Genomic DNA, 71654 nt, shown 5'->3' with positions numbered 1-71654 from the left:
TGTACATCTATAATGAAAGGAAGAGCTTTTGCCAATCTAAGTGCTAATACTTTAGCCATTAACTTATTATCCACATTTAATAACGAAATAGGCCTGTAATTTGAAACCAGAGTAGGATCTTTGTTTGGTTTTGGTAAGACTATAATTATCGATTCTGCCATAGTACCTGAAATATTTTCATTCTTTATTTGATATTGATATAAATTTAACAGATGTGGTAATATGATATTTTGAAATGATTTTATAAAATTCAACAGTATACCCATCTCCACCTGGAGCGGATCCAACTCTAAGAAACTTCAATGCTGTTTCTATTTCTTTTAAAGATATAGGATCTTCTAAACTTCCTTTTATATGATCCGGAATATTAGGTCCAAGAAAGGAATTTAAGAATGTTAATCCTTCTTGTTCTTTATTTTTATAAGAATTAGAAGTGTATAATTCTTTATAAAAATCAAGAAATTGTGTTATAATATCTTTTGTGCTGGTATGTGTGTTACCTTGTATATCTTTTATTGCAATAATCTTAGATTTTCTTTTCTTTAAGAAAATTTGCTAATAATTTTCCCGCTTTATTTGAATTGCCTTAATATTGTACTTGTTTATTGAAAATGTCTTTTCTCACATATTGAGAAGAAATCTCATTATATTTAACTTTTACTTTTAACAACTCTTGTAATGTATTGTTTTCCCATTTTTTAATTAATTTATTTTCTAATAATTTAATTTGTTTTTCCATATCTTCATATTGTTTTTTAAGTTGTTTTTTAATAAAAGCTGAATAAGAAATAATATTTCCTCTCATTGTTGCTTTAAAAGCATCCCATAAAATTTCTATATTAATGTCATCTGAAGAATTAAGTTGAAAGAATTCTTGCATTTTTACTTTAAGATCTTCTAAGAATTTCAAATCTGCTAATAAATCATTATTAAATCTCCATATTGAATTAAATTGATCAATATTATAATTCTTAAGGTTAATCCACACACCAGCATGATCTGAAATTATAATTGGATCTATAACTGCTTTTGATACACGCTGCGCTATGTTATTAGTTACAAATATATAATCAATTCTTGAAAAAGATTTATGGACCTGAGAACAAAAAGAATATTCTCGATCATTAAAATGAAGGATACGCCATATCTATTAAATTACAAGATTGTATTAAATTATCTAGTCCTAAAGATTTTATGATTTTACTTGGTTTCTTGTCCACAATTGGATCCATTACAGCATTGAAATCTCCAGCTACTACTAAGTTAGAAGTAGCCAGTGGTAGTAATATCTGTTGAATTTGATTAAAAAACTCCATTTGGTTCGAATTAGGAGCATAAAGATTAAATTAATCCAGGGTTGTATTTCCCAGATCCATTTTAATATGTATCTATCTTCCTGAAGAGTCAGAATTTATTAATTTAAAATCAGCTTTGCATTTCTTATTTATTATTATCGCTACCCCTGCTTTCTTCCCTATTGCCGGTGAATAAAAACATTTTGATATCCATCCTTCTGTTAGCTTCCTAGATTCAGTGTCCGAAAGGTGTGTCTCTTGTAGGAAATAAATATCTGCGTTTTGCTTATGGAGAAAACCTAATAATTTTTTTCTTTTTATAGGATGATTTAAGCCATTGACATTAATTGAAAAAATTTTAATATCCATTTACTTTTGTAATTAAAATTTGACATGAAATCATATGATTATTATTTTCAGATATCCACACATTGTAATAATATATTTTCCCCATTCTCTTTCTTCCCCTCTTCCCTCCCTCCCCTCCCTTCCCCCCCCAATATTATGTGTATGCTTGGCAACACGCATCTTAGGTCAGGTATCAAAACACTCCACAAAAGTCCATTTCCTGTTAAGATTCAGATATAAGTCACAAATATATCATATATTACTAAATAACATTAACAATCCATATAATATTTAAACATTTTGCCTTTTTTTTTTTCCCAATGTTAAATTTAATCTTTTCAAATATTATTTTCTGTATCATTTTCATATTTTATAACTATTAGTATATCTTATTAATTCAAATAATATGAAAAATATTGTAAATTTTTTTTTATAAAATTCATATATATCACCTTTATATTTTCTAATTCTATTTCTTTATAATATTTTTAAGTAATATATGTTTATGAATATATTCTAGATCCTTATATTTCTTTTAAACATATATTATATAATGAGATGTTTCATTTTTTTGGAAAATAAACAATGTTTCACATATGTGTGCTACTTGTACTATGTGATTTTTTTTTTTTCCCGTTCCAGAGCTTCCTTCCTTCATTATACAGAGTCATACCTCATTCATATAACATACTTCCTAGTTTCATTTTTAAGATATATCAAAGTTAAAGATGTCATTCCATTATCTTTATTCATCCAAGTAAATATTATTTTTTCTTCCTTTCTTCTTCTTCGTATTTTTTATATCCAGAGTATTATTCATTTCTTTTCAATAGTTTGTTAATTCCGAATAAGTTCCGGTTCCAGCGACGATCTAATTTTAGTTTATTTTGTGATCTTTCATCCGATGTAATCCTTTATCCTTTATTGTCAAGTCTAGTAGTTTATTTATTCATATTTGTTCATAGTTCATCCGGTTTTAAGAGTTATTCTTTACATGTATTTCCTTTTGCAAGGACTTCTGGGATTTGTAGTTCCATTGAATCCGAGAAAGGATTTTTAATAGGTTTATTCTTCCTGTATTGTCTTCTGAGAAGTGGGTTATATATACATACATCTTCATTCATTCTTACATACATTCCATAGAAAGAAAGCTCTGGACCATGATTCAATCACATAATAGTATTTAGGATCTGCTCATTACAGCATCTGTTATTATTAATATCAATAGTTAATTTATTTATTAACTTTCTAAAACCAATTAAGGGCTTATATCTCATTTTTATATTCAAGTTCTTATTTATTATCTAATAAATATTATATTCTTCCTTGTTTAAAAACTATATTACTTTTATCTAAGATCTTGTATACTTATGTTAATTTATCATTTGAAGAATCATTCCATTCTAGAATGTATAATCTATCCATATTTCTAGTAAAAAGATCGTTGAAGGAATTTTTTGAACAGTCAAAAACATTCTATACCGTTTTTCATCTGCTAAATACTTATTATATTCAATCAATAATTTCAAAAAATACAAGGTGATATTAGCTCTTCTTAATACATATCATTTCCCCTACCTGTTTATATTATAAGACATTCAAACTTGACATTCAAATTATTTAAATTATAATAAAATTAAGATGACATTGGCATTTCCTGGTTTAGTATATATTTTTGTAGCTCTTCAGCATTATCAAAGGTTAAAGTTTTGTTTGCTATGGTTACTTTCATATTTGCTGGGTATACAAGACCAAATTTTGCTCCCAGTTCACGTAGTTGTGGTCTCAAATCCAGCAGTTTCTTTCTTTTAATTGCTGTGCTTTTTGCAAAATCCGGGACAAAGTGAATACAGGCATCTTGATATTGTAAACCTTTATTCTGTTTTGCAAGATGAAAAATTTCCATAACCTGTTGGTGGCGTAGTAGTTTAAATATCAGTGGTCTCGGTCCTTGATGCTTTTCTGACCTCTTTGTTGGCACTCTATGTGCTCTTTCAATCTCTATGGGATATTTAGTTTGTAGAGGAAGTAGTTTTGGTAATAAGTTTTCTATAAAGGTCACCGGATTCCCCTTTTCTGCTCCTTCCGGTAAACCTATCAGACGAACATTGCTTCTTCTCTCACGATTCGAGTAATCCTCCAGTTCTTTAGTAAGTGTTTCAATTTTCTTTTTTTCAGTTTTTGTGTTGAGAATTTCCTCTTCCACAGTTATCATTCTTTCTTCTAAATCGTTAGATTTTAATTCGATTAGATCCATCTTTTTATTTAATGTTGAAACATCATCTGTTAATTCTGTAACTTTTTTTGTGAGAATTGAAAGCATTTGTTTGATTTCTTTAAGTTCTTTCATTACTTCTGGAGCTGCGGTTTTGGATCCTGTCTCTTGTTCAGGCTTTGCTCTCTTGCTGCTTCCAGAGACTGCAAAGTCGTTTTTATTTTGCTTTCCTGACGCCATCGAGTTTATTTTTATCATAAATTTAATCTTAATTCTTCAAATTTTTGCGACTTTTTTATTCTTTCAAGGACTTTTTATACGGAGCTCTTCTGTTAACCGACCTCCTTCATGCGTGTCCAAGCCACGCCCCCTGCTGATTTTTTGTTGTTGTTGTTTATATGCGGCAATTTGCTTGGTTTTTTTTCATACCTTGCTAATTTCTAGGTGACATTTTGTAGTCAATCTGAACGTGATATCTTTGTAACAGATGTACACCCTCACCCAAATCTAAGACCACTATAATCAATTCCAGAAGCTGGAAAGACTCAAGTTGTGGATTATCCCACTTTGTTGAGATTGCAGATACATAGATATGGTCTATCTTAATAGTGGTAATTGTTCTTGGATCAAGTACCTACTTGCTGAAGTTATTGAGAAAGGAGAAATAAGGTTCTTACCTGCTAATTTTCTTTTATATTATCTCCAGACCAAGTACAGCTCACTGATGAGTAATAGTTCACCATGACCAGCAGCTGGAGACAGACACAAACTTTTGCCTGAAGTACAAATAGGCTGTGCTTTCCCAAATACAATCAGTCTGCCCAATAGACCAGCAGAACTAAGAAACTAATAACAGCAGTAACACGCCTAGGAGATAAAACTACTAATATATAGAAACACTGAAATACTGTTGGATGCAGAATACAATAAGGACCTTCTGAAACATCCCCATGCCTATGCCAGACAAACCAAAGGCCGCTGTTCCTTCTTTATAGTCAGTCCAGCTCACTGATGGGACGAACCAAAACAGTACTCATCATCAAGCACGCACTCCACAAACACAACGTCCTAACACACCTGAACATTCACACAGTAATGCTGCACAAAGGAATGGAGAATATATTGCCACTTAACAATATCTATGGGAGGCACCAGGGAAGACTCCACCCAAGAAGCTGCCTGACCCTGAATAGAATGAGCTTTGAGAAATTCCGGAACAGGCTTCTTTTGAAGATGCGCTAAAGCTATACTCTCCTTGATCCAGTGTGCAATGGTAGCCTTGGAAGCACCTTCATCTCTGAGGACCAGCGAGGACAAAGAGACGATCCGACTTCTGGACCACCTGGCTTGCTGAACATAAGAGGGAAGGACCCTACAAACATCCAATCTACACAACTCTCTCTTTTCCAAAGTGCCCTCCCGACTACCCAAAACCAGGAGGACCACAGACTGGTTGACGTGCTAAGGCGAAACCACCTTCGGCAGAAAAGAAGAAACCGGTTGCAGCTTGATGCGTTCCCTAGAAAACTCCAGGAAGGGAGACCTACAAGAGAGCCTACAGCTCAGAAATGTGTCTTGCAGCAATAATGGCCACCAAGAAGACTGCCTTAAGAGTAAAGTCCTTCAGCATGCAGGAGCCCAGAGGCTCAAAAGGAGGCCGCAGGAGTAAGCACAGCACCAGAATGAGATCACAGGCTGGAACTGAAGACCACACTGGAGGCCGGAACAATTTGGCCACCCTAAAAAAAACCAAATCTCATCCGGCGAAGAGGTCAAACACCTACCATGCAGCAAATTGTGAAATGTAGACAGTTGCCAACTGAACCCGAAGGGAGGCTCAGACAAGGCCTCTATCCAGGCCATCCTGCAAGAACTCCAAGATGCGAGTCAAAGAGGCACAAAGGGGAACCATGTGGAACACCATTCATCAAAAATATGCCAAACACGCACATAAACCCGAGAAGTGGAAAGGCTCTGGGAATTCAAGAGAGGAAATCTGAATAACCCTTCTTATTTAGGCATTCCCTTTCAAGAGTCAAGCTGTAAGACAAGAAAGACCCTGATCAAACATTGGAATGGGAGTGTGAGAAGGGAAGTGGAAGAGAATCTGAGTACCATGGACGTCTGGGCCAATCTGGAGCCACCAGGATCATGTGTCCAAGGTGCAGAGCAAAGCAAAGTATTCTGCCCCCCCATCGGCCACAGGGGAAACACATACAGGAGGTCCTCCGTTGGCCAAGGCTGTACCAGAGCATCCAGTCCCTTGGCCTGAAGATATCTGCACCAACTGAAGAACCGTGGTGCTTTGGCATTAACACTTGAAGCCATTAGGTCTATGGCCATCTGGCCCCAAGACCTCATTCGTCGGGATCCAGCACAAGATGACCAAGGAAGTCTACCCTCCTTCTTGGACACCATGCCCATGGAATACCAGTCGGTGCAACACTCCTGAGGCAGAACTGGAACTACTGCTTTGAGGTCTAGCAACCTTTGTAGCATCTGATGAAAAGCCCATTTCTTCCATGCCCGCCTGACAAGAAGATAGGAAGCGATCTGGCAAGGGCTGGGAAAACTCTAGAGCATATCCATCCTGAATCACCTCCAGGACCCACTGATCCATTATGATAGCAGCCACCCCTGGTAAAATTCCTGCAACCGGGCGCCTACCGGCACCAGGGGAAGAGCCCACAAGGAGTGATTGGGTTGGGCGGGTTTCAAGGGATCAAGCCCCCCAAAAGGTCTGCATGTGCTGAAAGAAACTGCCCCAGGGAGACCCAGTGAAAGGTAAGGAAGTCGCCCCTCAACCAGGGTGGTAACAGCAAAAATCACACAAATGCCCCCCCCCCCCCCGGCAGGCGAGCATGGTCTTCAGGAAGATGGGCACCTTAATCAGTCATGGTTTGAACCAACTTGCCCAGATCCTCGGCAAACAAAAAGACCCCTGAAAGGGAAATTTCATAACTTTAGCCTTAGACGCTGCATCCGCCAACCAACCCCAGAGCCACAGGGTACGACGCGTGGCCACACAGAGCCATGGACATGGCCGAAGCCTGCAACCGATCATACATTTGAAACAGCAGGTGGTTCTAACTCATTTTAAGGGAGTATATGTTCATAAAAGTGTTGGACTTCTGCAACTCCTGCTGTGCAAGTTAGGATTGAACAGCTAGCGCATGGAATCCAGAAGGGACATAACAGAAGCTGTTCTGGTTGACATGCCAACTGAAGAAAATTTGTGGATAGAAGTCAGTATTAATGAGCATTGGGAATTTTGAAGCAAGACTGTTCTATTATTGTAAATTGTTTCTTCAAGTGTAGGTTGGTATTGTAAAACTAGAGGGAGATCAGCCCAAAATGAAGACATTAGAGTGACCATACCCATTAACTTGCTTTCCTTTAGTCTCTCCAGACTAGCCTAACTAATCTAATCTAATCTAATCTAAATCTTGGGTTTATATACCGCATCATCTCCGCAGATGGAGCTCGACACGGTTTACATGGTCTAGATGGTCATGTATTCCTACCAGTGGGTGGAAACTAAGAATTAACTAAGTTAGCTGTGCAGTCCCTTCCTGGCTCATTATGAATTTAACAAGCAGAAAGAACTTGAACCAAAAAGGCTCTCTTAACCCTTCTCGCCAATCGCTTCAAAATCACACATGAATGCTGTGCGAAGCAGATGCCAGAGCAATCAGAGAATCTGCTGTCAAAAAAGCACAGTTACTTACCGTAACAGGTGTTATCCAGGGACAGCAGGCATATATTCTCACACATGGGTGACGTCATCTACGGAGCCCCAGCGCGGACAGCTTTTTCAGCAAACTTGCTAGAAGTTTCAAGTTTGCACACTGCACCACGCATGTGCTAGCCTTCTCGCCACTAGAGGGCGCATCCCCACCTCGTGGTCCTCAGTTCCATATTCCAGCAAAGAAAAGCCATCCCCGGGGAGGTGGGCGGGTTGTGAGAATATATGCCTGCTGTCCCTGGATAACACCTGTTACGGTAAGTAACTGTGCTTTATCCCAGGACAAGCAGGCATGATATTCTCACACATGGGTGACCTCCAAGCCAACCAGAAATAGGGCAGGTGGGAAGATGGCAATTTAAGAAAACAGGTTACGTAACACCGACTGGCCAAACCGGCCGTCACTCCTGGACAAGGAGTCCAAACAGTAGTGGGAGGTGAACGTATGAACCGAAGACCAGGTGGCAGCTTTACATATGTCCTCCATAGGAGTAGAACGGAGGAAAGCAACCGAAGCTGCCATCGCCCGGACCTTATGACCCGTGACTCGACCCGAGAGCGGGAGACCAGCCTGAGCGTAGCAAAAAGAGATACAAGCAGCTAACCAATTGGACAAGGTACGCTTGGAAACCGGATGTCCTATCCGATTAGGATCAAAGGACAAAAATAATTGAGGAACCTTCCGATGAGACTTAGTACGTTGGAGATAAAAAGCCAACGCCCTCTTACAGTCAAGCGTGTGAAGCGCCGTTTCACCATGATGAGAATGGGGCTTTGGAAAAAATACCGGAAGAACAATGGACTGATTGAGGTGGAAATCAGACACAACCTTAGGTAAAAATTTGGGATGGGTGCGAAGAACCACCTTGTCATGATGAAACACCGTGAAAGGAGGGTCCGCCACCAAAGCCTGCAGCTCGCTAATCCGACGAGCGGACGTGAGCGCAATCAAAAAGACTACTTTCCAAGTGAGAAATTTAAGAAGAGCTTTATCGATAGGCTCAAAAGGGGGTTTCATCAGTTGAGCCAAGACCACATTAAGATCCCATACCACAGGGGGAGGCTTGAGAGGGGGATGAACATTCACAAGACCTCTCATGAAACGAGAAACCAGAGGATGTAAGGAGAGGGAACGACCCTCGAGATGATGATGAAATGCAGCAATTGCACTAAGATGCACTCGAATAGAAGTCGTCTTCAGACCAGAATTCGCCAGATGCAACAGATATTCCAGTACCGAAGACACAGGGACTGAATCCGGATCCAGGTGGTTGGTGGAGCACCAAGAAGAAAATCTGGTCCACTTCTGGGAATAACAAAGCCTAGTCGAGACCTTGCGAGAGGCCTCTAAGATTTCCCGCACAGAGTGAGACACCGGAATCGAAGTCAAGTGGAAAGGAACCAAGCGGTCAGATGTAACGACTGAAGATTGGGATGTAACAGCGAACCCCGACTCTGAGACAGCAGAGAGGGAAAGACAGGTAGAAGCAGAGGCTCCCTGACACTGAGTTGAAGAAGCAGGGAGAACCAGTGTTGTCTTGGCCAACGAGGCGCAATGAGAATCATAGTGGCTTTGGTCGATTTTAGATGAACCAGCGTTCTCAAAATCAGAGGAAAAGGAGGGAATGCATAAAGGAACCTCCCCTCCCAGTCGAGAAGAAAAGCATCGGCCTCGAGACGGTCCTGGGAGTACATCCGAGAGCAGTAGAGGGGTAGTTTGCAAGTCTCGGGTGAAGCAAACAGATCCACCTGAGGAGTCCCCCATCGGTCGAAGACCTCGCGTAGAACTCGGGAGTTCAGAGACCACTCGTGCGGCTGGAGGAGACGACTGAGCTTGTCTGCCAGACAATTCAGCTCCCCCTGAATGTAAACCGCCCGCAAGAAAATGTTCTGAGAGACGGCCCATGTCCAAAGCCGCAGGGCTTCCTGGCACAGAGGCCAAGAGCCCGTCCCGCCTTGCTTGTTGACGTAATACATGGCCACCTGGTTGTCTGTTCGAACGAGAACCACTCGATCGTGCAGGAGGTGACTGAAGGTCCGAGCGGCCAGATAAATGGCCCGAAGTTCCAACACGTTGATGTGACACAGACGATCTGCGGCCGACCATAGGCCCTGCGTTCGTAAACCGTCCAGATGAGCCCCCCACGCATACTCCGAAGAGTCCGTGGTTAGGACCTTGCAATGCGGAGGGACGCGAAAGAGCAAACCCCCGGACAGATTGGTAGAGCTGGTCCACCAACGGAGCGAGCGTCTGAAAGACGGAGTCACCGTCACGCGTCGAGACAGTGGGTCGCGGTCCTGACGCCATTGTGAGGCCAAGGTCCACTGAGGGATCCTCAGGTGCAACCGAGCAAAAGGGGTCACTTGGACCGTCGACGCCATGTGCCCCAAAAGCACCATCATGCGTCGAGCCGACACTACTTTCAGTTGCGAAACCTGTCGGCCCAGGAGGAGCAGGGCCTCCAGTCGCGGGGAAGGAAGGAAAGCCCGGAGGAGAACCGTGTCCAGCACGGCCCCTATAAACTGGAGGGATTGAGTCGGCTGCAAGTGAGACTTGGGAAAGTTCACCTCGAACCCCAGACCCTGAAGAAACGTGATAGTCTGTTGGGTCGCTGAAATAACCCCCTCCCTTGTCGGGGCCTTGATCAACCAATCGTCCAGATAGGGAAAGACCTGCAACCCCCGGGAACGCAGAGCAGCCGCGACTACCACCATGCATTTCGTGAACACCCGAGGGGACGAAGCCAGACCGAAGGGTAGTACACGGTATTGGAGGTGCAAATCCCCGACCTGAAATCTCAAAAACTTCCGAAAGGCGGGATGCACCGGAACATGGGTGTACGCTTCCTTCAAATCGAGGGAGCACATCCAGTCCCCCTCGTCCAACAGGGTATATAGAATCGGAAGCGATAACATACGGAACTTCTCCCGGACCAGGAACTTGTTGAGCTTCCGAAGGTCCAAAATGGGGCGCAGGTCCCCGGTCTTTTTGGGGACCAAAAAGTAACGGGAATAAAATCCCCTGCCTCGCTGGTCGGGAGGCACCCTTTCGACCGCCCGAAGGCTCAACAAGGCCCCGGCTTCCTCCCGAAGAAGGGTCAACTGGCTTCGATTGGACGGGCACGCCTCGGGGGGCCTGTCTGTAGGCTGTTTGGAGAAGTTTAACGAATAGCCCTCTGAGACGGTCCGGAGCACCCATGCGTCTGACGTAATCCCAGACCAAGTCTCGGCAAAAGCCGTGAGCCGACCCCCGATGGGTAGGGGGTTGAGCGACCTCGCGGCGGGGGCCAGCCCCCGGCCGCTCATCCCGTCAAAAAGACGGCGCCGGTTTGGACACCCCCTGCGCAGCTGCTTTGGCGGGTCCCCCTCTACCCTGTTGGGTAGGGCGACGGGGTGGAGGCCTCGAAAAGGCCGGTGTAGATTTTTGAGGGTACCGCCTAGGCGGCTGTTTAAAAGGCCTCTGAGCCGGCGGCTTAGGCTTTGGACGAACCAGAGACGCCAGCGAGCGTTCCTGCTCCGAAAGCTTCTTGGTGGCCGCATCCAGGGAGTCGTCAAATAACTCCGACCCGATGCAGGGTAAATTGGCTAAGCGCTCCTGCAAGTTGGGGTCCATCTCGAGGGTCCGTAGCCACGCCAGCCGGCGCATGGCTACCGCACAAGCCGAGACCCTCGAGGCAAGCTCAAAAGCGTCATAGACCGCATGAAACAGATAGAATCTGAGCTGGGACAGGTTTGACGCAAAGGCGGCAAATTTAACCTTGTGCGACTCCGGAATCACTCCCTGAAAATCCGGCAGATCCTTGACCATGGACCTGAGGTAGGAAGAGTAGGCGAAAGCATAGTTGAGGACCCTTGAGGCCATCTGGGAATTCGCGTACAGCCGACGGCCGAATTTATCAAGGGTCCGACCCTCTCTCCCCGGGGGGACAGCAGCCGAGACTCTAGAAGGCTGCGTGCGCTTAAGAGCCGACTCCACCAAGAGCGACTGATGGGAGAGTTGCCCCTTTTCAAACCCTTTAGGGGGAAGGGTCCGGTATTTGGATTCCATTTTGGTGGGCACTACCGCCACTGTAAGAGGGGTCTCAAGGTTCCGCAGCAAGGTTTGAAGGAGGACCTTGTGAAGTGGGAGGCGGGGGGATTCCCGTTGAGGGGCAGGAGAATCTTGTTCCTCCAAAAATTCTGAGGTATAGTGCGAGCCTGCCGACAGGTCCACCCCCAAAGCCTTCGCCATGTCATGGACAAACTTGGAAAAAGAAGATGTCCGTGCAGGCGGGGAGGGTGACCGAGACTTCTCAACCGAGCCGAAAGGAGAGGCCTGGCGAGAATACCCGACCTGACCCCCGGACCCCGAACCCCAAGAGGCACGATCCCGTGACCTCGAAGGAGTCGGGGACACCGTCCGGCGAAGAGACCCCCGTGGGGAACCCCCCGGGGTACGGGGTATAGAGGCCCGTCCCTTCCGCCTCGGTGAGGAGGCACGGGAACTCTCCCTGATCGGGGACCGTAAAAGATCTGGGTTGTCGAGGCGGAGTTCCTCGACCCGCAAGGCTCCGGTCTCGGGCGGAGTCGAGTGACGACTCCTCAGAGGCGAGGCTCGAGACCGCTTCGACCGTTTAAGACGGTGCTTCGCCCGAGGCTTACTCGAGGGCGAGGAACCCCGTGACGACCTCGGGGACGAGGAGGAGGAGATCCGGCGTACCCGGCGCTGCTTGTCTCGGGATCGCACACTGACCTCGGGCTGTCCCACCCGGATCGGGTCCGAGGGAAGCATCGAGGCCGAGGCCGAGGGAGCTTCGGCCGCTGAGAGGCCGGTGCCCGAGGCCGAGGTGACCACCTGCGGGGCCCCCGAGACCGAAGACGAGGCCGAAGCCTGTTGCAAGGTCTCAATGGCCCCGGAAAGCTCCGAGGAGATCAAAGCGCGAAGCAACTCCTGGAACGCCGGGACGGTGAGACCCTGAGGCAACACCTGGGGGCGCTCCGCAGAGGGCGACCTCGGTTTCGAGTATTCCCTCGGGGCTAACCCCTTCGACACCTTGGGCTGGGTCGAGATCGACGGTCCCGCCGACGACGAGCCCGAGGATGGCTTCCTGGTAGATGAAACTGAGGAAGGAAGTGGAGACTTACCCGGGGCTTGCTTCTGCGAGGCAACCGGCTTCGCGGGAGCCGAGGGGTCCGACGTCGAGGCCGAGGTCGAGGCCGGGGCCGAAGCCGAGGCCGAGCTCGAGGCCTTCCCCGTCGGGGTATCGACGGCAAAGAGATCCGCCATGCGGGCCTTGCGTCGAGTAAGGGCCCGTTTCTGGAAGGTGGCACACTTAGGGCACGATGCTGTAGGGTGATGGGGCCCCAAACACCGAATACAGCACCTGTGAGGATCAGTGATGGACAAAAGTCTATCACACTTACCACACTTCTTAAAACCCGTAACGGGTCGGGACATGGGCCCAAAACAAGGCCGGGAACAAACGAGGTTCCTCGGCCACGGCTACCGGGAGCCCCCGGAGCGAACGAAAAAAGAGTTTTTTTTTTTTTTTTTTTTTTGAGGATTAAAGAAAATAAAGAAAGAAAACAACGTTAGCGCAGCGACCGCGTCGAAATTCCGAACACAGCCGCGGCGACAGAAGGCAAAAATAGCACAAATTTATCCACAGGGCTTCTGGCTCCGCGGATGAAAAAGAACTGAGGACCACGAGGTGGGGATGCGCCCTCTAGTGGCGAGAAGGCTAGCACATGCGTGGTGCAGTGTGCAAACTTGAAACTTCTAGCAAGTTTGCTGAAAAAGCTGTCCGCGCTGGGGCTCCGTAGATGACGTCACCCATGTGTGAGAATATCATGCCTGCTTGTCCTGGGATAATGACCTGTACAACATGCTTTGGTTCCTTGTCTCCTCCTAGAGGGTTGGATTTCTTTTTTTTGGTAGCAAAAAAAAAAAAAAAGTCCATCAAAAAGGCAGTACACTTTCAGGAACTATTGTACACAAGGATAACCATCAAAATCACATTAGACCAGACCATAACAATATGGGCAAATTTTTTCTCTTTGTGTCCCTCCAGACCAGCCTACACAGATGGGACATAACCAAAGCAATGAGCAGGAAGTTCTTTTTCATCCAGAGGGTGGTGGATACATGGAACGCGCTACCGGAGGATGTGATAGGCAGAAGCACGCTACAGGGCTTCAAGGAGGGTCTGGACAGGTACCTGGAGGACAAAGGGATTGAGGGGTACAGATAAGAGTAGAGGTAAGGGTAGAGGGATAGGATTAGAGGTAATTTGTAAAATTAGACAGAAACCACTGTTCAGGCAGTGGGCCTGATGGGCTGCCGCGAGAGCGGACCGCTAGGCGAGATGGACCTCTGGTCTGACTCAGCGGAGGCAACTTCTTATGTTCTTAGCATCAAGGATGGGACCCTCAGAACCCCATCTCAAATACTGCATCTGAGCTTTAAAAGCCATCTCCTCATGAATGCCTAGCAAAGGCAAAACACTGGTTCTCCAGGCTACTTTTCAACTGCAGGGAAAATAACCATAGCACAAAATAGTCTGATCTCTTCAGTACTGTACAAGATTATGTACAGTAGCTGTTGCTTCCCATCAGTTGTGAGTCTTCAGAAGGATGTCACTTTAAAACTCTGAACGCCTCTTCTGCAATGAACAGCTCCTTCTTCAGTTTTTCCTTCTGCAAGCAACCTTGTGTGTTCTGATCTTCTCTATTTTATTATAAGAGTATTTTTTCCATTGGTTTTTTCAAATTTCAGTGCTCAGAGGTCCCCTCTTCTTGGGTTTATGCTTACATATATAAGACTGCTGCTCCCAGGCCAATCTGAGTATCTATGGAGCCAGCTTGCTTTGATTCCCTTCAGGAGCGCAGGGTCTGTTCCTTTGGGAGCTTGTTCGCCTGCTGATTTATCAGAGGCTTGAGCGCAGGCTATATAATCCTTCTGTAACAAACCTCTGGGAATTAGAGAGCTGGCTGCAAAATTTCTGCCCTTGGCATAGATTTTCAGATGTTGGGAGTCCACCTTATTAGCAGCCATAAGATTTTCAAATTTCATTAAAATTTTATATTCTGCTTATTGGACTTCTAGAACTCAAAAACACCCTGAAAGGTCTGTGGGGGAAAAGATCCACTCTGAGGCCATGAGCAATGATGTGGTGAAATGCTAGCGATTGGCGGTCCTAATTCCCCAGTCTGGAGTCTACAGGACCAATTTTGTCAGTCCTTTATGGAAAGCCTGCTTAATGGGCCCAGGCAGCACTGGGCCCATATATGTTACTTGTATCAAGTTAGGCATAGTTCAACTGTTTAGTTTTTAAGCTGTAATATGACTTTGTTTTATCAAGTACATCGCTTAGAAGTTTTATAGGCGATATCAAATTTTAAATAAGCCTAAAACCTTGAATGTGCCAGCTCCGCCTCAGGGGGATCATGTTTTTACATTTCTGAAATTGTTTGAGCTTATGAATTTCTTTTGGTCACATGATTTGTGAGTGTATAGTGTCTACTTAAATTGTTTGACTTTATTATGCCCCTTTGATTATATATGGTGTTTTTGTATGACCTATTTTACTTACAGCTTAAAGACACACAGTTTAGTCTACATTTTTATCTACATCAACCAGTAGTAGACTGTCTTTAACATATCTTAACTGCCACATCATGATAATCATCAGTGCTTATTTTAGTATGTTAATATTTATAGCGCGCACATTATGCACTATGGAATTCCGGTTTCTCATTCTTTATTGGCTGCTTTTGGATCTATCTTCACATCCTTCCAAGTCTTTTGCCACCATTTTAAACAGCATGCTTACATTTGGCACCTCTTTCAATTTCAATCAAGGTTAGCCAATTAGCATGAACAAGGTTGGCACCACAGAATTTCTCATTTATATCTTTCTTATAGGACCCCTGAGGAAGATATGTTCACCAAAACACAGACCATGTAAGGTCTGGTAAGACAATTGTGTGGACTATTGTACTTATTTGTTTTTATGGTGAAGAGTGACTAATAAATCATCATTTCGAACATCTACATCACAGTGAAAGGGGAGACCTGAGCTCTGAGGTCAGAAACCCTCAGTCAGCTTTTTAGGAGTCCCTACCCCAATTTTCCCCATTGGCTTCACTAGCCTTACTCGCTGCCAATGTGGTTCCTGTCTGCCTTCAGCATAGGATTTCACATGGAATTAGAGAAAGAACATCTGCCTCAGATTCACTGGACGAACCTGGTCTTCAAGCTGCCAGTTGTACAGAACCTCAATCCCAGGAAAGCATGCCACAAAAGGGAAGGAGGTGGGGGGGACGAGCATGCAGCCAGTCCATTGTTAGGCCCAGCCTAGTCAGAAGAAAGTCCAGCCATTGTACTCGAGCCTCTAAACAAATCAAAGATGAGAGCAGTGACACAGGGGATGGCCCCTGAGCTCTAAAATAAATGCTAGCTAGGTGTCCGAGGGGCTGAGCCTGCTAGCAGCAGAGTTCTGCCATGCGACTTTGTCTTCTCTCAACTCCAGGTACCGAGTCTCCAAAGATCAAGTAAACTGAGGGAGCAGGAGCAGCTTCCTGGAAAGGAGGTGGAGTTGGAAAACATGACTGGCAGTTGTTCTGCAAGCACCTTGCTGGTTGGGATATAAGACACTAGCATTCAGGACCACTAGACATTGCACTAGAAAAGATTTTTTAAAATTGCATTGCATTTGGGCAGTATCTCTACTGGGTTACATGGATGACATTACCCATCCTTGAATATTATGCCTTCTTGTCTTCAGCAATCCATAGGTGACCTTCCCTTCAGGGACTCCCCTGGTATGAATGGCATTCTTGCCCCTAGGCATGTTTCCATTGCAACTAGTGCCAAGTTTACAAACATTTTTGCAACTAGCATTAACATATGCATTAGGTTAACAGTGCATGGCTTTTCATACCAACCTCTCAAAAGTCTCAGTCTGAATGACTAATCATCCATTGCTTAACTACAAAATAAAATCAAAACAAAGCCAACGGCATCCAGCTTTATTAAAGACACTTTCCATAAACAATCATGGCAATTCAGGCAGGACGTGGGTTACAATTTGCAACATTTTAAAAGAACTTTCAACACCCTCTCCCCATGGACTACCAAAAACATTAATTACTATAAAACCCAATAAAAATAAATCTTCATTTTATACTTTTTAACAGGGAAGTTTAGAGTAAGGGTGGACACTTTCACATTTAGTATGTTGTTTAACAACTGTTCACAAGCCTACCCTGACTGAGGAAAACATTTAAAACTGCAGGACTTAATCCCAAAATGCCAATATAAAAAATGAAAACTTCATGCCCCCTGTACCCCTCCCCACCCTGAGCCATGCCATTTGACAGCCGCTGGGAACTAGAACTCAGACGCAAGTTACATTAGCACCAATGTGGGGATCTTTAGACCCACCTGACACCAAGGGTGTTAATGTTGTAATGTATCCATAAAATAGCTGCCCATTTCACATGCTTAAATCTTATCTGATAGGAGTCTAGGAATGAAAGATACAAGATGTAAAACTGCAGTTTTAAAAATTAATCCCCATGGCGCTGGGTGGGTCAGATCAGCAAGTGCTGTATTGTCTGGAAAACCAGATTCCCAGCATCCTATTCTTCCTGGTCACAAATAACTGGTCTGGAAAAACCACACTTTACCCCAAGCTGAGAAAGAATGGACGACAATTAGCCCCTCCTGTACCCCCCAAAACAAAGCATTCTGTGTGCTAACATAGCTTAAAAAAAAGTAAAACAAATTTTGCATTTTTATAAAACTTGATAAAAAATAGTATTTCAAACTGTACAGTCACCAGAAGTACACAGTTATCAAAAATTCACACAATTTACTTTGCATCTCCAGCTCCTTCAGCTTTCTGTGCCTGCAAAAACAAACACATGATCAAACTTGTTAAGATCTAAGACTATACGTCTACATTATACTTTGGGCATGCAAAACATGTATAGATGTAATTGAAAAAGCCTTATATTTGGGTAGACCGGAAACCTTTACATGTAGTTTTCTAAGTCACAACTGCTATTCTGACCATAAATTTAAGAAGGTGTTCATACAAGGACTGAACCCAGTCTGCTTCTGTAAATCACTATCAGATTAAATCAAACAAAGATGAATTCTTCCTTGCAAACATTTAAAATGCTTTATGTAAACAGCTATTTGGAAAACAGTTTGTGGCATTAATTGCACCACTTCAAGTATGACAAGATAAGCATAATCCAAAGTTCATTAAGACCATCTGCCCAGCCAGTTGCAACTTTCTAGATACTCACCTGATCTGATTTAGCTTCTCCGTTTTCTGCAGGATTATTTCCCTCTTTGCCAGAATCGACCTTCCCTTTTTTGCCTTTGGGTAACTTATCGGCTTTCTACAGAGTTGCAAGAAAAGGTGAAAGTTAATTGGTACTCCCAACATGTCAGTACTGGCTGTGCCTTTCAACAGCAGTTATGTTACCCAAATTATGGTTCTTAACCACCTATAAAATGTCCTGTTTCTTCTACTCTGTGACCTCAAGCAAACAATTTGCTGTTTAGACCCCTGCCAAGATGGTTTACTGTACCTAAACAATTAAGTTTGGCTTAATTGGATTTGGAAAAGTTAATTCCAAATCAGAACACGGTTTCCATCCATGGAAGGTTCTAACTTTTTTGTCTACTAGAGCTATATGGTAAAAAAGTAGACTTGTGCAATTCTGTAAGATGTTAATACAGTGGTTGACATTTCTGAGAAGTGTTTCTGATATTTAAGAAATACTGAAGAGCAAGAATCAGTGATTACTTCAGACAAACAGGTGAAGGGAAAACGATTACTTCATAACAGATGTTATCTGGGGACAGCAGGCAGATCTCGCATCCCTCCCACCTCATTTTTAGCTTGCTTACGGAACTGAGGTATCACAAGCTGGTGTTGGGTGGGAAGGCACTTGCGCGTCTGCAGCATGGGCATTTGTGAAGTTTCTAAAAACTTGGTGACAACACACTTTTACCACTTGTCTATAATGGGCTCTGTGAATGTTGCCCATATGTGAAAATATGCGCTTCCTGCCCCGGATAACACCCGTCACAGTAAGTAACTGCTTTATCCTAGGACAAGCAGGCAGCCTATTCTCACATGTGAGACTCATTAGCTTACTGCAATGGGATGGAGAATTGGTAATTAAGAAAATTTTGTAATACTGCTTGGCCAAAATGACCATCTCATCTGGAATAGGATTCTAGACAGTTGCAAGATGTGAATGTGTTAATTGAGGACCAAGTAGTTGCTTTGCAAATTTCATCAATGGGAGAGAAACGTAAGAAAGCCACTGATGCTGCCATAGCTTGGCCCTTGTGTGCTATAACATGTCCCTCGAGTTACAACCCAGCCTGAGCATTACAGAAAAATACAGACTGCTAGCCATGTGGAAATTAAGTCTCTTGGTTACAGGCTGGCCCAATCTATTAGGACCACAAGAGATGAACAGTTGTGAAATCCGGTGTGGCAGAGTATGTAGTAAGCCAAAGCATGCTTACAATCCAATGTATGAAGAGTTGTTTCTCCATGATAAGAACATAATTGTCGCTACTGGGTCAGACCAATGGTCCATCATACCCAGCAGTCCGCTCACACAACGGCCTTCTGGTCAAAGACCAGCACTATGAGATTAGCCCTGAGTACGTTCTGGTTCAGCAGGAACTTGTCTAACTGTCTTGAATCCCTGGAGGGTGTTTTTCCCTATGACAGACTCCGGAAGAGCGTTCCAGTTTTCTACCACTCTCTGGGTGAAGAACTTCTTCTTTACGTTCATACGGAATCTATTCCCTTTCAATTTTAGAGAGAGCCCTCTTGTTCTCCCTACCATGGAGAGGGTGAACAACCTGTCCTTATCTACTAAGTCTATTCCCTTCAGTACTTTGATGAGAATGAGGCTTCAGGAAGATGAGGCACAATGGACTGATTTAGGTGAAATTGTGACTACTTTTGGAAGGAATTTAGGATGGATGTGAAGAACCAGCTTGTCACAATGAAATACTGTGTACAATGGGTCAGACACCAATACTTGAAGTTCACTCACTCGAGCAGAAGTGACAGAAATCAAAGAGACCACTTTCCATGCCAGATGCCCAAGATGAGTGGACACTAATCGTTCAAATGGTGGTTTCATCAAACTGGCAAAAGACTACATTAAAATCCCAGACAAGTGAAGGTGGCTTAAGCAGTGGTTTGGAGTTGAAATCTCTATAAACCTGGAAAAAGAGGTAGAGAACCATCCGCAGCTTGACATGTGCCCTAAAAAAACCTCCAGGAACGGTCTACAAGAAAAAGCCTGTAACTTGGAAACACATCTTGCGGAAGTAATAGCCACCAGAAAAATGGTCTTTAAGAGTAAGGTCCTTCAATGTGCAGGAGCCCAGAGACTCAAAAGGAGGGCACACAAGCAAAGATAGTACCAAATTGAGATCCCAGGCTGGAACTGAAGACTGGAGCAACTTAGCCACCCGCAAAATCCAAACATCCAGAGAGATTAAACGCCACCCATGCAGCAAACCATGAAACACAGATAAAGCCGCAAGCTGCACCCAGAGGGACCAGGAAAGGCCCCTGTCCAGATCATCCTGCAAGAACTCCCAAGATGTGAGGAAGAGAAGCGTGGACCCCCATTCCTCAAAGATATGCCAAACTCGCACATAAGCCCAAGAAGTTGAAAAGCATAGTTACTTACCGTAACAGGTGTTACCCAGGGACAGCAGGCAGCTATTCTTACATGTGTGTGACATTCATGAAGCCTGGATGCGGACAGCCTCGCAGACTTGCTTGAAGAAACTCAGAAGTTTCGAGTCTGTCGCACAGATTGCCTTCCTGCCCAGCACAGGGCACATATCCTCAGTTCAGATAGCTAGTAGAGAAGCCAACCAGGGGAGGTGGGTGGGTTGTGAGAATAGGCTGCCTGCTGTCCCTGGATAATATGTGTTACGGTAAGTAACTGCTTTATCCCAGGACAAGCAGGCAGCCTATTCTCACATGTGGGTGACCTCCAAGCTAACCAGAATGGAATGGTGGGAGTGTTGGCAATTCAGGAGAGTAAATTTTGTAACACTGCCTGGCCAAAATGGCCATCCCATCTGGAGAAAACATCCAGACAATAACAAGAGGTCGAGGCTCTTTGTTGTGAGAGATGTACCATGTAGAAAATCTAGCCCGTTTTTGGTGGTAGAAGTGTCTAGTAGCAGGTTTTCTGGAAGCCTCTAAAATGTCCCGAACAGGTTGAGAAAACTGAAGGTGAGTTATGTTGAGAGGTACCAAGCTGTCAAATGTAGAGACTACAGGTTGGGATGAAGTAGAGATCCTTGACTCTGTGTAAGCAGAAATGGAAAAACTGGTAGAAGGTATGGCTCCCTGCTGCTGAGTTGAAGAAGAAAGGAGAACCAGGGTTGCCTGGGCCACCGAGAAGCTATTAGAATCATGGTGGCATGATCGGTCTTGAGTTTGACAAAGAGTCTTGAGAATGAAAGGGAATGGAGGGAATGCATACAGGAAGAGATCTGTCCATTCCAGAAGAAAAGCATCTGCCTCGAGGCAATGAGGAGCGTATATCCTGGAGTTGAATTTAGGCCATTTGTGGTTGTGGGGATATGCAAAGAGATATATTTGAGGAGTTCCCCACTGAGAAAAAATGTGATGAAGAGGCGAGGAATTGAGTGTCCATTCTTGAGGTTGCAGAAGACTCAACTTGTCTGCCAGACAGTTTTTCTCTCCTTGAATGTAGACAGCTTTCAGGAAGGTGTTGTGATGGATCGCCCAGTCCTACACCCTTTGAGCTTCCTGACAAAGAGGGAGAAAGCCTGTTCCTCCCTGCTTGTTGATGTAGTACATGGTGACTTGATTGTCAGTCCGAATAAGGACTACCTGGTCGTGAAGAAGATGCTGAAGTTTTGAGAGCATTGAAGATCGCTCTGAGTTCCAACAGATTGATGACACTGACAATACGTGCTGGATTAGTGGTCTTGAGTACGGAGACCATCGAGATGAGCCCCCCAAGTGTAGGTTGAGGAATCTGTCGTGAGGACCTTCTGATGAAGGGGATGTCTGAAACAGTAAACCTCTGGAGAGATTGGAAGAGAGCATCCACCAGTGGAGAGACTGTCTCAACGAAGGAGTGACTGTCGAGAGTGGATTGCAAGCATGTGCCCACTGAGATGCCAGTGTCCACTGAGGAATTCTGAGGTGAAGTCTGGCAAAAGGAGTCATGTGAACGATCAAGGCCATGTGACCGAGTAGTACCAGCCTGTGTCTCGCCGAAAGGGAGACCACTTTGCGGCAAAGCTGAAGGGGAGACTCCAGACGCTGCTGAGGAAGGAATGCTCCGAGTTGGATAGTGTCCAGAACAGCTCCAATGAACTGTAGATTCTGAGAGGGCTGAAGGCGGGATTTGGGGAAGTAGATTTCAAATTCCAAGCTTTGTAGGAATCGCGTAGTCCATTGGGTCGCTACAATAACCCCGAGATGTTAAAACCTTGATAAGCCAGTCGTCCAGGTAGGGCAATACCTGAAGACCATGGTTCTGCAGAGCTGCTGCCACCACCACTAGGCATTTAGTGAACACTCAGATGATGCCAGGCCGAAGGGTAGCACTCTGTACTGAAAATGCAGATTTCCTACCCGAAACATGAGGTACTGACAGGAGGCCAGATGAATGGGGATGCGAGTGTAAGCCTCCTTGAGATCTAGAGAACATAAGCAATCATTCTGATCTAGAATGCGATAAAGGAATGCGCCAGGGACAACATGCAAAACTTTTCTTTGACCAAAAATTTGTTGAACCCTGAGATCTAGTATGGGCCGCAGATCGCCCATCTTCTTCGGAACTAGGAAGTAATGGGAGTAAAACCCCCTGCTTTGCTGTTACAAGGGAACTTCCTCGATGGCACGGAGAAGAAGCAAGTTTGAGCTTCTTGATGGATGGTCTGGGATGGATTAGAAGGATACTCTTGGAGGAAGCTCTGGTGGAACCCGAGTGAAATGATGAGACTATCCTTCCCTGATTGACAGCACCCAGAGGTCCAATGTAACGGTCTACCATCAATGGTAGAAATGATGGAGAAGACATGGCTCTCAAAGCAATATGCCTTACCAGTATCGGTGGTAAGGCCAGCTGAAGCACCTTGGGGAGGTGGGAGAAATGGGGGGGAAGGACCTGACCTGTTGAGTGTGACATCCCCAAGGTTGGATGGACCCTCCCCCCAAAAACAGAGTCCCCCCAAGCTCAATCCAGCACCAGATAGGACAAGGCCTAAACAAAACCAAGGAAGATTACACAAGCTTACCAACCCCTCCTACTGGAGACTGAGACAAGATTGATGTGTACTGGGGAATGCACAACCCACTTGTACTACAGCCAAAAGTTATGTCTCAGTCTCCACCTGCTGGTCATGGTGAGCTATTACCCATCAGTGAATTATGCCAGTCTGGAGAGAAGCTGAAACAGTGAATTTTGGTGTGATCACTTCAGCTCAGTGGGTGTCAATTGCAGACATGAGATTCCTTCCTCAGAATTTCAGATACATGCATAGTATTGTGTACAGTATCTTTCTTACTGAAAGTAATCTCAAATTTCCATATCAATCAGGCAGTGCAGTTGCCTGCCTTCACTCCCTCAGGATCAAGGAAGAACAATGAAGTGCTGAAATTGTTGATGTGCAGTGTTGCTATGGTATCTGATCATCTTTGTGCTGGCGCACACTGCTCATAAAAGCCAACCAGCTTTGAAACTGATTACAAATTGGATCTTTATGGCTATTTCTTCCACCTATAGTGGAAGTTGAACGCAATCGCCTATATCTGTAAAGGTGCACTTCGCTAGAAACATGGTTTCCTCATGGGCAGAATCTTCAGCAATGACCCCAAAAGAATTTTTAGAAGTAGCCACTTGGTCCTCTCAATATATTCATGAAGTTTCACAGGATGGATGTAGTAGCCATGAAGGACTCCATTCTCAGTGTTCTCCCCAGAAATTTTTTCCAGCCGGGTGGCATGAAAAAGTAGCCGGGTGGGATGGGGAAATTTGGTGGCAGGGAAAATTAACCCCCTCTTACTTAGGCGCGCTAGTGTTTTTAGAGCACGGAAACCCCCGCACTATGCGGGAAAACTAACGCCAGCTCAATGCTGGCATTAGCGTCTAGCGCACATGCTAAACGCACACTAAAACCACTATCGCAACAGTAAAAGGAGCCCTAAATGTGTACTCTTTTTATTAGTTAATTATTATTATTATTTTCCAATGCTCAATATGACTTCCTTTTAAAATGACCAAGTCAAAATGATCTACCAACAATAAAATTTAAAAAAATACAAAGCATACTGTACGCAGAGAAAATGTTAATTATTTATATTCCGCGTGTTTTCAAAGAGGTCAAGGCAGATGACTTTATGCAATGTCACCTCAGGAACAACTATACAAAAACAGATAAATATACCCCCTTCCTTTTTGCTAAATCGCAATAGCGGTTTTTAGCACAGGGAAATGCGTTGAATGCCCTGCGCTGCTCTCGATACTCATAGGCTCCCTGCACTAAAAACCGTTATTGTGGTTTAGTAAAAGGGGGCCATAGTGCAAAATATAGACAGCAGATATAAAAAGACTGCGAGGCCTCACGAGAATATCGGGGCTCACGGCCAGCACCCGGGTCAGACCCCCACGAGGCAGTGCCCAGTGAACATGCCGGGGTCGGGGACCTCCAAGGTCCTGAGGAGCCCCTCGGAGAGGAATCCCGGGACCCCCGGAGCGAACCTTTCCGAGGGGACGAACGAAGCAACCTCGGGTTCGAGAGGGACAGTTCAGAGACCCGAAATGCCTCGACGTCCCGGGCCCGCGGGGAGCGCCCCCGCCTCGGAGGGGAACCCCTGGAACGCTTCGGGCGCTAAGAACGGCGCTTCGAGCGAGGGTGGCCCGCAGGCGAAGAACCCCCCGAGGAAGACTCTGACGACGAGATCCGTCGAGTCTGGCGCACCCTGTCCCGAGGCACATGGATGCTACGCTCAGACTGGGCTGGGGCCGAGGCAGGCTGTAAATGGGCCAAGGCAGAGGACAGCTCCGATGAAATAAGAGCCCGGAGAATGTCCTGAAAAACCGGGACCACCATCATGGACGGCATGTCGGTAGCAGCTGTACACTCTACAGAGGGCGACCTCGGGAACGAGTATTCCCTAGGAGTAGAGGACTTGGAAGACAGGGCCAGGGTCGACCCACCAGGCCCCACCGAGGATGACTTCTTCGCCGGACCGGCACCTGAGGAGGGAAGCGAGGACTTACCCTGGGAGGGCTTTGAGCCCGAGGACCAGGGCTTCGAGGTCGAAGACAGTTGAGGCCAGGCCCGCCGAGGACTCAACTACAAACAGCTCCGCCATGCGTGCACGACGTCGGCCGATGGCCCTAGGCTGAAAAGTCGCGCACCGGGGGCATGAATCCGTGGGGTGGTCAACACCCAAACACAAGAGGCACCACCGATGGGGGCTCGGTGATCGACAAGAGCCGATCACACTTGGTGCACTTTTTAAACCCCGACAAGGGCCGGGACATGAAATCCAAAAAGAGACCGCGACCAATCGAGGCCACGGCAACCCGGGAGCCCCCGGAAGCCGAAACATGAAGTCAATTTTTTTTTTTTTTTAAAACGAAGAAAATAGAAGAGAAAAAATGCACAGCGACTCCGAAGTAAACAACAAAGCCGCGGTGCTAGAAGGCAGTCAACACGGAGAAACACTAGAACAGGGCTTCTGGCTCCGCGGAAACTACAGAACTGAGGACCACGAGGTGGGGATGCGCCCTCTAGTGGAGCGGGAAGGCATTTTGACCACTAAATTGAAAATAAAATCATATTTCCTACCTTTTTGTCTGATGATTTCATGAGTCTCTGGTTGCATTTCCTTCTTCTGACTGTAAATCCAATATTTCTTTCTTTCTGTCCCTCCCCTTTTCTTTCTGTCTCTTTTTCTCTCCCCCCTGCCTCCCTGTCTTTCTCTCCCCCTGCCCTCCCTCTTTATTTCTGCCTTTCTTTCTCTCTCTCTCTCCCCGTCTTTCTTTCTCTCTCCCCCCTGCCCCCCAAGCCATCGCACCAATTTCTCCACTTCCCCAATTCTTTCCCTACCCCCTAAGCCACCATGCCGATTTCTCTCTGCCGGCTCCCCGAGCCAGGCCAGACACATACAAGCGCCGGACTCACAAGACTTCACCTCTGACGTCAATTCTAACGTCAGAGAGGAAGTTTCAGGCCAGCCAGGTAGCGATTGGCTGGCCCAGAACTTCCTCTCAGACATCAGAAGTGATGTCGGAGGTGAAGTCTTGTGAGTCCAGTGCTTGTACGTGCCTGGCCTGGTCAGGGAGGCAGGAAGAAAAAGAATGGAAAGGCAACGCAATCAACTCGCATTGCCTTTGTGATCTACTGGTCGATCACAATCGATCATTTGGGCACCCCTGCTGTTATGGTATCCTGTCCTGAGGAAAGGGGTTTAGTCCCTAAAAAACTGCCTTATTTCCATTTCCTATTTATAAACTTTAATCAATACAGTTAAAATACTACTTGATTCTATGTAAAGCAACAAAATAATTTTTTCTACCTTTTGTCATTTCTGCTTTAATCATCTTCTCTTCATTCTTCTTTCTATTCAGCTTTTGTCCCCGCTCTCTTCCATGCAACATCTGTCCTCTCTGTCCCTTCCACCCAGCCTCTGCCCTCTCTCTATACCCCTTCCATCTACTGTCCACCCTCTCTCTGCCCCTTGCATCCACTGTCCACCCTCTGTTCCATATGGCATCTTCCCTCTTTCTATGTCCCTTCAATAAACTGTATACCCTGTGCCCTTTCTCTCCTTTGTACATGATTAATTTCAGCTTCACCCCCCTCCCCTATGCTCTGGCATCTCTCTCTTCTCCTTTCCTTCCCACTCCACCCCATAGTCTGGCATCTCTATTTCTTTCACTTCTCTCCCCCATGCCCTGGCATCTCCCTCCTCCCCTCATGTGCTGACATCTCTCCCCCCACCATGGTCTGGTAGCTCCTTTCCCTCCCATGATCTTGGCATCTCATACCTTTCCTCTCCCTTCTCTGGTCTTACTTCTCCCCTCTCTCCCCCCAATTGGGTGCAGCAGCAGCAGCAGCAGCTTTTCTCTTCCCCCCCCCAATTGGGTGCACCAGCTTTTCTCTTCCCCCCTCCCCCTCCAAAAATTTGGTACAGCAGCAGCAACATTTCTCTTCCCTTTCCCCTCCCCCAAAAAATGGGTGCAGCAACAAAACATTTCTCTTCCCCCTCCCCTCCCCCATTCGGTGCAGCAGCAGCATTTCTCTTCTCTTCCCATCCCCTCCCAGCTCACACACCCATCAGCAGAGTCACTAGGCAAGTTGTGAGCTTCCCTCCATCGCTGACCTATTTTCCATAGGTCAGCAACAGAGGGAAGCTTACAACTTGCTGCTTTTACCTGCTTCGGGCCTTCCTCGTTGCCGGGTCCTGCTTACTTTCTGTTTCCGCGAAGGCAGTACCCAGCAGCGAGGAAGGCCCAAAACAAGTAAAACCGTTAACCTCAGTTTGGTGGGATAAGACTTTAGAAACTTGGTAAGCCCTACAAGTGGTTTGCTGCTAGGCATGCTGGGACAAGGCAGGGAGGACGGGGGTTTTCGTTACAGAAGTTGCACAGGCTGACATGCGCAGACAGGCCACACAGGTAGCAGCTTCCCAATACCTCGAACACGAGTCCCAGCAGGATGACCATGGCCATGCCCGACACCATATCGGCGTGATTTTGAATCACGCACTTGTGGCGGAAGACCAGGGGGTTCTTATTTTTCTTCTGCAGTACCACGCTGGCTGGCCAAGGGACTCACTGCCTGTTCTGCACCGCAGCGCAACAACGAGCGCTAAGAGGGGCCAAGCACGCAGACGCTAACCCTCCCCCCCCTCTTTCCAGAGACAAACTGAAAACCAACCGTCCTACCAGCCCACCCCACCTCCTCTCCCTCCTTAGGCACAACTCACCACGCACATAAGCTTGCTTCTCTCCCTCCCTTCCTTTAACTCGCTGCCCTATCTCCCGCCTTAGCCTGCAGCGAATTGAACCCACGCTCCAGGGTTTAAAAAAATTTTGACAGCCAACAGGATGACCATGGCCACGCACGACATCATATCAGCATGATTTTGAAATCATGAACTTGTGGCTGAAGACCGGGGGGGGGGGGGGGGGGGGGGGGGCTCTTAATTTTTCTTCCGCAGTACCATGCTGGCTGGCCAAGGGACTCACCGCCCGCTCTGCACCATAGCGCAACAATGAGCACTAACAGGGGCCAAGCACGCAGATGCTAACCCCCCCCCACCTCTTTCCAGAGGCAAACTGAAAACTAACCGTCCTACCAGCCCACCCCGCCTCCTCCTCCCTCCTTAGGCACAACTCACCACACACATAAGCTTGCTTCCCTCCCTCCCTTCCTTCAACTCTCTGCCCTATCTTCCGCCTTAGCCTGCATCAAATTGAACCCATGCTCCAGGATTTTAAAAAATTTTGACAGCCGGGCGCTCACCTAAATTAGCCGGGCGCTTCGCCCGGCTATAACCCGCTAGGGAGAACACTGCATTCTGCCCATCTGTTCCGCTCTAGACCTGGAATAATGTGTCACACTGCAAGGAAAGATTAGGTTACTTCTAAGCTTTCTATTAGACAGACATTCTTGAAGCCCACCCAATCATTTTCCTGCTTATCACCAGGGAATCTGGACATCTTGTTTCTTTCCTTTATCCAGCATAGCCAAGGACAGAGATTGCAAAGAACCTAGTGTATCTGACAAGTCTCCTATAGGTTGCACTCCAGTAGGGGACTTTGTTTCCACTTTATATATTTCAAGTGGTTAAGTTTTGTTTCATCCGTTATATGTTAATGAGCAGAAATGGTTTTTGGAGACAGTTCCCATACCTATCCCTACTCTATTTCCTCTCTAAAGCTATGCTTTGGTATGAATTGAGGACAGCCCAGAGAGATAGGTGGAGCAAAAGAATGCTAACAAGGTTCTCCACAAGAATTCTCGTGGGAATAGATTTGATTACCTACAGGTTCAGGACTAATGTGTCTACTAGAAAGATTACTAAGGCAAGAACCTAGTCTTCCCTACCTCTGCAGCTACAGGTAAGGATGGAATAGATCTTAGTGGACATGGGTTAGATTTCTTTGGGGCAAAGTGAAATTTCTAGCCCTATGCATCTCTTGTCTAACCCATTTTTTAAATGGATCATTAAAATAAGCACCACTGTTATGTACCAAGAATTACTAAAGTACTAATATAAAAGTTTAGTTTAGTCATGTTAATGAAAGCAAGTAACTTACTTTTGGAGCAGCCTTTTTAGGTTTAGGCTCAGGCTTGGGTGGGGCAGGTTTCTAAATTTAAAAAGAAAAAATTTCAGTCACATCAAATTTAACTATGTTATAAGACATTACGCCTTGAAGGCATTATCTAAAACACTTACAGCTGATAACCTTGCAGATCTCCGCTGTGGCTGTAAAAAAAATAAATAAATAATGAATTCTTAAGTAAAATTGGATATAAACAGACTATTAGTTTTCAATGATTTTATTTCAAACTGTTGTTAATTGGCATGCATTGCAAAAAATTGTCCACAATTTCTTATTCAAACCCTAAAAGCCTATCAGCACTAATCAAGTTAAAATTGATACGCTAATTGAGTTTGAAACAAAGGGGCTATTCTGCTCACCTCATCTTTAGTTTTTGCTTTATCTGCCTTGGTATCTCCATCAGCCTACAGTAAGAAAAATCAGAGTATTATCTATTTTGCTTTCAATACATCCAGTAAGGTTTAAGAGTAGATCTGATTTCGCACAAAAATAATCCAGTGTCAGGTCAAAAGCGCGCTGGGACAAAGGTGCGCGCCGCAGAAAATTACTGTTTTTACGGCTCCGACGGGGGGCAGAACCCCCCACTTTACTTAATAGAGATCGTGCCGGTGTTGTGAGGGGTTTGTAAGCCTCCACATTTTACTGAAAACTTAAGTTTACAGTAAAATGTGGAGGCTTACAACCCCCCAAACCCCTCACAACACCGGCACGATCTCTATTAAGTAAACTGGGGGGCTCCCCAACAAAACCCCCTGACGGAGCCCCTAAAAACTGTAATTTTCTTTGGCGCGCACCTCCGTCTTGCGCTCAGTTGTCGGCGCGCGCCTTTGTCTTTTGCGGGGTTGTCTATGAACCAAATAATCCTATCCACACAACGACTCCTATGTAGAGAGTGGAACTAGAAAAGGAGAGGTGGCCAGTATTAAGGAACCATGTTTTAAATTATGCTCCATACTCAACTACTTCAGACACGGGATAGCATCGCCCAACGTACATGATGCTACCTTCATATTCTGTACAAGCTATACACAGCACAATACTCAAAAAGTTTAGTGTTAGCACTTGTCTTGCTGGGATTACCAAGTCTTAATTTTCATTTAAACAGTATTCATTCCCCCCTTTCCCAGTTACTTATGATTGATGATCACCAAGGAAACGTCAAGTATTTTAAGATACCTGATTTTTTATTTGAATAACTGCCGTTTGTTCACACGTGTTAATGCTTCTGGTTTAGCCTCTAAATTACTCTATGGCAAGTGAGCAGCGTTTTAGACTCTGCCACCGTCCAATCAAAGGGTTGTTTTCCCGCTCACAACACAAAACCAAGTCCCGACGCGCTCCAAGCGCAGAGCTTTTAAAAAAGCCACAACCCCGTTACAACGCGCCCAGCCCATAGGCCCGTGCCTGAAGGGCATCGGATACGAGATCCTCGCCCGCTCCCCTAAAACCCCCAATTTGCTCCGACAAAGTCCTACTCTTGGCCGGACTCACGCCGCCCGCCCCCCCCCCTCCTCCTCACCACCATCATGTCACCACCGCGTTACCCTGACCAGCCCGGGAAAAGGGACGCGAAGCGCACAAGCACGCGCCACGCAGCGGACAGTCCAGCGAAAGCGCGCGCGCACCCCCTCCCCCGGCACGTGAATAAGGAGAACGTAAAGGGCCCGCGCGGCGGTAGAGAGGGCAAGACCCGCAAAACCCTCGAGACTATTGACGGTTAGCCCCGCCCCTTTAGGGGAAAAAAAAAAAGAGCCAGTCTCGCTGGGCGGGAAAGCCCTCCCGCCCCGTCAGGCTTCTTCCCGCGCTTTTCGTTAAACAAACACACAAAGACTAGGCTTTACTAGAGAACTCCACCACCCATTAACCATATTTTTTTTTTTAAATTTCGATCGGAGCGTGAAGCTTTAGCGATCACTATCTTATCTCAAAGACTCTTCCCCGCCCTCCAGAGTGGACAGGCGCGCGCACGGGTACGAGCCCCAAATCCGCCCGCCAAAATAAAATGGCGCAGGCTCGCTATAAATTCTAACCGCCCCCACCCCCCCCCCTCCCCATCTTTTTTCTCTACTTCACTCTCGCCAACTTCACCTCACCTCCGGCTACCGGCCATTACCACCGCCGCCTCCTCCTCGAGCGCCCGAAAACAAACAAAAAAAGCGTCCCGCACGTTGTGGGGCGTAAATACGGCGAAGACGCCAGTCACTCGCCGCCATCATGGTTTCTACGAGACACCAATATGGCCCCTCAGTCATCGGTGGAGAAGAACCCCGCAGACAGAGTCCGCGGTTTTTTTGGTTTTCTTTTTCCACCAGCCCATTGCAAAGATATAACGAACGGAACAAATCGGCTAAAATTAAAGCCCTCAACTGGAAGCCTAACGCGTTAGTTAACATCACGGTTTCCAAAATGGAACAATTTTGACGTGTTTCGTTCTCCTCAGCTCGTTCTACCTAAAAAATCCTTATTTGCCTTTTTTTTTCCCCCCTTGATCAAGCCACCATATTTGATTTTCTTTTCCAATCGCTCTATTAAAAAGATTGAAAGCGACGGCGGCTCCACTTCAAACTCCCGACTGCAACGAGAAAAAAAAATAAATAAATTACCGGATCGCGTTAATAAAACGTAGAAAGAGGCACCAGGCCGCAAACACCAATAACTGAATAGTTTATCAATATAGCAATCGGGGAACAAATGATAATAATAATAATTAAAAAAAAAAAAAATCACAATCGGGCGGAAAACGCGCGCCGCTCGTACCTTTCTCTTGGGCATGGCGGCGGGGCTCGTCGGGCTGTGCGGTCTTTGCGCGCGGGTGTGACCGAGATCGGGCGCTGTTGCTGCTCCGGCTCCTACCGCTTTCTGCGGCCTTTTGCGAACTAAAAAAAAAATAATTCGAAATCGGGTGTTTATAAAGTTTTTATAGAAATGAAGATTCAAACCGGTTAGAACCAGATTTTAACATCCTGCGCCCGGGGATTGGCCGGCGCGCGTCACGTGGGTGGTGTTTTTTTTTTTTTTTTTTAAAGGGGCCGAGGGAGTCAAAATTAAAAGGGGGAGGGGGGAGGAGACGGAGGTCGAGGCTTGGATGCCCAGACTCTAGTTGGGGGGGTCTCTCCCCTCCCCCTTCTAAAATGAAAGCCCGTATATTAGCTGTGGGTACAGAAAGTGGGGCACCCAAATCGGTGCAACAAAAGGTGGGAGGCTTGAAGTTGTTGCCCCCACCCTCCCCCCGGGTGGAAGCCCGCCTGGCTTTTTCTCCGCTGTCCCGCGCATTTGCACGGCCGGAGCAGGAGGTGTGTTCTCCAAGCAGGCTTTGGGGACATGGAAGAAGGGGCTCGTGGTAGAAAGGAAAGGGTGGGGGTGAAACGCGGTGCATGCATTTTTTTTTTTTTTGGGGGGGGGGGGGAGCGAACTGGGGGTCTCTCCTCCAGCAGAGGAATTTTGATCCCTCCTCGCGCTTGGCTGCCCCCGGGTGGACGGAGCTGTCCCTTCAGCACCTGCGCCTCTGCCCCGGAGTGGGACGGGGGCAAGCGCGCGTTTCTGCTTTCCCCCGTCCTTCACCTCTCCTCCTCCCCCTTTGAACGTCGCCGCCGGGAGATCGATCGAGGGAGACTTGGGGGGGGGGATCGGATGGTGAAAGCCTCTCTTTTCAAAGAAGCTCTGTTTTTGCACGATTAGGCGATGGGTTGAGATGTATCCCGTCCAAACATTGGAATACAAATTCAAAACAAATCTGTATGTTTTGCACAAGAAATATTCAATATCGGGAAACCCAAATGTTTCTTCTTGTCACACACCAACCCCCACCAGCAATCGTGTCTTTTTTCTTTCTTTCTCTTCCTAAATGTGTTGATCATTCAATCATTAAAAAGCTTAGGGATGCATTTAAAAATAAAACTGAACAGCTAGTTAAATAAGGATGCCATGAGCTATTTATAGACAACTGCCAATAATAGGTTTCCTTATAAAATGTAATAATAGAGATTAAAAATGTGTATTTTAAATGACCCTCTAATATGTCTGTGCTATTATAACTAATCTATATAGATTGTAAAAAGGAAATCATTCTATTACAATTGATCAGGGTCATTGTAAGGGATGGGCAAGCAGGGTTATCACACCATACTGCCCTTTAAAGTCAGTCTACATCTATGTCATTCTGAAAGGAAAAGGGGTAGATAGAATTCTGGCTGGGACTTAGAAGGGGCAGCTGGAACTTTGCCCATAGGGTATAGGGTAACATTGGAGCGGTGGCCAGATGATGTGTTTAATGCTACCTGATCCACAGTGTAGAGAATGACACAGGGACAAATTTGTCCCCCGTCCCCACAGGAACTCAATTTCCCTGTCCTGTCCCTGTGAATTTTGTCGCCATCCCTGCAAACTTTGCCTTAACCACACAAGCCTTGAGCACTTATGATATTAAAGTGTTTGAGGCTTGTGCAGATGAGGATGGAACTTGCAGGACTAGGGCAGGGACAGGATAAGAACTCGCGAGGATGGGAAAATTTGTCCCCATATCATTCTCTTCCAAAGTGCCAAAATACCTAATTCTAGTGCTAGGTGCAGTTTTCACGTTTGTATTCCATGCACCATGCCTGAGTAGGCAGTTGTCTTTGCTACCCACTCTCATCCTCTATTTTTAATTGAGTTCGTAGGGTTCATTTTATCTCCAGCCAGCTTTTCTTGGCTCTACTAGAATGAACAAAAATCTCAAACCCACTCCAGGAGGCTGTACCCTCTTGTCCCCGAATCCCTGTCTCAGCCAGTCTGAGTCAGACGGCACCAGATTGTAGGGAACACACAGAGTGAGAAACCCCTCTTTGAGCTGTGTTGAATAAACAGTGATATTTGTTTTCAGTAAAGCGCATACAGTTACTGAAAGTGCCACATCTATAGATTCCAGGGGATAAGAGAGGCTAGTGAAGAACAGAAATCTTGAAAAAGTGCACATAATGGTATAAAAGCATATTTCCTCTCCCTGCAATTCTGAGCATGGCTCTGTCTTCTCCAGGGAGGGGAGTGTGGTGTTGTGGTTAGAGCTAAAGCCTCAGCACCCTGAGGTGGATTCAAGCCCAGCACTGCTCCTTGTGACCCTGCACAAGTCACTTAATTCTCCACTGCCCCAGGTACATTAGATTGTGACAGATGGGGAAAATGCTTTGGAAGGATGGGCTAAAAAATCAAATAAACATTATATCTTTGGTTCACTGCTCACTTTTTAATGAAAGTTCAGTAAGATTCATCCACTGAGACAGACCCGAGTCTAAGCATACAGAATGACAAACTGCGCAGGGCATGACCAGTAGGAAAAAGAAGGTTTTAATTAGAGAATGACACGGTAGTTGTTACCCGCGGCTAGCCACGGGTAACCTGCCAAAACGGTGACCCAAAAAAAAAGGTCACCGCGAGTTTGGGGACAAGGCCATTCACCGCCCTGTGGAGCAGTGAATGGTAGCATGGGGCGGTGAACAAGTAGTGAACGCGCGGTGAACGAGCGTTCGATCCGGCAGCCCACTCTCTCCCGCCGGCCGTCCATGCATCTCCCTCCCTCCTTTTCCCTTACCTTTTCTTCTTGAAACTGGCGATTTCTATAAAGCTACGAGCTCTATTACAGCCGGAGCTTTGAAGTCGCGTCGCATTGCCTGCTGGAAAAAGTCTCCTCTGACGCAACTTCCTGTTTCCGGTTGCATCGGAGGAGATTTTTCTAGCAGGCAACCCGACGCGACTTCAAGGGTCCGGCTGTAATACAGCTCGTAGCCTTATAGAAATTGCCAGTTTCAAGAAGAAAAGGTAAGGGAAAAGGAGGGAGGGAGGGAGCTGCTGGACCATGTGAAGGGTGCTGGGGATGGAGAGGAGAAGACGGGGCGGTGAAAGAGACAGCAGGGACGGTGACGGGACGGTGAAGGGGACGGCAGAGACAGGGATTGGGCGGTGCAGAGGATGGTGGTCCGGGGACGGGACAGTGACGGGGACAATTTTTCCCCATGTCATTTTCTAGTATTAATGCCCCAGTATAAGACTCTGGAGAGACTTCCTCTAGAACACTGTGTATAATTCTGGAGACTGCACCTTAAAAAGATATAAACAGGATGCAGTTGGTCCAGAGGAAGGCTACTAAAATGGTTGGTGGTCTTCAACATAAGATATACAGAGACAGACTTAAAGATCTCAATATGTATACTTTGGAGGAAAGGCAGGAGGGGAAATATGATAGCGATGTTTAAATACATTGATGGTATTAATGCACGTGAGGTGAATCTCTCAATTGAAAGGAAACTGGAATGAGGGAGCATAGGATGAAGGTGAAATTCTTATAATCTAGATATATTTCAGTTCAAATAACATATAAGGGGCTCCAAACAGCTGATTTAATTGAAAAATACAAATAGAAAAGATTAAAAAAATACATTTATATTCTCCAGGGCCCGTTTAAAAAATGTTTTTAAATGGATTTAAAGAATCAGAATCCTTATACCTACTGAAATTGCTATAACTTGCCAAAATCTGCCATCAAAATCACTAAAAAAAAGATAACAATGCCTTGCATTCCAGTGGCCATATTGTGCATCATCAGAATGTGGCCCACCTGGAACAAACAGATACCGAAGCACTATTGCTCATCTTAAATAATTAAAAAGTCAAAAACTGTGTTAAATTAGATGAAATAAAACAACTCTCTCAACCAAATACATAATGAAATATTCAGATTAATAAATAATCACACCATATTAAGCCCATAACAATCAATAATTTAAATATACAATTAAGATTACATCACAAAACGTCTCTCCACCCGCAAACATTCTACTGTAATATATGGACAGCCGGAATTCATCAACAGACTCCTCATTCCATACTCTTCCCCACGTATCCTTCGAACATCTGACCAAAATTTGTTAGCCATCCCGTCACTGAGACATATTAATACCAGGAGAAATTCTGTATTTTCCATAGTTGCTCCCTCCCTCTGGAATTCGATTCCAAACTCATTAAGAGAACCAACATCCTTAGATAAATTCAAATCCACTCTGAAAACATTCCTTTTTAACGATGCATTCCAAGTCTAACCTGCCCTTTTAAGGACTTTTAAAACTTTGGGCCTGTTTTACAAAGCTGCGCGGCAACAGCCCCGAAGTTCTTTAAATCTCTATGGGCTTCAGGGCCGTTACCGCGACTTTGTAAAACAGGCACTTTATATATAGTCCATTACCTAGGACTAACACGTTGTCTCCCCTTCCTTTTGGGTTTTCCCTCTACCTTCTCTTTTCTTAATTATATTGTAGTTCTCCCCTCTCCCCCTTGTACCAGTTTGTTTATTTTTTTGTTATTGTCTTATCTTGTTGTCTTGAACTGATGTTCTGTCAGTTTAGTCTATTTTGGCCTACTCTTTGCTTCTTTTTTTATTTTATTGTACAACCACCTTGAAATGTGGTATAACAAATTTCTAATAAACTCGGAAAACTTGGAAACTTATATAATGTAGAACATAGAGCATCCAGAAAGAGAAAGACAGATCTGATTCTTGCTTTAATTCATAGGGGGGGGGGCATTTTAAAAAATGATGTCCAATTTTGCTGAAATTTGACTCTTGAATCTCATAGACATTCCAAATAAAATAGTATAGGATAGGGCAACATGATTTTCTAACATTGAATTAATTTGGGACCAAATTAACTTCCAAAAGGCATTGACAAAGGGACAGAAAAAAAAATAAATGATCAAGAGTCCCAGCATCTAAATTACAATGCCAGCATCTATTAGACCTAGAGCTGTCCAACTTTTGTAAATGAACTGGGGTCCAAAAAGCTCTATGCAACAAAAAGAACCAAGTTTGTCTCATAGATGCTGACCTTGTACTTGACGGGGGTTGTCATTCAACATATTATTGGAAATTGGAAGGACTATACTAAACTTAATTATACCTTTTGGTGGAATTCAGTTTGTCATATTTATAAAATGGAGAGAGTGCTTGCTATACAGCAAGGAAATTATAATAGTTTCAAAAAGATTTGGGGGCCATTGATTGCATTTTCTAATGATTAGACACCTTGGACACCTTTTTATTACATAGGACTATATTTAATGTGGGGATGGGGAGGTATGTTATGTGATTTAATGGGTTTATTCCTGATGAATGGGATGGGTGGGGGAGGGGTCTTTTTTATATGCATTTGACAATAATTGTTAGAATGTCAAGTGATTTGTACGAATTATCTGATTGAATATTGTACACTTGTTGCAAGAGTTAAAAATTAATAAAGAATGTCCAAAATCCGAGTTTGGATGTTTTGTGGCACATGCACAAAAATCTTTAAATTCCCTTTAGTGGGAATTCCTTTAGATCCTGCTATTCAAGAATTACAACAATTCACAAATTAGCATTTCTTTCTCTGAAAGGTATTAAATGCACTGGAAAGCTTAGTAAATCTTTTACATTTAAATTAGTGAGAATTTGGAATGGACTTCCAGATTCTCTAAGACTGGTAGATCAATTATTTCAATTTCGAAAAAGTTTAAAAACCTGGTTGTTTTCACAATAGTTAATTTGATTTTAGCTGTCTTATAGTAATTTTAAACAATTCAACATACTTTTTCCTAACCAATTTCTGTTTTTATCCCATAGTTTTTACTTGTTATGTTTCATTTTTTAACGAACTGTATACCGAGTCGAGCTCCTTAGGGAGTAGATTCAGTATATAAAATGTAGATTAGATTAGCATGACCATTTTCAAAATAGAAAAATGTCTTTCTTTCTTTCTTTCAAAAATGGCCATTTCTTAGATGTGCTTGTCCTCAGTGCTCCTATCTTTTTGAATCAGAACAAGCCTTTGGGATGTAGGAGGGGCCTGCATTTTTAGTAGATTGGCCACAGACATCCCAGTAGGGCACCTCAGGGGGCATTTCAATGAGCTTCAAATAAAAAAGCCCAGGTACACATCCCAGCATAACCCCCTTATAGTGTATGGTGAACCCTTGAAACCCACCCAAAACCTACTGGACCCAACTGTTCACCACACCAATAGCCCTTATGCCTGCAGGTGTCACCTAAATGCAGGTACAATGGGATTTGGGTAGATTTTGGAAGGCTCAGTTAATCCACCATAAATGTAGTAGTTTGAGTGGGATATGGGCCTGCATCCCCATCTCTGGAGTCCACTGTACCGCCTTCTAGGTTACTCCAGGAACCTGCCTGTTGCTCTAATACGACTGGCCATAACATCTGAAGCCATCATACAAGTATGTACTGCTTGATTCATATCTTTTGGGGGTTTGATGGGATCATGCCTTCACTCCTCCAATGGTCAGTTTGCACACTTATTTGGTACTTTGTTGTTAAAATAGGTCTAAAACTACTATTTATTTTTATAGCTCTACTTGGCAAATGCAGTGCTGTTCATCATATATGGAATAGACAGTCCCTGCTTGAAAGAGCTTACAATCAACAATTCCGTTAACTTATGAAGCCATAATTTGTGGTACGCTTTTACATGTTAAGCCTTCTCTGGATAAATATAAAAGCCGTCTTTTTTTGATCATGACGGGAATAGCTATTCAAATGGTTACACATAATTGGAAGACCTATGAGAGACTGAATTACACATTTTGGTGGGCAAATGTTTGTACCACTTATAAGTATGAGAAAATGAATGCGGAATGTTTAGGGTTGAGTAATACATTTAATAAGGTGTGGAGCCCATTGACTACATTTGTTGCATCGCAATAATTGTCATGTATCCCTCTTTTTATTAGATTTCCTTACACATCCAGGGGTGGGGGTGGGGGAGGGAAATGTATTTTGATTTTTAGAATTATTTAATTATAATATTGTAATAACATAGTACGTCTTCTTGTATTAATAATTGGGAGGAGGTGGAGAAAATTATTGTTTTATGTATTAATTGTGTTTTTAATAGTGCGTTTTATGTAGTGTTTATGTTCAATCAATTGTATTGCACTGTCAAAGTTTGAAAACCAATAAAATTAAAAAAAAACAACAATCTACTGTAGTTATGACAAACAAAGTGAACAAAAAAGGTGCATCTTTACACAGTGCTCAGATGGGGAATTACAGAGGGAAAGAAAGATAGATAATGAGTACATAGCAGGTGGGTTGGAGTTAGGACTTGAAAGCAGCTTCAAAGAAGTGGGCTTTGAGCATGGATTTGAAGACTGCCAAAGATGGAGCTTGACATACAGAGTCAGGCAGGTTGTTCTAGGCATATGGTGCAGTAAAGTAGAAGTGATGGAATCTGCTGTAGAGGAGAAGGGTACAGATAAGACTTATCAGATGATCATTAACTGAGGTGAGGGGGGTAATAGGGAGAGATTAGAGAGGAGAGATACTGAGGACCTGTGCAGTAAGAGTTTGAACTGTATACATAAATGGATAGGGAGCCAATGAAATGACTCGAGAGAGGTAGTGTATGCATAGTGTCACTGGCAAAAGATGAGGTGTGCAGCCGAATTCTGGACAGATTGAAGGAGAGATGGTTTAGTGGGAGACCAATGAGTTGCAGTAGTCTAGGCGAGAGGTGATGAGGGTCTTAACAGGGCCCTCAGAAAGGAAGGGTCAGATTTTAGTAATGTTGTAGTAGAGAAAGAAATTACAGGTTTTGGCAGTGTGTTGAATTTGAGAAGGAGAGGGATGAGTCAAAAATCACCCTGAGGTTATAGCCGAAGGGACAGGGAGGATGAGGACATTGTCTACAGAAATAGACAATGGTGGGGAGAGGGGAGATGGGTTTAGGAGGAAAGAGGAGGAGTTCAGTCTTGGCCGTGTTTAGTTTTAGATGGCGCTGAGCGATGTCAGACAGGGAGGCCGAGATTCGGGCCTGAATGTCTACCAGAGCATATGCTAAAAGTGTGGCGGGAAAGACAGAAAGAAAATTAAGAGATGACAGAGCCCTGGAACCCAAACAAGGACAGCATATCAATGATCTACTGTGTCAAAAGCCACTGACAGATCAAGGAGGATGGAGTAGAGGCTTTTGGATTGGACTAGGAGCAGGTCACTGGAGACTTTAGTAAGGGGCAATTTGAAAATAGCAAATTGGAAGGGTTTGACAGGAAAAATGTCGATCTGACCCTTTATGCCACTTTTTGGACTTTTTTTTGATAATGAGCCCCATGGTATCAGAGTATTAAATTTGCATTTCTGTTCTTCCTGCTGTATTAATCTATCTAGATGAAATGGTTTGCTGATCACCAGAAATTTTAAATGCTCAAATTTATGATAATTTCATATGTAATGTTTTATGCGGGGTGCTGAAAAGTTCTCAGTCCAACCAACCAACTCCTAAATTTTGCCACTATAGATGAAAATAGTGTTATCTTATTTCATTAAGTGCCAATTTGCAGAAACAAAATTTATCAAGGAGCACTAACCAATTTAGTGCACACTGACTGTCACAGATTAAGAGGTTTCCATCACCTCCAAGCAGCTGGGAGCACTTACAAGAGAGGGGCAAACTACAGGTCCCAGAAGGCCCTGCACCTTGGAGCTCCCTGCTGAGTCAGAGGAGTACTTCTGCACCAGACCAGAATCAGGCAAGGAGGTCCCTGAGAAAGAGGAACTCCCGGGTTCCCTGTGAATCATAAGGGTGCCTATGAGTGAAGCAGCTTGGCTGAGGTAAGCCAACGTCTTTTGTATTTTTGTGTGAGACAAACATAATTTTTGTTCATGTTAAACTGTCCTGAATATATTTATATCTACTAATTTCTCCTGAAAGTCTGAGCAAGCCTGCCACATCATTGTTTCAGATTATAGATTGAACCATATCCACATCATTCTCTTGGTTGGGCTGAGAACTTTTCAGCACCCCCTCGTACAAGTGGTTTCTCCACTTTATTTTGATTAATAGCATTCCTGTGTTCTACATTACATTACATTGGTGTCTTCTATCCCGCCAATACCTTTCAGTTCTAGGCGGTTTACAAGAGTGGGCCTGGGCATTTCTAGGGAGAATACATGGTTAATAGATGTAGTATGCATCGGGATCTATGGAGGGTCGATCAGGTTTAGTTAGATCATTTAATAAATTTCTTGAATAGAAAGGTTTTAAGTTCTTTCTTGAATGTTTTGTAGTTGGGCGTTATAGTCAGCAGATTGGAGAGATGGCGGTCTAGTTTCACTGCTCTGGTGGCTCTACAGACATATAGCAGTCCACAAGGGCAGATCACTACATAGATGACTCCTTCAGATCTGCAACTGGAGGATTATCTCTTGCCATCCTTGGATGCACACTCATGTTTTCAAATGTACTCCACATTGAACAATTTCCACAAGGATAATGTCCAACAGGATTCTTACTTCTGATATTTTGAGAAACCGGAAGCGCAGAAGGTGCAAGCACATCTTTCAAATTTTGTTATCTTTTATAGCATAAAAAAGTGTACAGAATTGGGACTTAATGTTCTTTATTCAAAAATGACCCAACACTGTCAGTGTTTCGGCCAACGGCTTGCATCAGGGGTCTTTTAAATGATCGGTCATGATTCTTCCACAGACAATGTTGTCCCAATATAAAATGCCACCGCTATGAAAGGAGGCTTTTGAAGAGAACTGGACGTTGATAGTGGTGACATTTTATATTGGGACAACATTGGAAGAATCGTATGACAGATCATTTAAAAGACCCCTGACGCAGGCCGTTGACCAAAACACTGACAGTGTTGGGTCATTGTTGAATAAAGAACATTAAGTCCCAGTCCTGCAGACTTGTATACTTTTTTATGGTGTAATTGGCATTTTGTGTATTTGTAGTTCCCTTTCTTCGTGCTGGCATCTCTGGCCTGGTCTTCAACTGGTTCCACGGGTTCCTAAGAAATAGATCATACAGGGTGTTCAAGAACGACTGTTTCTCTTATAGCTGGGACAACTCCTGTGGGGTTCCACAGGGCTCCCCCTGTCCCCCACCCTGTTTAACATCTACCTCGCCTCCCTGGGAAACCTCCTGAAAAGTTTCAAGCTCAAATTCTTCATCTACGCAGATGACATTACAATAGTCATCCCGCTAACCAGTTTCACACCAGAGCTGCTCAACTCCCTGTCAAGCTTACTTAATCAGATAGAACTCTGGATGTTATCCTATAGATTAAAATTAAATCCTGACAAAACTAAATTCTTCCTAGCTACCCCCAACGACAAAATCAAAGATACCACAATACAAGTGAAGGGATCGGTTTTCCCCCTTGAACAAACCTTAAAAGTACTAGGAGTCACGCTAGACAAACACCTATCTCTCGAGAAACACACTGACCTTACAGTCAGAAAAAGCATCTCGGTGCTCTAGAAACTCCGCACCATAAAAAAATACTTCGATGACACCTCTTTCCGCCTGCTAGTACAATCCTCCATTCTCAGCATCCTGGACTACTGCAATATCATTTACTTGGGCTCCACGAAAAAAACCCACCAGGAGACTAAAATTGATTCAGAACACCGCCGTCCGCCTCATATTTGGCCTGAACAAATGGGAACACATCACCCCCTTCTACCACAAACTACATTGGTTACCATTTGAATCCAGAGTCCTATTCAAATTTGCCTGCTTCTGCTACAAAACAGTTTTTGGTATATCTCCAAGCTACCTCAACCCTCACTTCTATTTAAATTGCAACAATAAGAACTCCCGCAGAATTCATCTATTTGCCTTCCCCTCTCTAAAACTTTGTCATCTCAAAAGGTTCTTAGACAAAACCTTCGCCTTCCAGGCAGCTAAACTGAACCCATGGCTAGCCCCAATTGCACTCGATGCCCCCACCTACCTCAACTTCAGAAAACAACTCAAAACCCACCTATTCCCCGAACAGAACCCTTAATACCCCTCTTTTACCTCCCTCACCCCATCCATCATTGAACTGACCTCCATCTTCTCCTTCTTACTGTACATTCCTAACCTGTTAACTTAAATGACCTGCACATTCCTTTCCTGATAACTTCAACAACCTCATTGTTTGTAACTTTGATTAATTGATGTGGACCGCCTAGAACTCCCTGGGTATGGCGGTATACAAAATAAAGTTATTATTATTATTTTCTTTTTCAGAAAAATTAGGAATACTGTAGAGTATATGCCAATGTCTATGTAAATTCTTTAGGTGAACCAAGGCTTTTCTAATTGTTTTAGTTCTTTCAGCAGCACATTTTCATCGCTTAAATAAACAGTTTACAGATGTTGCTTGTCCTTTGAAACCACCATTTTATCGGACCTCTGAAGAAGACGTGTTGATCGAAACATGGACCGATCAAACACATCTTCTTCAGGGGTCCCATAAAATGGTGGATTCAAAGGACACACAACATCTGTAAGCTGTTTATTTAAATGTATATGACACTTAAGAGGGGCATAATCAAAACATACGTCTAAGTTCGATTTGGACATAGGGCGCTAGTCGCCCAATGTCAGCAGGCACAAATGTCCATTCTTGAAAAATACATCTAAAGTATACTTTTTTTTAAAAATTGTCCATCTGTGCGTACAGGTGTTTGATCATCCGAACCGCCACTACGTCTATCTTTATACCATATTCTCGTCCAAATATTCGTCCAAGTCCCAAACGCCCAGAACAAGACCTTTTGGTTGTGGGAGGGGCCAGCAATGTGATGGACTGGCCACCCAGACATGGCAACAGAGCACCTTATAGGGCACGGCTGTGAATATCTCAAAAAAGGTTCCACATAAACATCTCACCAGAACTCCCTTATAGGTTATGGTGAGCCCCCCAAAACACACTATACCCACCTGTCTACAACCCCATTAACCCTTATGGCTGCAGGTGCCACCTATATAGCAGTACAGTAGTGTTTTGGTGGACTCACATTTTCCACCATGAATGTAGTGGTTAGAGTGGCTTATCGGCCTGGGTCCTCGCTATGGTTCAGTAGCACACCCCCCCAGGCTACTTAAGAAACCTCTATGCAGCTCTACTAGGCTTTCCTATAGCAGGTGCTGATGTCCCATAGACAGGTATGTAAATTTTTATTCTGATGGGAGTGTGTGTGTGTGTGGGGGGGGGGGTGCAAGCTATACTTTGTGTCTGCAGTCGTTATCTGGTCACTTTAGATACCTTCTGGGCACTTATACGTTGTGACTTAGGCGATCTAAAACCAGGTCTAAGTTCCATCCAGGTAGTCTCGACTACCTGCAGTACGACTAAGTCTAGGTCAGCCCACATCCCACCCAAATCCCACCCTTACCACTCCTCCAAAAACACCCCTTTCAGCTCTGGGTACATAGCAGCATTCATACGCCTAAAATATCCCTGGATATGTCTAAAAATCTGTTTTGATTATCGGTACTTGGACGACCTGTCTTTTAGGTCATCCAAGTGCCAATTTGGGTGAGTTTTTCTGTTTTGATTATGAGCCCCTTCATGTGCTAGAATAATTTAACAGTGGATAGGAAGGTATGTGTTCTGTGCCATTAAGTAGATTTGGTAAGATATTGGGTTTATAGGCAAGTAGTATTGTTAATTGTTGTGTGTGTATTTTAATTGTTTATTGTGTATGTATATTTTGTAATCCGCCTTGGATAAAAGCGGGCTAGAAATGACAATAAACTAAACTAGAGGTGTTGAAGTCCAGCACTGCCCCTAAAAATGTTGACTTCCAGGCTTCAGCATCACCAGATGCTGCAAGGTGCTATGGACTGAGGCGCTATTCCTGGAGGCACCTAATTGTTTTTAATTGGCTTTTAATAGCACAACCAAATTATTGCACCAGCATCTGCTGACGCCTAACCTTCTGTGACATTTTGAGAATCCAGCCCTTAGTGCGCATTAAATCTGTTAGCGGCCCTTGATGAATTCCCCCGCATAATATTCTTCTCTTACAGAGCAAATACATTTTAACTCTTAAGGAATTGACTAAAAGGTAAATTCTTTTCAAAGACTGACTATGGCAGCTCAGATAATGTACAAAGTAGTTGAGAACAAAACTAATATCAAGTGAATTTTTATGCCAGACCTCAAACACCCAAGGCATTACTTTTAGCTGTTTTCATGCCCTTGCTAGGGTGGTGTTTTCATCATTGGTCTTGGCAAAGTGACGTGTGCAAAAAGACTTTTTTTAATATTAATTTTAAATAGGCTCTATATAAAGTGCTGTAAAGGAAAGGCACTTATCTTTATGCCCGACGGCTGCCCAACCGTTTCACTCTTGGTTTCATCAGGGGCTATGCCTCCTTAAATATAAACACCAATTTCTAAAAAAGAACCAAAAACCACTTACTAATGTAACATTTTATTCACATCGGTCTTCTTTCTATATAAAGTTCTATTAAACCTACAATCCTCATAAATTATCATAACATCCAAGAAAATTATCCTGGATCTTTCATAATTTATTTGAAATCTGAGATTGTGGTCTCTTTAATTCAACCATTTATAAAAGGAGATCAGTTCACTCTCGTCACCTGTGCAAAATGTCATCTATTTAACAACAATTATAAGAAGCTACTATATATTTAATCTTGATTATATACTTATTACTTTAATTAAATCATCTTTATTGGAACATGATTCTGTTCCAAAAAAGATTTTCATTAAATTAATAAGTGTATAATTAAGATAAATATATATAACAAAAGTTTTGTAAGTATTATATAGTAGCTTCTTATAATTTATTGGAGTTTGTACTTAAGGAGAAGATTGAATTATTATTATTGTCCCTATATTATATTTATTGAATCTACATAACAACACCCTACAGTAGGGGGTTGGCAACCTGCGGCTCGCATGTGGCTGCGGATCTTCAGGCCCCAACCCTTTAGGCTCCCTCCCAACCCCCGGGCCTACTGAGGGCCTGATGGTCCAGCGGGGGTCTTTGTAGCAGGAGCGTTGCCCTCTCGCTCCTGTCTCCTCAAAGCTGCCTTCTAAAATAGCTGTCGTGACCTCTTGCAGCTGCTCGCATTTCCTGTAGTACCCAGAGCTGCTGCGAGTGGTCACGGTGGCCATTTTAGAAGGCAGCTGCGAGGAGGCAGGAGCAAGAGGGTCGTGCTCCTGCCATAAAGACTTCCACTGGACCATCAGGTACCTCGGTAGGCCCAGGGGTGAATCGTGGGGTTGGGAGGGAGATTAAAGGGTCCAGGCCTAGAGAGGGGAGAGAATCTTGGCTATGGGTTGGGGGGAGGTATGAGAAGTGCAGAGACCTGTGAGGGGTTGGAAGGGAGAGAAGCTACACCTTGCAGCTCTTTGTAAATCTTGGGTCAAACATTTTGGATAAATTGGTTCTTTGCTGTAAAAAGATTGCCGACCCCTGCCCTAGAGCAATATGGTCCTGAAATGCATGGTTCTTCATAAAAATCTATCTTCGAATTCAGCTACGTAGAGATTAGCTGTAGATGGAGCCATAGTGGCACACATCAATTACCTTTGATCATATTATAATAGTTGCCCTTGAAGTAAAAGAAATGATTCTGTAATGTAATACTATGTAGTTCTGTTAGAAATTCTGTAGGGATTCTCAGGTGACTCTCTCTTTTAGTCAGTCTTCCTAACAAATTTTTCTGCTTCTAATTGTATAGTGGTTTGATGTCCATAGTAACTAAAGAAATCTCACCAGTAATCTTCAAGCATCTGAATAACATGTGAGGACTCACATATGTAAGGAGTGGATGGTACGAATGATCTAAGAAGGAACTTGAACATGAAAATGGATAGTGGTTCTAATAATGAACACAATAGGTCTACCTGGGGGAGATGTGATTTAGGAATTTTTGGCAAAGTACTGTATAAATGACAGGTGTCCTGGGAAAAGGAACTTTCAAAGTCTAATTCTCTGTAAAGAATCCACCAAGCTTAGATGTTTCTAATAAAGGTGTGATTTTATTCTAAATTTCTGAAGTTGGATCTTTTTTGTTTCTTATAGAAAGTGCAATCATCCAATTTTCTATTCATTTTTGCTATATAGTCTTTTTTCATAACAACTGCACCCCCCTTATCTGCCTGTTTAATCACAATAGAGGGGTTATTTTTTTATGAATTCATAGCTAAGTATTCATATTTAGATATGTTAATTAATATCTATATATTTAATATCAATAATAATGAAACCCTTAGCGCGCATGCGTACTTGAAACTCCATGCCTCTGTGCCGCCACATGCGACGTAGAATAATTCACCTTCTACCGCCGATCACCCGTGCCTGTGTCAGCTGATTTCCTGCCTTCTGCTCCGATCGCTGATGCCGGCTGACTTCCTGCCTTCTGCAAGGTATACACTGCCAGGACTCCTCTTCTTCTCACCCCCGGACCAGCAGCAGAAGCTCAGTGTGATTTTAACTTAGTCACACAGCTGCTGCTAGCTTCAGTTTAGCTTTAGCCACAGTTTCAATCAGGCAGCCGCGGGGCTTTTGCTAGGCCGGCCCACTTCGATGATGCAAGGCAGGCCGGCCTAGCAAAAGCCCTGAGGCTGCTTGATGAAACCATGGCTAAAGCTAAAAAAAAAGCTAGCGGATGCTGGACAGGGGGAGCAGGGAAGGGGTACTGCTGGACAGGGGGGGGAGGTAAAAGGAAGGGAGAAGAGGTGCTGCTGGACAAGGGGAGCAGGGAAGGGAGAGGAGGTATTGCTGGACAGGGGGGGAGGTAAAAGGAAGGGAGAAGATGGGAGAGGGAATGAGGACCAGAGGAGAAACATGCAGGAGGCCCTAGAAACATAGTTAAAAGCACAGAAAAATAAAGTCACCAGATAACAAAGGTAAGGAAAATTATTTTATCAATAATAATAAAACCCTTAACGAGCATGCGCACTTGAAACTCCATGCATCCATGCCTCCACATGCGCAGTACACCACCGTGCCTTCTGAGAGCGAAGGGTGAGGGTGAAAGAAGGGAGAGACAGCCATGGTTGGAAGGTGGGCGTGATCGTCTGGAAGGAGAATTGGTCATGTTCTGAGGGAACAAACCGCCTCCATTTGGGAGTGACAAGAGGGGGCCGGAACAGTCCAGGAGAAGAGGCGAACGAGACCGGCCTGATGAGGGTGAAGTTGACTGAAACTGTCACAGTTTGAGAGAGAGAGCGCGCGTGCGTGGAGGGGGTGGGGGAAGAGAATCCCAGTGTGAAGGTGCGGAGAGACAGAGGGGGTCGGAACAGGCGTTGTGACTGGGTTCGCTTGCCCGGGAAGCCAAGGAGCCGGAGGTAAAAGGGAGGACAGCTGCGATCGGACATCTTGACTGCATCTCGGAGACACATCCTATCTACCTCCGCAATTGCCCCAGCTGGAAAACGCAAAAAAAGCAGAATCTTCCCTCCCAACCGACTGGAAAGGAAATGAAATCCTTGCAGAGCAGGGGAGACAGAAAGACAGACAGACAGGGGGCCAGGGAGAGTGACAGAGAGAGAAACGCTTCAGTGCCGCCCTTGTGCTAAAAGTCTACACATGTATTCTAGCACTCGTTAAGGTCTTAGACACTAGTGTATATATATATATATAAATATATATATATATGTGTGTGTGTATGTATATATATATATATATATATGTGTGTGTGTGTGTATATATATATATGTGTGTGTGTGTGTGTGTATATATATATATATATATATATATATATATATATATATATATATATATATATATATATATATATATATATATATATATATATTTTTTTTTTTTTAATTATTTTTTTTTTACCTTTAATCTCCAGTTTCTCCAAATCTTTCAACACTAATGTTTCATATGTCAAGATTAGTGGATTGGTAGTGCCTGGAAGATTCCAAGCAATATTATTTATTTTAAAAATTTCTATTTCGCTTAACAACCTAAGCGGATTACAATTTACATACAAAGTAAGACAGAACCATAAACTCGTTAACAGACTAATCATTCATACAATTTCAACATCATCAGGTGAGCTACCTGATGTCAGTGGTGTGTATATTCTTACCTGAAAAGTAATCTAAAGATGTTCAATTTTCTTGTAAACCTGAATAAATCAACTCTGGTGTTAAATGTATTGTATTGGCAGAGTAGGGAGAAGTGAAAGTCCTTTCTCTATTAAGAATTTCTCACTTGCATTCAATATCCTATTTGAAAGATTCACCTACTCTTGATTTTTTGTTCTGGTATCTGTTCCAACTTTTGCCATCCATCCTGTTTGTTTCTCACCCTCACCCCTTTCCCTCTGTATATTTCGGTTTCTGCTTTGGATGTGTATCTGTCATAGATCCATCCTGCCGAAAGGCATATGAATTGTTTTTATTAAATTCTTGCTCAATTTGGAATTTTATTTGTTGGTCTGTTCTGTGTTTCGCAGTAATTATTTCGGAGATCTCCTGCCTCTCTTTTATTTTCTGTTATACAACTGAATACATGGTTCTGCAAGGATGAACTGCTCTTTGTATTTCAACATGGTGACCTCATTGCATACCACATACATCAAAATCTCAGCATTGCTAACACTGCACATCACATAAATAAGAAGGTACACACTCTTAGCTGACAAGCCAGGGCTAATGCTGGTGGCAGTGATAGTACAGAAACTTCAGAAGAGATTACCCTTTCTGTAGGTAATGGTCATTGGAAACCTGCTCATAGACCTACTGCAATAGGAGGCAAACCCTAGAAATAAATGAAAAAGTTAAGTGGACTAATTATAGTTGGATGAACTAAAAATAAAAGGGAGATAATCTGCTGCTAACTTGAAATCATCATCAGTCAATTTTGTCTCACACACTTAGACATTTGAACCATTCCCCTTCATGCTGGTATTCTCTGCAGTCTAACACATCCTAATCTGGTTTCCTCTTGCTGCTCTCTTAGCCGTTAAACTGTTTTGCAGCTGGAACTTATAAGCGAACCACAGAACGTGGAGTCTTAACTGTGTCAACCGTGGTGGTCAAGAGTAGTACTAAACGGAAACAGATTCTTTAGTCTTGAAATTTGAGGCTTTGTTAATTTGACCCGACACGGTCTGTGTTTCGGCTACGCAGAGCCTTCCTCATGGGTCATGTAGTCAATATAACCAATATGAATAAAGAGTTGACGTAATAGTTTTGAACCGAGTACAATATCATTCTTAAATTTGTGACAGTTCAACGAGATATTGTACTCAGTTGGTTCAAAACTATTACAACGTCAACTCTTTATTCATATTGGTTATATTGACTACATGACCCATGAGGAAGGCTCTGCGTAGCCAAAACACGGACCGTGTCGGGTCAAATTAACAAAGCCTCAAATTTCAAGACTAAAGAATCTGTTTCCGTTTAGTACTACTCTTGACCTCCACGGTTGACACAGTTAAGACTCCACGTTCTGTGGTTCTCATATATGTTTTGTGGAGATCGTGATTCTTCCTTTTTTGTTCATGTTGAAAGCAGCTGGAACTTAAACACGAGAGGTGATGATCAACAAGTTCTAAGCATAAATTGCAGAGTTTAAAGGCCTCCTTTTTAAGTCGATGTACCACGTTCCATTTATACTTATAGTTATTTTATTGCAATATAATATATTTGGGATCTCATAAAAAGCTTCAAAAAAGAATGAGACTTATCCAGAACATGGCGGTCCGTCTGATTTTCGGTCTGAAAAAGTATGACCCTGTTACTCCATCTTATCAATAGTTGCACTGGCTGCCTTTTGAGGCCACAGTATTGTTTAAATTCGGTTGTATTTGTTTTAAGGTCTTGTTTGGTATGACGCCTATTTACCTGTCTTCATGCTTTGAACGATATAAACCTAATAGGATCACTCAAGGGCATTATCTATTTGTTCATCCGACTATTAAATCTTGCCAATACAAGAGATTTTTTGATAAATTATTCGGTTTTCAGGCAGGAAAAATGAACTTATGGTTAAGTACCTTCATTCCTCAGGCTCATTCATACATGTCCTTTAGAAAGCTGCTAAAAACTGATTTGTTTGATAAATTTGTAAACTGATGTTTTAGAATCTTGATTGGTAAATAGTACATTGTTTTATAGTTTATTTTAGTTTGATTTTAATGCATTTTTAGTCAATTGTATTTTACTTACTGATTGTATAATTTTTTTTACTGTATGTGAACCGCCTAGAACTATGTGGTATGGTGGGATACAAAAATAAAATTATTATTATTTAATTGACAGATTCCCAAACCCTTCTGAAACTATCATGATGCCTCTTCACATGCTCAAACGAGTGTGCAAGGTCAGGGACAAAAAGCTATGTTACTGAAAAAATTAGCTGCTGGTCTACAATATTATAACTAACCCCCTCCTTTTCTATCGTGTAGCGTGGGTTTTAGCACCGGCAGCGACCATAACTGCTCCAACGCTCATAGAATTCCTATGAGCGTCGGAGCAGTTCCCAGCGTTGCCGCCGCTAAAACCCGCATTACGCCTTAGTAAAGGAGAGTGTAAGTGGGGAGCATTTGAAAGAATGTTATTATTATTCACTCAACAACCCTGATTCAAAGACAGCTGAAAAATGTAAAACTAAATTCAGTAAAAAAAAAAAAAAAGGTTTATTTATGTTTTAAATTATAATTTCAGACTTGTTTATATACAAAACTTCTAAAACATAGGGGGGGAAGTCTAATCTTCTCCTTTGGTGCCACACGTGATTAGCTACGCATCGGGTGAGGCTAAAAGGGAAATGAGCATTGAGGATGCATTGCACAGGGAAACACAAATTGTGGGACAATATGTGCACACAATTTGGACCATAATGATATACAGGGTTACCAGACATCCGGGGAAACCTCTTTTTAGAGGACTGTCCGGGGTCCCAGACGGACTTTCCAAAATCCAGCAGTTTTTCCGGGTTTTGGAAAGCCCCGACAAGCTCTGGCCACATCCGGAGGACATCTGAGCATGCGCGGATGACGACACACACATCCGCGTATGCTCCAGGCCCTCCAGACACAGCCGTAGCTTGTCGTGGAAGAAGAGAGGAGGTTTGTGGGGGTGGAACCGGGCGGGGCCAGAGGTGGGGCCATGTGTCTGGATTTCTGCGGCCCGAAAAGTGGTAACCCTAATGAGCTGATGTGTGGAATGCGCTCCCAAGAGAGGTGGTGGAGAACAAAACGGTGACAAGAGTGGGATGACCACAGAGGATCTCTAATCAGAAAATAATGGGTATACACTGAAGGAACTAAGGCCAGTACTGGGCAGGCTTGCACGGTCTGTGTCTCATATATAAACATTCAGTTGAGGACGGGCTGGGGAGGGCTTCGATGGCTGGGATGGTTAAGATGGGCTGGACTGAGCTTTGGAGACTCCAGCAGATGGAACCTAAGCACACTACCAGGCAGGGCTCTGGGTTTCTGGCCCAGAAATATCTAAGAAAAAGGATCATTTAAATTTAATTTATGGAGCATGAATGGTTGGGCAGAATGGATGGACCATTCAGGTCTTTATCTGCCGTCATTTACTATGTTATGTATATGTAAGCAGCTTCACTTAAGGTACAGCCCACCTTTGGCACCCTGGGATTTGCAGTTTTCAAATGGTCTGCACTCTGTGTCAGATTAAGTAGGAAATGCATTTTGCAGGCAATTTACACAAGACTAGATGAAAAAAGAAGATACAAATTCTATGAGCCAGCTGCTAGAAAACCCAGATTGGTAAAAGCAAAAGCCTGCCTAAGAATAAATGACAGGAAAGTAATCAAGAGCTGCCAAAGGCCTAGCTCTATTCTGGGCCATCTTCATCTCCTGCTTTGGGTTTGGAGATGCAGTTTTACATGGCAGAGGAATTGTTTCCCACAATGCCGTGCTGTACACTTCCTGTACACATGGGAGAGCATCACCACTGACATTCCCAGAGGTGTCTTACAAAAAATCTATAGCTCAGATCCCGATTAATTTTTCCACTGAGACAGACAGAAACAAAAACAAAACATGTTAAGTTGGTAGGGAAAGAAGAGAGGGCTGCTTGTAATCATTTTCATTCCGCTGGGGTAGTTTTGGCCTGTTCCTGAGAGAATATCAGGTTCTGGTACTCCCATGGTATCTGTTTCTTTTTTGTTTTGAGAAATCTCTCTAGAAACAGATTATGAAGACTTAAGGCAAAATCCAAAGGAGCGGTTTTTCCCACTTTCAGGTGCTTTGTCCTTGACTGCAGACAGCCAGTTGAACCCCACCCTATCCCACACCCCCACTCTGCCACTCAACCCCTGTAATGGCAAGTCCAAGGAGAATAGATTTCAGAAGAGTTCTGGGTATAAGTCCTCCTGCCTCCAATGACACGGTGTGGTATGAACAGGTTTCAGGCTTTCACAGGTGTAATTCCACCTTCCCATAGTATTTCAGATTCCCCTCACGGCTCAGGTTTCAATTTACCTCTGCAATGACAACATCCTAGCAAGTTAATTCTAGCACCTGGATATATATATATTTTGGACTGCTGCCAAGTTCCCTAGGAAACACAATATAACATCCTTCTGCCAGCTTACTTTTGCCCAATGTTTCTACCCTTACACAACACTCCATCCTGGTTTCCTTTCCATGGACTTGTCCCTGTCCCAGAAAGCCGAACCTCTTGTTTATAAAACGAGTGCTGGCTACAGTGGTAAAATCAGTCTGCACCTTATGCAGATACTTTGCACCGTCCCTGGAAGAAGTCTCTTCTCTTTTTTTCAAGAGCTTGCAAAAAGTTCTGGATCCTCTCCTCCCGCATGGCAATGCACTCCAATAGAAGCTTCCGGCGGAGCACAGCATCTGCTTTGAACCTCATTTCCAGCTCCTGCTTCTGAAGTTTCTCAAGTGCACACGCTTGGTCCTTCTCCAGCTGCTGTCGCTTCCTTTCATCTAGGTACAAATCCCTTGCTTTCTGAAGTGACAGAAAGGAAGATTAGATCATTTTAATCCCTCTATCTTGGAATTCTGCAAGACCTGAAATTACCAGATCTATCCAAAAGCTTAAATGATCTTTCCCCCTCATTAAAAGCATCATTTATATTGGGAAATTAGGGAAATCTCTTTACTTTAAAATTCCTGAGCTTTGGAATAATTTTCCTGTCCAGCTACGTAATCTGGGCTCTTTCCAATTATTTCGAAAACATCTGAAAACTTGGCTATTTTCAACAATGTAAATTTTGCTACTCTCTATATAATCACTAATTCTTATTATATTTTCCTTTCTTTAATTTTTTTGTAAACCGTGCCGAGAGAAGATGCGGTATATAAGCTTAAGGTTTAGTTTAAATCTCTTTGTTTCACAGTGGCATGTTCCAAGGCAAGCTTTCACCTGTGCTTCCCACTACAGTATCTACAGTCCAGAATTGCTTCTTCTCTGTCCCCTCCATAGTCCAGTTTCAAGCCTTCCCTTTAAAAGATATCATGCTAAAATCCTCTCTTTTCAAATTGCTTTATGGGACAAGGATTTCATCATCATCCATTTCTTACCTTCATTACAGGAAAAAAACTTAAGACTTTCTTGTTTATTTAATTTCTTAGTTCTTAATACTAACGTATTCTTCACGTTGATTTATGCATTGTAGCTAGGTTTTTGTAAACCGCATTGAACTTTATGGCAGTCTAGAAATAAATTCTTATGTTATGTTTCTTTTTTTTTTTTAATTATTTATTCAGTTTTAACTCTGGCAACAAGTGTACAAAATTCAATCAGATAATTCGTATAAATCACTTGACATTCTAACAATTATTGTCAAATGCATATAAAAAAGTCCCCTCCCCCACCCATCCCATTCATCAGGAATAAACCCATTAAATCACATAACATACCTCCCCAAGAGCTATATATTTAGTCCAATGAATTTCCAGTTTTTTCATAAGCTATTTTTCCTACGATATGAAAAAAACTGGAAATTCGCTGGATTAAGTGTGTAGCTGTCGATGGAGACTCCATTGTCTAACTTGCTTTCTTACCACACTTTTCAAACCACTCTCATACTAGCTGCCCTGGCCATCATCTGTTACTTATCATTTCTTTAACACTATACAGGTATACATAAAATCAGTCTCTTTTCTGTGGCTAGATCAGTACGGGGCCTCTCTGTCACACAATATCAGTGCCTTGCACTGCATTCAGCATGCACGCACCTGGGTTGTGTTAGACCAGTGTATCGCAAACTGTGTGCTGTGGCACAGTAGCGTGCCGCAGCAAGATTCTGGGTGTGCTGCGAGAGGCACGTCATGTAGGCAAGTCAGCCGGCGCCTCTCCTCCTCGCAGGCGGTTCTCCGGCTCTCCGCACCTCCCCACCGGCGTAGTCATTTTAGGGTTAATAAGCTCAGGGCCAGGTCTAGAGGGCCTCTGGACATGTATAGATGTCGACATGATGACATCAGACATGATGACATCACACTTGTGTATGACATCATTGCATGTGCAGAGACCCTCCAGCTGCGGCCCCGAGTTTAGTGTGTTGCAGCTTGGAAAAGTTTGCGAGACACGGCGTTAGACTAAGGCTGTCAACGATCTAGATGCGCGGGACAGGGTTGATTCAGACCTGGGTTTACCCAAGTCATGCTGGGACTTAATAGTCTTGCTGTTCTTAGTGAACACAATGGGGAAACCAGAATGGCAAGTCCCTGCCAGCAACAGAGTAAACCCAAGACTGGATCAACCCTGTTCTGGACCAGCTGGCACCTTAAGTTAAAAGGGAAAAAAAAAAAAAAAGGTCCACTGAAATAGTTCCACAAAAACAGAAGCAAAGCAGAAAGCAAAAAAAAAAAAAAAAATGTGGAACTGATGCTCTTGTTAAAAGCTTTTTTTGAAAATGGTACAGAAATATACAAGATAAAATATACAAAAACACAGTATATAATGTGGCATAGACCCGACACGGGCTGTGTTTCGGTTGTGAAAATGACCTTCTTCCGGGGTCCGGTCCTGCTATGGGCCACAAAACTTAAAAATGCGAAACAATCGACTAAAAGACTACGCTCGTAGTGTATACAGTATTTGTTGTGCGGCCCACAGCAAGACTGGACCCCAGAAGAAGGTTGTTTTCACGACCGAAACACGGCCCGTGTCGGGTCTATGCCACATTATATACTGTGTTTTTGTATATTTTATCTTGTATATTTCTGCACCATTTTCAAATAAAGCTTTTAACAAGAGCATCAGTTCCCCATTTTTTTTGCCTTCTGCTTGGCACCACCTAGCCCTTCCATCTCCTTCCTTTTGGGCTCCTACCTGCAGTGCATCGTGATTCATCTGGAACTGAAGAATAGCCTCACAGAGATTCCAGAATGTGTACTCTGGCCATAGTACAGACTGAAACACCAGGCAGGAGTGTGAAGTCTGCTCAGAGAAGAGAAAAGTAATTAGGTAATAGATGCGACAGATCTTTTAAAAATAGGGGTGGACAACAAGGATCCTCGATAGATTTGCATGTATTGCTTCCATTGTAGGCAATTAGATCTCACGCATGTTCACGCAATGACTCTGAAACCTAATTAGCTAGGTGTGACCTCCAAGAGAGATGGCTGAGAAACACTTCAGTAAACAGGTATTCATAAAAAAAGGAAGACATTTCACTCTAGTTTTAAAAACTAGTTTAAAATCCCAGTAGTTACCAACTATATAAAGGAAAACAAATTCTCCCACTACCTCTTCTATTCCACTAGGGATACCGTTTTGGATGCAAAACTGGACTGGGCATCATTGCTGCCCTCCCCCGGACTACTAAAGATATCAAGGTAGCTCTTTGAGGGGGCAAGCGCTACCTTTGAGGTGGCAGTGGGTGGGTCTGGAAGCCAGGGATGTACCCTGCTCTGAGGCAGTGAAATAACCCCAGAAAAAAAGCTGACATTTTTACCATGATGTTTGGGCCCTAACACGAGTTGCAGTGTATCCCTGAAAGTCCTGTTAGGGCAATGGTTCCCAACCCTGTCCTGGAGGACCCCCAGGCCACTCGGGTTTTTAGGATAGCCCTAATGAATATGCATGGAGCAGATTTGCATGCCTGGCACCTGCATTATATGCAGATCTCTCTCATACATATTCATTAGGGCTAACCTGAAAACCCGACTGGCCTGGGGGTGTCCGCATCCCATTGCCACTTAACCTGCGGTGACTTAAATATCACTTCAGTATTTTTTGTAGGTGGCGTTAGGGTCATTTAGTGTGTGTTAAAGCCCTAATGCTGCTTCATGAATTCCCCCCATAATACCACCTTCTATGGCTTGTTACAAAAAAGATCACAGGACAGCAGGAGGGGAGGACATGTTGATTCTTTCCAGGCGTCGCCTAAGCCAGTGAGTAAATCAAATCTATAGTAATGGTTTTTCAGATTTGACATATCTACAGTACTCCCCAGAAATTCATCCACGAATTTCAAAAAACCACAAATGTGGTTTTGAGTCTGTAAAAAGGCAGGAGAGGGCAGATGGGAGGAGGAATCAGCTGTGCAGAAGGCTGATTGGCTGACCAGGGGGTGAGGAGGAGGAATCGGCTATGCAGAAGGCTGATTTGCGGACTCATTCCCTGTATTTTTTGACCGGAAGAGGCAGTCAGAATATTCCACAAATAACTGAACCCGTGAATCGCAAATTCGCGGGGGAACACTGTACTCTTAAGAAGTTTGTAGCCTTAAGTCTAAAGAAAACGAAGTACATTTGGTAGTGAATTCTGGTGTAAGGTGGACGTCCAGAGGGTTCTGTTGGGGGTTAAATGAGGCCACTGAATGGAATACGATTATTTGATTTGTTTCAGTTTGAATTTGTGACGTTTTTCCGGTTCCGGTGTCCTCTCTACAAGTGGGGCATTTGGGTCGGGCTTCTCCACTGCATTTCACACTAGGTTTTTTGGGGGGCTGGGCTTATTCCAGTGTTCTTGCTTTCTAAATAAGTTCCTGAATTACAGCAGGTCCCTGAGGAAGGAGGTCATCTGCAACTGAGTTCAGCTGAACCACTGTGGACTTTTGGTGCAACCAGCAAGAAACTTTTGAGCGTTGTGACTTTGGTCTTGGAAGCTGTCGAGAGCGGTGTGGACTCTCTATTGAGATAAGTCCTGGTTACGTTACAGCGTTCCTTGACTGAGCAATCCTTTCATGTTTTATACACTATGCTAGCGCTGCTTTACTAGTTTTATGTTAGTGATTTTTCACATATTTATTTAGGCACTAATTATCTTACTAGGAAGATGCCATGATGGTGAGGTGTGTGGTGACACACGGATTGTAGCATTGTACATTTTCACGTGCGTCTGACTAAACAATCCTACACTGAGGTCTTCCTTTCACTTAAATTTTATTAACATTATAGATTTCATATGATTTGAGCAGCGCTGCACAGTCTATTTGACATTGAAATTATAGAACTTACTTGTCTGCCATTATATTTGTTCTATATTTACTCGGGTTTTGTAAGCCTGGGAGGATAATAAAAGCATGAGAGGGAACGTGAGGGATAAGTAAAACAGCCAGAAAGCTAGCATTATCAAAGAGTACAAAAACAGGACCAGATATTCAACATATTTTTTTTTCCTGTTAAGATTATTACTACTACTATCCATTCAGTCGTATCTGATCCTTGGATACTGTATAGGCCAGTCCTCGCCATGCTTCCCTGTTTTCCACGGTTTCTTTCAATTGCTGGATGTTTATTTCTATGCCATTCTTGATGGTATCCAGTCAATGGGCCTTTGGTCTCCCCTGCTACATTTTACTACTGACCAATCTGAGTAGCACCTCCTTTTCTAGTGAATTTGCCCTCTTCACATGTCCAAAATAGGTCTGTTTCTGTCTGGCAATCTTGCCTTCCAGGGACAACTCTGGGTTTATATGATCAAGAACATCTTTGATGGTGATCCTAGGTGTCCATGAGATTCTAGAAGTCTTCTCCAGCACCACAGCTCAAAGGCGTCGATTCTTCTTCTATTTGCTTTCGTCAGTGTCCATGTCTCGTAATCATGTTACGATTGGGATTCCTGTTATATATATTTCTAATAAGCTTACTTATTAATCTCCTACAAACACGCCCAGGTTTTAGACTATTGCAACTACATACCTGCCAAAGAAGGAAGTCACTCAATCGAATCTCTCCCGAGGTACGGATCAAAAGTTCTGGATCAGGTGAGTTGTTTGTGTAAAGACACTTATCTAGCAGGGCCTCTGACACATCGCTGAAAAAGGGTGAAAAACAGATTGTTAGAGATTCACTGTGGTGCAAAAGGAAAAAGGACAACCAGGCAGGAACACAGAGAAATAAGTAGCAATAGAAGAAACGGTGTATTTAGGAACATGGAAGCAAGGGTTACCTGGGTTCCAGCAACCCCTGTTCCACACCCCAGGCCATTTCTTTCACTGCATTAGTGATCTCATGACGAGAAGTGTAGGCAAAGCAGACATTCAGGAAACACCTTAAAAAGACAGGAAAAAACATTTAAAAATATCCTTTAAAAAATAAATAGTTAAGTAAAATAAAGACTGAAAGGGGGAGGGGGGGTCACATCTAGAGCAGTGTCCCGCACACTTTTCGAGCTGTGGCACACTAAACATAGTGGCTGCGGCTCGAGGCATCTGGAAGTGTGCAGATGTTGCTGTGATGACATCATGCGCATGAGCGCAAGCCCTCCAGACAGGCCCCGAGATGCCAAAAGGGGGTGCCAGCAGGGAAGAGGGCCGGAGAGAGGCCAGCACCGGCTGACTGTCTACAGAACATGCCTCTCGCCACCTCTCCTCCTCCCCAGTGTGCCGCGGCACACCTGAAATCTCAGGAGGCACACTAGAGTGCCGCAGCACACAGTTTCCAATACACTGCTCTAGAGGCACCCGAGAAAAGGATTAGCGAAACTATAAAATCGAATGTCCAATGAAAGAAAGCTGTCATGCCTCTCTAGGATCAATATTATTGCAAGTTTTTCAATCCATATTGACTTTGAACTCTATGAGAACTTTTGTTTGACACTGTGCTCTGTTTTACTTCAGACATTTTGATATCTACTTGTTATAGTTGCTGGTCGCCAGTACAGATTGTGTAATCAGATCCTGGATATCTAGTGGTAGAAGGGTCAGGTCACCGAGGACACGGATACAGACGCCATGCTTCTTCAAGTTCTCTCTGTGCAGGAACACAAAGCAAGATTAAAGAAATGAAGAATTCAAGAGCCCTAGCGCTGGTCTATAAGCTCTTCCAAGTCATCTCAACTCCAGCCTGCAGTGTCCCATGCTATTCTGTGCCATCGCACCTCAGTTCCGTTGTGCAGACCCCTCTGTAATTTCAGCGCAGAGGCTCCCAAAACTCTACCAATGCACCTTTCTCCTCCCTTGAAGAGCACTCTATTCTAGACACAAGACCGACATATGCTGTTCGGCCACTGCACCTCAGTCTTGCCTTTCAGCAATCCTTGCTTTTCCAGTACAGAGATCCAACAAACAACTTGTAATACACCTTATTCCTCCTCTGCAGCACCTGCTGTTCCATAAACAAGTCCTACAAATAAGGTTCTGTCACTGCAATTCAGTCTTGCTTGGCAGCACTCCCTGCTATTCCAGCATAGAGAGCCCACAATGAACTCAGCCAAAGCACTCCTATCTCTGCTACTCTAGGTACAAACCCCACACATGCTGTTCTGTCATTGCACCTTGGTCCTGGCCTTGCAGTGCTCTCTGCTATTCCAGTATTGAAATTGCTCTTAGAACTGCATGTAGTGCTGGCCTACCATAGCCCACTGCTTTGGCATTAAAGGCAAAATTTGAATGTTCAGTGCAGTGATTGTTTTCAACCTGCTGTTAACTAGAAGTTTGGTGTGTGGGGGTGCATCAAAACATCAAAAGGCCCATTGTTAAAAAACAAACCATGTAGAGCCCAAACAATTCACTTTGTGTCATTGCTCAAGAAGTATCTTAGGCTCTTGAAATGAAAAGCAAGTGTCTAACTTCTTTTCCCACCTTAAAGCACCATTTCCACGATCTACTCTTTTCCCCCCAGAAGGAAGAAGTAATCATTTAGGAAACAGATACAGACAGTGAGAACCAAATGGTCTGTTTCTGAGGGAGTTTAAGGGTGAAAAGAGATTTCATACTGTTCCTCCAGAAGCCGGGCAAACTTCTGTCTTGCGAGTTCCATCAAACCCTGCACCTCATCCTCTGAGCGTTTGAAGTTCTCGATGCTGAAAGCATAGACAGTTACCTCATGGATTCCCAAGTTCAGGCACCATCGAAGGGTCTGAAGGAAGAGAGAAAACACACAAGAGGACTGATCATGGCAGAAAGCCATCAGGTTGTATTAGGTCTGCATTGCCCAACAAACTGACTGCAATTGTATTTCAACACACCATGAGAGACTCAGAGGGGGGCACATTTACAGAACAACTTAGCCCTACCGGTATCACAGAGCCAGATGACAGTAAAACAAATATGGATGGATGTAGGCTCTGGCCTACAAATCTGGAGCGAGGATTCAATGGTGCCCCCTCACCTCTGCTAGTTTTTCAAAGCCCCTGGAGTGTCCTTGCTGCCGTTCCACATGGCACTTCTGAGCATAGCGCCGGTTCCCATCCATGATGAAAGCAACGTGCTTGGGCATTGGACCAGCCTAGCGTGTAACAGGACAAAATTGAAAGAGGTCACTTCGGTTCTCTAAAAAAACTTGTTGAAATGAAAAATCATCGGAATTCAGCAGAGCCAGTGAAATTGTTTGTGCTAAGAGACTTCAGCTATTCATATGCTTTTCCTTTGGATGACTACTGGTGCTATGTATTTAAGGCAGTATGCTACACTATACCACTTTTTCAACCAATGTCACTGCACACTTACAAGAGTGGGAGGGTAAATAGAAAAAAATCCTTATATGGTTACCTATGAATACTCAAGTGCTGAGTCAGTTAACTATCACTTATTACAACTGCATAATGCAAAGCCATGGGTGTAAAGAGAGCTCACAATACAACTCCACATTTTCCGGCAATGAAAAAATATTTTCTCCAATTTTAAATCTACTACTTAGTAACTTCATCACATGCCCCCTCGTCCTAGTATTTTTGGAACGAGTGATTCACATCAACCCTTTCCACTCCACTCATTATTTTATACACCTCTATCATATCTATTACATGTATGTTCACCTTTAACCTGTTTTGAGCTCATTGGGGAGAACGGGATTAAAAGACCCCAAAAAAAAACAAATTAAGTAAATAAATAGATGTATCACTATCACTTCTCATTAGATCAAGACATTTGCCTAAAGTATAATTTATTTGGCTGCGATATCCCACTTTTACAGAATCAAGCCTAAAGTGGTTACAGTAGTATAATAAAACATGTTTACAATGTCAGTCTGTGTCCTCCTTTGCTGCCATGGCAGATACCGTGGGCTCGTCTCTCACCTTTATAATGTTAGCACAAAGCCGTTCAATGAAAGTTAACTCTCCTTCATAAATCCACGACATTATCTGGCTCTTTTTTCAAATTTCTTCCTATTTGTTAGGAAGATGTTGTGAAAAGTGCAATGCTGAAGATTTCTCAGGTGATCCAAATTCAATCTAAAACCAGTCACATAAAATTAAAATCATTATAGACCCAAGTCTTCTAAGAAAGCATTCCATTCAACAGGCTTCTCTTGTTAAAATTGTACTAAAACTCTCTTTCCTTGCCCCGCTTACAAGTCCTTTTACTAAGCTGCGGCAAAGTGTCCTTAGCATGCCCATAAATGGGTCTTTTCCATGCGCTAAGGCCATTTTTTGCCACAGCCAGATAATAGCTGATTTTACAATTTACCCCCACCCCCTCCTTTTATGAAGCCGTGTTAGGCGTCAAAGCTTTTACTGCCATGGCCGGAGTGTGTGGCACAGTGGTTAAAGCTACAGCCTCAGCACCCTGAGGTTGTGGGTTTAAACCTACGCTGCTCCTTATGACCCTGGGCAAGTTCCTTAATCCCCCCATTGCCCCAGGTACACTGTGATCCCGCTGGGACAGACAAGGAAAAATGCTTGAGTACCTGAATAAATTAATGTAAACCGTTCTGAGCTCCCCTGGGAAAACGGTATAGAAAATTGAAAAAAAGCCTAACGTGGCTTCATAAAAGGGGAGAGGGCTTAATGGCCTTGTGCTGTTACCATTAGTGTGTGGCCATTAACAAAAATTAGTGCACGAGACCTTACTGCCACATGTTTTGTAGGCAATAAGAGCTCATGCACTAATCCTGTGCCAATGAGCAACAATATGCCCCCTTGGTGAAAAATATTTTTAAAAATTTATGAGCACAAGCATTTGTCAGAATTACCTCAGTGTGCCCCACAGCATGCACACGTTAATGCTTACAGTAGCTTGGTAGATAACACAGTAAACGATGATGGTCCATCCAGTTTGCCCAACAAGGTGGCCAGAGTTTTGCTCACCACTCTGTGTAGACTCAGGTCATCCATGTTTAAATGTCCCTTAGTCTTTTCATACTACTACTTCTCACTCTTATCCCAATTCTTAGTTCCATATTCTCTACTGCACCCATTCCAGGTCCTGTCCTCTACATAGTTTGTCCCTATTCATATTTTTTAAATAACAAACTCCTGCCCCTTTCAGTCTGCCACTATTTGTGCAACCGAATTTGCTGAAATATGTTCAGGGATATAAGGTAAATACACTTAAGGCCAGAAAGAGCTATGATAAATACAAAAACGAACTGGCCTGTGTTGGTAATTAGCCTGTGAAGGGTGATCAAAAATTGTTTATAAAAAAGCTCAGAGATTTGAAACTCTGAAGGGAAGGCTGTGAAACCTCCCTTGGAAAAAGAGTTTACCTTCCAGTCATTGATATTTTATAAAAGCATTTTGATCACAACCTCCAAAGGTGTATATAAAATTAGTTTCAAAAGGCTACAAAAAATTGTCCAAATGACTTGCTGACTCTGAAAATCTTGCTAGTGTCACTGCACATATGGCAGCAGTTGTAGAAAAGGCCCCGTTTCGATCCCTGCTTCAGGGGACCCGATTGTGTAATCTCTAAACAGGTTCCTGGATGAAACTCAAACTGGAAAGGCTTGTTTTTGTGACATGCAGCAAGTAGTTCGCTGATGAAAAATCGGTAAAGGTAACTTCTCAATCTTCAAACCGCTATTTGTGCAACAGCAGTTTCTCCACAGTCCCTGACTCTTCCTTTGATGAACCCCATACCTCCTCCTTATCCCCAACCCTTTCTTGCATTTCCTTTACTCCTTTTACCTCTCTTTCACCAGCCACCAATTCTTTTCCTCACTTCTTTTCTTCCTGTCCTTCTTGGTGACCCTTTTCACTTCTCTTCCCCTAGCTACTGACCCTTTCCTCCTGATTCCTGCCCTTGCTCTTTGACCCCCTCTGACCTTCCTCCAGCTACTGACCCTTTTCTCCCTTCTTCCTCCTGATTCCTGCCCGCACTCTTTGTCCCCTTTCACTCTCTTCCCTCAGTTATTGATCCTTGACTCCCGATTCCTGTCCTGCTCTTTGACCTCTCTACACCAGCTACTGACCTTTTCTCCCATTTTCCTCCTGGTTTGTGTCCTCCCTCTGTGACCCCTTTTTGGCTATCTTCCCAGTGGTCCCTTTCAATTCTCTTCCTCCTGGTTCCTGTCCTGCTCTGACCCTCTTTCACGCTTTTTCCTAGCTATTGACCCTTTCCTCATGATTCCTATAGCTCTTTGACCTCTCTTCCCTCAGCTATTGATCTTTTCCTCCTGATTCCTGCTCTTTGACTTCCCCTTCCCCTTTTCCTCCTGGTTTGTGTCCTCCATGATCCCTTTTCGGCTCTCATCCCCGAGGTTCCTATTCTTCTCTGTAACCCCTTTCACTCCTCTTTCCCCCCACGTTTCCTCTTAACTCCTGTCCTCGTTTTTTTTAACGCATTCTCACCTCTCTCACATCGCTTTTCTGTGGCAACGCTTCTCAAAGCTGACGTTTCCTTCCGCGTCCAACTTCAGCCTGCGCCGCGTCCACGTCATCAAAAGTCGTCGGAAAGGGATCTGACCCGGCCAGCTGAGGCATTTGCCATAGAGGCTGTCTCTCGGCGCATGCGCGCGACGGCCATTTTGGAACTGGCAAAAGCGCGCCTTTTTCCCGTTTTGCGGTACTGTATGGTTTTGTTCAATTCAGACTACTGTAGATACGTAAGTTTGCTTTAAATAAACAATTCCAATAGAAATGATGGGCAATGACCAACTATTCAACAATAAGGGCAGGAAGTAAATGGTACACACCCTTTTAGAGTATGGTCCTTATATTGAGGGTCTCCATTTTAGGTGTTGCTGGTGCTTCTTTCACATATTGGATTTATGTGCTTGTGAACACTAACAGAATATGGGGATTGTGGCCGATGAAGAGGGACAATAATGCTCTTTCTGCTCATAATACCTTAATGAGATAAGGTTTAAAGGTCTTAACACCCACATGCTGAGGAAAAGAATGGGTATGTAAGTATCAGTGGATGGTTAAAGATGGTTATCCAGGATACTGAGTGAGGATGTTGGGAGAGAAGACTGCGTGGACCGCTAAGTTCTCTGCACCAATTCCAGCCTGACTCAAAATGTTTCGCTGCAAAACCTGAGGGAACGATACAGTTTAGGGGGTGAAGAACTTTTGTGCATGAAAGAGGAGCAGGGATTGGGGTGTGATAATACCGTGTTTCCCCCCCAAATAAGACAGTGTCTTGTATTCATTTTGGGCCCAAAAACCGCACTAGGTCTTATTTTCGAGGTAGGTCTTATTTTTTTTCATGTACAATGATCATCTCTCCTTTCCTCTCCTCCACCCCAATTCTTCCTCTTTCCTTTCTCTCCCCCACATGTGCAGCATCTTTCCTCTCCTCTCACATATCCCCTTGTGCCTTCCCTCTGCAGCATCTTTCTATCCTCCCTCCCTCCCATTTCTCGTGCAGCAGAACCCTTGCCCAGATTCTATCCCTCCCTTCAGTGCAGCTGCAGCAGAACCCTTGAGCAGCCCCCCCACCCGCCGTCGAACCCCTGTTGACCATCCCATCCTTCCATCTCTCCCTCCTATCCGAACCCTGCCAATCGCGAGACCTACAACCTCACTCCACAGAGCAGTGTCGGCAGCACTCTAAACAGGCTGCTTCACTGGGGCCTTCCGTGCGCCGCGTTGCTGATGATATCATCAGTGATGTGGCAGAGGGAGGGGGCAGGGGGAAACGCTGCTGCCGGTGAATCCATGGACTAAGGCTAATATTAAGACCTACCCCGAAAATCATGCAAGGGCTTATTTTGGGGGGAAACACGGTATGTGATGATCATAAGGTGGCCAAACAGGTTGAATAATGACTGCGAAAGCTAGAAGGATGCTTGGATGCATGGGGAGAGGAATTGCCAGTAGGAAAAAGGAGGTATTGATTCTCCTGTATAAGATTCTGGTGAGACCTTACCTACTCCCCCCCTCCTTTTACAAAACCATAGCATGGTTTTTAGTGCCAGCTGCAACGGTAACAGCTCCAGTGCAGCTGGTGTTACCACGCTGCGGTTTTGTAAAAGGAGAGGTTAAAATATTATTTCTATTACATAAAGTCTATGTTAGGTGATCAATCTGTGCTTACGAACTATTAAAATAAAGATTTATAAACTATAAAGAGTTTTTACCTCATGCAAAATTGTCATTTCTTTAATAAGACATTATTTTTTCTGCAGCCCTCCAAGTACCCTATTTTTTCTGCGGCCCTCACAGTCAAAGTTTAACATCTTTCCTTTCTCAAAACTGACACATTTCAATCACTATATTGAAAATAAAATCATTTTCCCTACTTTGTTGTCCGGTGACTTTATTTTTCTGTGCTTTTAACTATGTTTCCAGGGCCTTCTTGCCCATTGACTGTTTTTCTCTCCATCTTCACTTTCTGCCTTGCATCCATCTTTAGCATTAACTTAACATTTAATTTTTCTGCTTTCTTCTCAAAATCTACTTTTCCATGTCTTCCCTTCCTATCTCTCCTTCCCTCCCTATTTCCTTGGTCTGACATCTCTCTCCTTCCCTCCCAGTGTAACATTTCTCTTTCCCTTCCTCCTTTCTGCCCCCTGCAGTCCATTTCCCATCCCTTCCTCCTTTCTGGCCCCCCCTCACAGACTAACATTTCTTCCTCCTTTCCACCAGTCCAATATTTTTTTCTCTCTTCCTCCTGCATGCTTCTCCTCTGGTCCTCTTTCCCTCAACCAAACAACATCTCTCTCTCTCTCCCTTCATGAGTCCAACTTTTCACTCTCTGCTGTCTCCCCCTTCCCCAGTGTAACATTTCTCCTTCCCTCCTTTCTGTCCTCCCCATCCATCTTGCCCTCTCCATGAATCCAACACTTTCTGCCTCCTGCACACTTTCTCTCTCTATCTTTGCCTCTTCCCTCAGTGGCATCCCTCCTTCCCAACCCAACATGCTCTTTCCCCATGCACCATCTCACCCTCCCCTCCAATGTGTAGCACTTTTCTTTTCCCTCCCTTTCTGCCAGGTCCAGCAGCACCTCTTCTCCCTTCCCTGCTCCCCTTATCCAGCAGTGCCCTTTCTCCCTTCTCTGCTCCCCTTGTTCAGCAGTACCCCTTCTCCCTTCCTTCCTCCTCTCCCCCGCAATATCTCTATTTTATGGCCTGCGGTCTATATGCAATCTCGCACACTGGGCAGGAAGAGAGGCTCCGGCGCTGGTGTCAGCTGACTTGAAACTTCCTGCTGCCATTGCATATGCTGGGACTCCTGCCTTTGTCTTGTCTCCACACCCTTGGACCAGCAGCGGCAGGCTAGAGAAAGGAGGTAATGAGTTCCGGCAGATACGCGAAGACAGGAGTCTCGGCATATGCGACTGCAGCAGGAAGTTTCAAGTCAGCTGATGCCAGCGCCAGAGCCTTTCTTCCTGCCTAGTGTGCGAGATCGCGTACAGAGTTTGAGACCGCTGTCTTAGAGAGGAAGAGATAATGGTTACTGCAGATGGGCCTTTTGGCCTTTATCTGCCATCATGTTTCTATTTTTCTACAGCTTATATAATTTATACTGTCGGGTTTGGTCACTAGATGTCACTCAGTAACTATGGCTGAAATGGTTTCCTTTCCAGGAGGCTGACCCATTTATTATTACTACTACTTATCATTTCTATAGCACTAGACATATGTAGTGCTATACATAGTTGTAAGCAGGTACTTTCTCTGTTCCTAGTGGGCTTACAATCTAAGGTGGGTTGTTGTTTTTTTGTACCTGGGGCAATGAAGGGTTAGGTGACTTGACCAGGATCACAAGGAGCTACAGTTCCCCAGGATCCCCAGGATTTCAGTCTGCTGCACGAACCATTAGGCTATGCCTCCAGTCTGCTTCATTAAGGTCTTTTTGTTTGTTTGGGGTTTTTTGTTTGTAATAAATTATAACAAAACAATGATGGAATCAGAATGCCCATAATATCCAATGACAAGTGATTATAAGCACAATTGTACAATATATATGTACAATATATATATATGTACAATATATATATATGTACATATATATATATATGTACAAAATATATATATGTACATATATATATTTATTTTGAATATATATATGTACAATATATATATTCAAAATAAATATGTATTTTGAATAATAATGATTTATGTATGTGTATTTGTAATCAGATAGTATGGAATATAAATATTCCATACTATCTCATATGAGGCAGATTTTTACCAGCAGTTGTTGTTGGTTATCATTTATTCTTATACTGTCCCCATGCCTTTTTGAACTTGAACTCTGCTGATTGACTTAACCAAATTCCACTATTCATTTCCTCGGAAAGCCTTTTAGTGAAAAAGTGTTTTCTAAGTAGTAGTTATAAACCTCCCCTCTTGTCATATCATGACCCTTTGTTCAAACATTTTCTTGCGGAGGAGTTGGGGTTTGATTCAAAGAGCAAGAATGCACCCTGGGCCAACCAAGACGTGGAATGCTATTGGGGTGGGAGTCTCATATTTGCTTACTAAGCCACCTAGTGGTCCGATTCAGGGTGTATGTTAGCTAGTTACAGAGCGAGTTGCAATGTGTGTTCCCATGACTGTGATGACTAGGGTTAGCGTATAGAAATAGAAGTTGTAAGTTTTGTGTATTATTACATATCTATTTGGATTTTACTCACAATAGTCATGGTGAATTACATTTAAGTACACTGGCTATTTCCCTGTCCCTAGAGGGCTTACATGGAGGGAGTCATTTCATGTCAAGTGGTCTAGGGCTCCCTACCTCACCATCACAGAATTTGATGAAGCTTTGTGTGCTGAATCTTACATGACCCAACCAAACTCTGTTGAAGTTTAAGATACACCAGTGAAATACTTGTGGAGATATACCCCCTTTATTACAAAGCCTGATGGTGTGGGCTGCTGCGGTAACTACCCAATAGTCATAGGGATTTAAAGGGTTTTGGTTATATTAGAAAAACAAATGAAACTTTGTGATCTTATACAACTTTTTATGATTTATTCAATGGAATTAATGCAGATTTTCATTTTTTGAAACTGGCATAGGTAAAAAGCCTCAAAATGGACTAAAAAAATGTCAAACTTTTGTCTTCTCCCCAGCATTTGCACTTCTTCTTTAGGCCTTTCTCTCTAGACCAGGGGTGTCAAAATCCCTCCTCAAGGGCCGCAATCCAGTCGGGTTTTCAGAATTTCCCCAATGAATATGCATGAGATCTATTAGCGTACAATGAAAGTAGTGCATGAAAATAGTTCTCATGCATATTCATTGGGGAAACCCTGAAAACCCGACTGGATTATGGCCTTCGAGGAGGGACTTTGACACCCCTGCTCTAGACAATCCAATCCCTCCATTGCGCACTTTCCGCTGCAGCCCACCTGGGGGAGCCTGCTAGCTATGTGACGCAGCTTTGCCTGGTTTTCCTTACAGTAGCAAGACCTGGTTACGGAAGACCCTGCATCAGTGGGATTGACTATTCTTTGAAACATTTGTTATTTACTTTATTTAGTTTTTATTTAATCATTGTATACTTTCTTTAGTCTTTATGTAATTGTTGTAAACTGAGACGAGCTTCCTTAGGTTGACAACCCGGTATATAAAGTTAAGCTTTAGTTTAGCTTAGTTGTCCCTTCCTCTGCAATTGGCATCCTTTTCTGTGTCTGTCTGCTTCATTGGCATTCAGCCAGGGTGTTCTCTACAGGACATAGATGTGCAAAAAAAATTATTTTCTCTTCTGCTAGGCTGGGTCTCAGTGTCTGGGGTATCTGGTTGACCATTCTTGCACTATTCTTTGCAGCCTCCTGGCATTCTCTGCAGCTTGGGTGAGGAGTAGGAATAGCCTAGTGACTGAATGGAGTGCCTCGGGTCTAGATCCCCCTTAGATGTTCAAGGGGGTGCACTCTTTTGGCTTTTGGTTTCTCCTTACCATGCAGATCTCCCCTGCCTTAGGTAGAGTACTTTTTGGTAAGAGCTCCTGGTTTTGTCCTTCTCCAGGGTTGGCCTCCAATTTTGGCAGCATGTGGTGTTGGTTGGAATATCACAGCTGGTGACTGCTCCTCTGGCCCTTTCCTTCAGACCGCTGTCTTCTCCTTAGGGGCCAGCCTAACATGGGGTGGCATGGTTTTCCATCCCCTGGGGATAGTGCACCTGGTCTCTTATTTCTTGGTCCTAATATTTACCTCTCTCCATGGCCATGCCTCTGGGCACTTCCTGCAGGCGCATTCCCGTTCAGGATCTATATGGTGGTGGTGTGTTTGTTGAACACAGGTGGGACACCTGGGATATGGGATAACCAGTTTTGCCCATAGTCCACTGTATTGACTTGGTTGTCGCAGGTTCTAACACCCTGCTAGGTGGAACGGCCTGACGCAGCATCTATAGTTGCCTATATTGCTCCAGTTGCCCCTGTCTACTCTTGTAGACAGTGATCAGGTATACTGGGTGCATTTTCTGTCTCTAGCGCCTCACTGTCCAGCTCTGCCTAATTTGTCTACAGCTCTTGCACTCTGGCTGTTGTCCAGCTCCCCATCTGATGCAAGCATGGCTCCTTATGTCCATTTCCCTCCATTTCATCCCAGGGATAAGCTCCTTCTATGGACCAGCCTGCTTCTGGAGAGAGTGGTGTCCTTTATGTGCTTGGCCTCAGTTCCTACGACCTGGCCCCAATTTAGGGTCCAGTTCCTCTGGTACTGGTGGCACATGGTGCCTTCTGCCTATTTGCTGCAACTCCATTTCTCATTGTGTTCCACTGGGGATTCTGGAGGACGGGGAGCCTCCCTTTCAGCACAGCTTCATCTATGACTCAGCTCCACATAGGGAGCCTTCAACTGTTCAGCAGGACTCCTTCACTGGAGGAGCAATTAAACCACTTAACATGGAATGACCCAGGGTTAAATGATTTTCTCAAGATCACAGGGAGCAGTACGGGATATGAGCAAGGAAACCCTGAGTGTCAAAGCCAGTACTTTTAACCGCTAGACTCCTCCTCCTTGTTCAATCCCCATGTTGTACTTTCACTCACCAAATCAGCCAAAAAGAAAACAAGGAAGCCAATAATCCAATGTGATATTTCAATTTTGAAAACTGTAATAAATTTTATGGCCTGGATCTTCGGTGCTGGGCCAAGTCCGGCTACTGGCATTGACTATTTGGGTGTGCATGGACAGACAAGCCTGGATTCTAAAAGCGGTGCCAAAATCAGCAGGCACCTGAAAAAACAGCGCTGATCGCATGCCACTCAGATTATGGCGCCATTTTCAGAATTGCAGCCTGTGTTGAAGGTAGGCGCCAGGAATGCAGGCCAGGGTTTTAAAGACCTACATTTCCAGTGCCTACCTTAGACATAGAAACACGCTCAGCAGTGCCAAA

At 43.9% G+C, this 71654-nt stretch overlaps 2 protein-coding genes across 2 annotated transcripts; both read right to left on the bottom strand.

Moving 5' to 3' along the window:
* Positions 1-17097: 17097 nt before the first annotated feature.
* On the bottom strand, positions 17098-31977 carry HMGN2 (high mobility group nucleosomal binding domain 2). The gene is made up of 6 exons (XM_033954851.1): positions 31754-31977; positions 29356-29400; positions 29110-29139; positions 28970-29020; positions 17900-17995; positions 17098-17493 (listed from the first exon to the last, which is right to left on the bottom strand). The coding sequence occupies exons 1-6, from the start codon at positions 31766-31768 to the stop codon at positions 17458-17460; spliced, it is 273 nt and encodes a 90-aa protein (XP_033810742.1). The 5' UTR covers positions 31769-31977; the 3' UTR covers positions 17098-17457.
* An 18852-nt stretch (positions 31978-50829) lies between these two features.
* On the bottom strand, positions 50830-64868 carry DHDDS (dehydrodolichyl diphosphate synthase subunit). The gene is made up of 9 exons (XM_033956326.1): positions 64712-64868; positions 62219-62374; positions 61312-61428; positions 60917-61059; positions 59836-59952; positions 59150-59251; positions 58900-59014; positions 56084-56191; positions 50830-53755 (listed from the first exon to the last, which is right to left on the bottom strand). The coding sequence occupies exons 2-9, from the start codon at positions 62279-62281 to the stop codon at positions 53513-53515; spliced, it is 1008 nt and encodes a 335-aa protein (XP_033812217.1). The 5' UTR covers positions 62282-62374; positions 64712-64868; the 3' UTR covers positions 50830-53512.
* Between the last annotated feature and the right edge of the window lie 6786 nt (positions 64869-71654).

The sequence above is a fragment of the Geotrypetes seraphini genome, chromosome 8 (assembly GCF_902459505.1).
Source record: "Geotrypetes seraphini chromosome 8, aGeoSer1.1, whole genome shotgun sequence".
NCBI lineage: Eukaryota > Metazoa > Chordata > Amphibia > Gymnophiona > Dermophiidae > Geotrypetes > Geotrypetes seraphini.
Note: the sequence above shows the minus strand (reverse complement) of the source record. Positions and strands in the feature narration are given on the sequence as shown.

Coding starts and splice junctions, on each gene's coding strand:
- HMGN2 (XM_033954851.1), bottom strand. Junction 17,996..28,969: donor CTAAAAAGGCTGCTCCAAAA/GTAAGTTACTTG, acceptor GCAACTCTGTAG/AAAGCCGATAAGTTACCCAA. Junction 17,494..17,899: donor GAGAAGCTAAATCAGATCAG/GTGAGTATCTAG, acceptor TTGTTTTTGCAG/GCACAGAAAGCTGAAGGAGC.
- DHDDS (XM_033956326.1), bottom strand. CDS start 62,281: ATGTCGTGGATTTATGAAGGAGAGTTAACTTTCATTGAACGGCTTTGT. Junction 61,429..62,218: donor TTTGTGCTAACATTATAAAG/GTGAGAGACGAG, acceptor GTTACACGCTAG/GCTGGTCCAATGCCCAAGCA. Junction 56,192..58,899: donor GTGACTTCCTTCTTTGGCAG/GTATGTAGTTGC, acceptor TTCTCTGAGCAG/ACTTCACACTCCTGCCTGGT.